General features: G+C 46.7%; 1 pseudogene; it reads left to right on the top strand.

The window, feature by feature from the left end:
- The first annotated feature begins 18907 nt into the window (after positions 1-18907).
- On the top strand, positions 18908-46114 carry LOC123120266 (probable beta-1,3-galactosyltransferase 14; annotated as a pseudogene).
- The last annotated feature ends 25975 nt before the right edge of the window (positions 46115-72089 follow it).

The raw sequence follows: 72089 nt of genomic DNA, 5'->3' as shown, positions 1-72089 counted from the left end.
CCGGACACTATCCTTGTGTTCAAAATCTTCTATGGAGTATTCGGAGGACGAACCCGCTTTGCAATGCCGAAGACAATCTGCGCGCCGGACTCATCATCATTGAAGCCTGGTTCAGGGGCTACTGAGGGAGTCCTGGATTAGGGGGTCCTCGGACAGCCGGACTATTGGACTATGAAGATACAAGATTGAAGACTTCGTCCCGTGTCTGGATGGGACTCTCCTTGGCGTGGAAGGTAAGCTTGGCAATACGGATATGTAGATCTCCTCCCTTATAACTGACTCTGTGTAACCCTAGCCCCCTCCGGTGTCTATATAAACCGGAGGGTTTAGTCCGTAGTACAACAACAATCACACCATAGGCTAGCTTCTAGGGTTTACCCTCTACGATCTCGTGGTAGATCAACTCTTGTAATACTCATATCATCAAGATCAATCAAGCAGGAAGTAGGGTATTACCTCCATCGTGAGGGCCTGAACCTAGGTAAACATCGTGTCCCCCGCCTCCTGTTACCATCCGCCTTAGACGCACAGTTCGGGACCCCCTACCCGATATCCACCGGTTTTGACACCGATAGCCTCTACTACCACGGGGTCCTATTCATCCAACCCCCCACCGGGAATTGTTCATCCAAACCCCCCCAACAATGCTCACTGTTCATCCAGAGGCAACATCGATCGGCTTCAGTTAGCAGCAGTTGCGAAGGAATCACCCGGGTTCAGTTAACAGCAAGGGATCGATCGATCGCTCGGGTTCAGTAACGCGTAGCCTGCAGTGCAATCGCTCGGGTTCAGTTAGAGCCCAACGTCTCGCTTGGGTTCAGTTAGAGCCCAACGCCTCGCACACATGCGCGTACGTACGAGAGAAATGCGCATCGCTCGGCCCCCGACCACCCACCGTAACCAGGAACTCCCCAATATTTTCCGCGCCCTCGCTTCTACCATGGTTTTTTCTGTCATGGACGGCCCAAAGAATGTCATGCATCTGCGTCTCTGGCCTGCCCAGGATGAAAAACCCATTTTTGTCATGATTTTTTGTTATAGAAGTAGGACCCCACCACATCTATGATGATACTTGGTTTTGTCACAATTATCATCACAGAAGTGTCATAACTATTGGATGTGTCTTTTTTTGCACTGTCTTCATCATCTTTCTTTTTAGTTTACTTAGGTGGAAAGGGCATAGGTTTTTGAACCCATGGTTCTCTTTCTTTACCGTGTTTTTAGCAATAAAGGCTCTTTTATCATATCTTGTATTCTTAGGTTGTGGGTTATCAAGATCAACTGGTGGTTCTATCTCACCATCATTATCTGGTTCTTTACTATTTGTTTGAGTATTTTGATGAACCTCATCATTATCAGAAGGTGAATGTTCATTACCAGACTGATTTCAGCATCAGAGATAGAAATTTCATTATCATTATCAGGAGGTTTTTCTACTTCAGGTTCATTAGAGGCATGCAAAGTCCTATCATTTTTCTTCTTCTTTTTCTTTTTCTTTTTAGAAGGACTAGGTGCAGTGGAGTTGTTCCTTTGTGAATCTTGTTCAATTCTTTTTGGGTGTCCCTCTGGATAAAGTGGTTCCTGAGTCATTTTACCTCCTCTAGTTGCTACTCTAACAACAAAGTCATGTATGTTATTGTTCATTTCATCAAGCAATTCTCTTTGTGATTTAGCAACTTGTTCTAATTGAGTTTGAAACATATAAGAATGCTTTCCCACACCTCTAATATCATAACATCTGCCTTGAAGTGATCTTGCTTTCTAATGTACTTCTCAAACTCATAAAGGCATTGGCTAGGGTGCATATTGTGAGGATTGTCATTAGCATTGAACTTCATTAGAGAATTTACCTCTACCAGCTTAGGCAGTGGTGGTGTATCAAGCCCATGTATTTCTTCAATAGGAGGTAAAATTTTAACATCCTCAGCTTTAACACCTTTTTCCTTCATAGATTTCTTTGCCTCTTTCATATCTTCAGGACTGAGATATAAGATACCCCTCTTCTTCGGAGTGGGTTTAGCCGGTGGTTCAGGAAGAGTCCAATCATCATAATTTTTCAATATATTATTCAATAATTCTTTAGATTTTCCAACAGATCATTCACTGAAAACACAACCATCACAACTATCTAGGAAATCCCTAGAAGCATCGGTTAGTCCATTATAGAAGATATCAAGTATTTCGTTTTTCTTAAGAGGGTGATCAGGCAAAGCATTAAGTAATTGGCAAAGCCTCCCCCAAGCTTGTGGGAGACTCTCTTCTTTAATTTTCACAAAGTTAAATATTTCCTGTAAGGCATCTTGTTTCTTATGAGCAGGGAAATATTTTTCAGGGAAGTAATAAATCATATCCTGGGGACTATGCACACAACCAGGAGCAAAAATATTGTACCAAGCTTTAGCATCACCCTTTAATGATAACGGAAATACTTTGAGAATATAATAATAGCAAGTCTTCTCATCATGAGTAAAAATGGTGGCTATGTCATTCAACTTAGTAATATGTGCCACAACAGTTTCAGTTTCATAACCATGGAAAGGATCAGATTCAACCAAAGTAATCAACTCTGGGTCGATAGAGAATTGATAATCCTTATCATCAATAAAGATAGGTGAAGTAGCAAACTTAGGATCATATTTCATTCTAGGATTCAGAGATTTTTCTTTATACTTGCATAATAATTTATCTAGATCATCTCTATCCTTAAAAGCAAGAATATCTCTAGTGGTCTCCTCATTCATAACATAACCTTCCGGTACCTTAGGCAATTCATATTAGGAAGGCTAGTTCTAGCAGGTGTTTCAGTTTCAAGGTCATCATCAGATTCAACAACATCATGTTGTATTACTCTAGCAATTTGTTCATCAAGAAAGTCACCAAGTGGCACATCATTATCATCAAGCAAGGTACTAGCATCATCATAAGTATCATTCATAGTAGAAGTAGCATCATCAATAACTTGCGACATATCAGGATTAATAGCATGTGGTGGTGTTGCAAGTTTACTTATAACAGAAGGTGAATCTAAAGCAGAACTGGATGGCAGTTCTTTACCTCCCCTCGTCTTAGAGGGATAAATCTTAGTCTTAGCATCCTTCAGATTCTTCATAATGATAAATTGATAATAATCCCAAGTGAATCAAAAAATATAGCTATGCTCCCCGGCAACGGCGCCAGAAAAGGTGTTGATAACCCACAAGTATAGGTGATTGCAACAGTTTTCGAGGGTAGAGTATTCAACCCAAATTTATAGATTCGAAACAAGGGGAACCAAAGAATATTTGTAAGTATTAGCAGCTGAGTTGTCAATTCAACCACACCTGGAGATTAATTATCTGTAGCAAAGTGATCAGTAGCATAGTAATATGATAGTTTTGATAATAGTAACGGCAGCAATAGTAACGGTAACAGTGATAGCAGTAGTTTTGTACCAAGTGCAACAGTAACGATAGCAGTATTAACTTAGCAAGAACAATATAAGATAAATTCGTAGGCATTGGATCAGTTATTTGTTGGATGATATTCATCATGTGACAGTAATAACCTAGGGCGATACGGCACTAGCTCCAGTTCATAAATATAATGTAGGCATGTATTCCGTAAATAGTCATATGTGCTAATGGAAAGAACTTGCATGACATCTTCTGTCCTACCCTACCATCGTAGCGGGGTCCAATTGGAAACTAAGGGATATTAAGGCCTCCTTTTAATAGAGTAACGGAACAAAGCATTGACACACGGTGAATACATGAACTTCTCAAATTACGGTAATCACCGGGAGTGGTCCCGACTATTGTCACTCCGGGGTTGCCGGATCATAACACGTAGTAGGTGACTATAACTTGCAAGATCAGATCTAGAACATGGATATAATGGTGATAACATAAACGGTTCAGATCTAAAATCATGGCACCCGGGCCCAAAGTGACAAGCATTAAGCATGGCAAAGTCATAGCAACATCAATCTCAGAACATAGTGGATACTAGGGATCAAGCCCTAACAAAACTAACTAGATTACATGCTGAATCTCATCCAACTCCTCACCGACCAGCGAGCCTATGAAGGAATTACTCACTCCCGGTGGGGAGCATCATGTAATTGGCGATGGAGAAGGGTTGGTGAGACGAAGAACGAAGATCCCCCTCTCCGGAGCCCCAAACGGACTCCAGATCTGGCCTCTCTATGAAGAACAGGGGTGATGGCGGCTCTGTCTCGTGGATCGTGATAATTCTTCCTCCTGGTTTTTTTGTGGAAAAATAGGATTTTATAGCATCGGTTTTAGGGTCTGCGGGGCCACCAGGTGGGGACAACCCACCTTGGCGCGCCTTGGGGGGGGGGGGGCAGACACGCCCTGGTGGGTTGTGCACACCAGGTGCCCCCCTGAGGTGACTCTTGGCTCCAGAAATTCTCTTTATTGATATAAAAAATTGTCGGTGTACAAAAGTAGGGGCTTTCTGTACCCCTTTACTTGTGCGCGGGCTGCTATAGCCAAACCTGCGGCCACGCTTGGCGGGGCAGAGGAAGCAAGATACAAGACTACCAGAGTCGCGCTGAAACCAGAGGCGTGAAGTGTGAAGAGGCAAGGTGGGTTTCCCCCGGCAAGAGCCTTGCCGGGGATGACCTACGCCGCCCTGGCAAGAGCCTTGCCGGGGCAACTTACCCAACACCAGCAAGGCCGCCACCCTTGAGCCTGAGAGTTCCGACACCATCGACAACATTGGAACCAAGTCTCGGGAGGCGCCTGCATGGTGGTATGCAGATCTTTGTGAAGATTGAAGGCCTGCAGGATTGGATGAAGAACCAGAAGACGAAGGCCCCCGGCAAGACCCTTGTCGGGGACGCCCACACGACCTCGGAAAGACCCTTGTCGGGGCCCCGATAAGACCCTTGCCGGGGGCATCTACGGGGCCACAGCCAGGCCCGCACTTACCAAAGCTTCGCTGCCCCGTGGCCGTCCTGACGCAGCAGCCAACCTGCCAACTAGGCACGCACCTACATGGCAGCATGCAGCTTCTAGGCCAACCAAGCAAGCATCTGCGTGGTGGCATGCAGATCTTTGTGAAGACCCTGCCACCGCGCCAGCTCAGCAGCCAACCAGCTAGCGTGGCGCTGCATGCCTTGTCAGCCAGGACGCGCGTCGGAGCAAGGCGAAGCGGCGATAGACAGGACGGGCTTCCTTGCCATCCCCGATTATGCAAGGGGACACGTCGGTAGCGCATTAAATGCATTTTCTCCCACGATGTCAGAGATAGACTTGTACACTGTACATACTTTCCACCTCCTGTGTGCCACTGTGGCGACCCCTTTGACTATAAAAGGAGGCCCGAGGCGTACTGAGAAAGGATTCGGACTTTTTTGGCTAGGCATGCACCGCAGCTAGTTCAACATGTCAAGAACACCAAATATACACCAAAGCAGGACTAGGGTATTATCCATCGCTTGCGGCCGAAACCTGGATAAAATTCCCTTGCGTTGATCTTCTAAACCCGCTCTTTTTACAGCCCCGCGACCCGGCAACCATAGTAGGGATTCACTGTGATTCCAGAGGTGTCGTTATTGAACCTCGACATCTTTGGCGCGCCAGGTAGGCGGCGCAAGCTCTGAAATATCCGGTTTTGGAGTCTGCTCATGAACTCCTTCGTCGCGATGGCTCAAGAGAAGAGGGCGACGTTGATCAGCCACGCTTTGGTGCCATCAGCTAGGCGAAGCAGTGCTGTCTGCAGCCGCACCAACCATCCACGTAGCAGAGAAAAAGCTAAGTCGCGCAGATCCTTGAGCAAATTCCTTTTTAATATAAGGTTATTCTCCTCAAAAAATCTTGCTCCTTGTATGGAAAACCTGTACGCGATGGAGCCCTCCCGCTATCGGCAATTCCCTTGTTCTGTTTCGAGTCCGCTCAACAGTTTAGGCGACTGCGCTGAGAATGGCAGGGTGGCTTGCCTGGCAGCAAGCACCCTCGGCTGGCTGCTAAGGATTCGTCCTTCAAAGCACCCTAGCATTGGTTTACGCGCCGGCAAACCTATCCAACTAGGCGTAGGGCGAGTACATACAAGGAAAGATCAAATAGGAAGATATCATGCTTCATTTTAAAGTACTGCAGATAAAATTGCTGTGGTTCTAACTTAAGATAAAATTGTCTTGGTCATGAACTTGCAGCGGCGATGAGAAATGGGATGCCTAGTCCCAGCACTGGCCCTCCACCCTCTTGACTCCGTCGACGCAGCTGATGATGGGCTTCATACACTCCTCGAGCGCCGTGAGGTCCGTGCCCTCCGGCAAACTCTCCAGCACATCGGCGAAGTCGATGCTGGGATTCCAGAACTCCACCTCAGTGAGCACCTTGGTCAGGGCGCCCCGAAAGAGCCTCCGGGACTCATTCGCCAGATAGACTGCTTGAGTGGAGCGGAGCTACTCCAGGGCGTGGAGGACACCCTCGAAGAACAGGTTCAGCCTAGCATTCGGGCTCATGTTCGGCTCCTGGGAGTACCTGACGTCTGGCATGCCCATGGCGGCCAGCTTCGCGGTGATCCTCCTGGCGACGTCGATGAGGCGGCTGATCCAGAGGTTTACGCTCTTTGCGTAATCCTCATGCTCGGCGGCGACATTGCTCCGCAGCTGCTTCTCGTGCTCCAAGGCCTTGTTCAGGGTCTCCTCACGAGCCCCGGCCTCCGAAAGCTTCCACTCCAAGCTGTCCAGTTTCAGCTTCAGGTCATTGATGGAGTCGTTGGCTTCGGAGAGCAGCTTGGCCTTGTCGGAGATGGCGACCTGTGAATCCGTGAGAGCGCGGTTAGCTGTGTCCCTCTCCTCCGCCAACTCCAGGGCCTACTTCCTCAGCTCCTCCCGCTCTAGCTCCAGCTCCTTCACCTTGCCGACATGGTCTAGGGCCTGAGCATCGAGTGCCTCCTTGTGCCTCTGCTCCAGCTCCTGGGTCCGCTGTGCGGCGATGTTCCCGATTTCTTCATCCTTGCCGCGGAGCGTGGCGGCAAGCGCCTGCTAACGGGCGACAAGGTCTTCCTCTTGGGAGTCTAGCAGAGCCTTCTACTGTTGCCGGGCAGCGTCGTCCTAGGCAACTTGCGCCTTCACCGCCTCCTGGGCCTTCTCAATATCGGCCTGCTTCAGGATGAGCTCTCGCTTGCGCTCATCCAGCTCACCCTGGGCAGCCCTCAGCTCATCCCGGGCCTCGCCAAACCAAACTTGCATCTGAGCGACGCGCTCCTCAAGGTCTCCCTCTGCCTTGTCCACCGCCGCCATCCTGGATTTCACCTTTTCTTGGTGGGCACGATGAATTGCTTGGAGCTTTTGGAAGTTGGCACCCATGGCTCGGAGGAGCTGCTCCTCCTGGGAACCATCGCTGCCGGCGCTCGGTTCGTCGATAACCTGGAGCCCGGCGGTGGCGAGCACCTCGTCATCGAAGAACTCCCCCTCGGCAGGCGCTCTGGTGTCTGCTGACCCTGGGAGGAGGACGAACAAGTCGTCGCCCACCTTCAGGTACTTGCCCGGCGCGGTGGCTGCAGAGGAGGAGGGTTGGTCGTTGGCCACCTCCTCCCCGACAGGCTTCTTGGCGGCCTCCTCGGCGGTAGCCTTGCCGGCCTCCTCGGCAGTGGCCTTGCCGGCCTCCCCGGCAAGACCCTCGCCGGTCTCCCTTGTGGCGCACTTGGCGGCCTCCTCAGCTACGATCCTGACAGCCTCGACTTTGGTGTCCTTGGCGACCTCCCTGATGACGATGTCGATATCCTCCTGGTCCATCGAGGGAGGGTCTGGAAAGCAGAAACGAAGAACGAAAAGAGGCCAAGATCAAGGTTCAGGACAAAAAAAGAAGGAGAAAGGAAGACAGGGACGAGAGGAAGGCCGCTTACCCATGCCAGGCGAAGAATTGGTTCCCTCCCTGCCAACATTCGTTGCCAGGACGGAGCCACCAGCCCCCAAGTCCGCCTCCTCCTCCTCCATGAGCGTGGGCTCGCCGGTGGTTGTCCTTGCCGGGGACGCCGCTTTGGGCGGCGTGGTCAATGGGGGCAGCATGTTGGGAGTGGCCCTCATGGGCTCCTCGTCCTGCTGCTCTCCTCCTGCAAACCCGGCAAGACCAGCACCAAGGATTCGTCCCCCCAACGCCCGTCGATGCAGAGCGAGTAATGAACTTACGCTGGGGGCTGAAGCGGGGGCTGTGTCGAGGGCTGGCATCTAGGCTGATCTCCACCACCACCGGCATGCACGAAGTGCTCGCCGGGGGCTTGACGCCCGCCGAGGCTTTGGCCCTCTTCGCCGCCCTCTGGGCCAGCATCTCCGTCTCCCTGCAAAGGCAAGATCAAGTCAGGAGAAACAGCACGGGCCGGGAGTCAGCAAAGATAAAGGGTGAGATGCTTACTCTTCCTCCTCCGCCGGCCTCCTCTTCCTCTTCGGGCTGAAGGACCCGAGGTCGAAATCGGCCTCGGGTTCGCTGTCCGAAGGGGGAGGAGAAGGGGATGGGGTCCTGCGCCACTTGGACGAGGAAGAAGCGGCGGCCGCTGCCTTCTCCTTCGCTACCGCGGCCCTCGTCTGGCGCACGGGCTGCGCCTGGGCCTGTTGCCGTTGCGCGGTCCTACAGGGTCGGACCGGCTCGCCAGAGGTAGCCCGCCGTAGGATACGCCTCCTTGCCGGGGGCGAGGAGTCATCCACCTCGGTCTCCTCCCCAGTCGACTCCTCGGTCGTGTCTTCGACAAGAGGGGCCCCGGCGCCGGCGCCACTGGGTCCTCCGGCAGGCACCGCCCACTCAGCGAACTACCTCTCCGCCGCGATGGCGTTAGCCTCATCCTCCATGGTGCTGCTGCTGCCGGCCTCCTGGGCAAGTGCCGTCTCCTCTGTCGTGGCAGCGATGTATGCCAGCTCCGCCTTGGTGGTGTCGCGGATGAGCAACGGCTCATCACGGACGTACCTCTCCAACAGGTTGTCGAAGAACACCTGCCCCTGCTCCGCTTCTGGTTCGGCCCAGCTTGGATCGAGGCCGTGCGTGTTGAAGTCCGGCATCATGGCAATGATGTTGGTCTGGCGAGAATTGTTGCTCAGCGGGACCACTCCCGCTGGCAACCCAAACAGAGACCCGCCGGCCCTGACGGCCTTTGAGGGAGTCCTGGATTAGGGGGTTCTCGGACAGCCGGACTATATACTTTGGCTGGACTATTGGACTATGAAGATACAAGATTGAAGACTTCGTCCCGTGTCCGGATGGGACTCTCCTTTGCGTGGAGGGCAAGCTTGGCAATTCAGATATGTAGATCTCCTCCCTTGTAACCGACTCTGTGTAACCCTAGCCCCCTCCGGTGTCTATATAAACCGGAGGGTTTAGTCAGTAGGACAAGAACAATCATAATCATAGGCTAGCTTCTAGGGTTTAGCCTCTACGATCTCGTGGTAGATCAACTCTTGTAATACTCATATCGTCAAGATCAATCAAGCAGGAAGTAGGTTATTACCTCCATCGAGAGGGCCCGAACCTAGGTAAACATTGTGTTCCCCGCCTCCTGTTACCATCCGCCTTAGACGCACAGTTCGGGACCCCCTACCCGAGATCCGCCGGTTTTGACACCGACATTGGTGCTTTCATTGAGAGTTCCACTGTGCCGTCACGATAAAGGTTTGATGGCTCCTTCGATCATCGGCAATGATGCGATCCAGGGTGAGGTTTTTCTCCCCGGACAGATCTTTGTATTCGGTGGCTTCATACTGCGGGCCAACTCGCTTGGCCATCTAGAGCAGATCGAGAGCTACGCCCCTGGCCGTCAGGTCAGGTTTGGAAACATAAACTATACCGCCGACATCCGCGGAGACTTGATCTTCGACGGATTCGAGCCCATGTCAGGTGCGCCGCACAGTCACGACGAGCATGACTTAGCTCTGCCGTCGGACGCTGTTCGGGAGATCACACCTGTGGCTACTCTAGCCCTCAATCTAGAGCAGATTGCACCGTCCGAGGACGGGTGGATGGACCCCGCCACGGAGGCCGCACACTCAGCGGTGATAGAGCCGAATACTGACTTCACCTATTACAAGACCTGTGTTGCCGGACCCTTGGATTCGTCCCCGGCCACGGGCTCCGAACCGCCTGCGTCCGTGCCTATCGAATCTGATTGGGCGCCGATCATGGAGTTTTCCTCCGCGGATATCTTTCAGCACTCGCCCCTGCGCGACGTGCTGAATTCATTAAGGTCTCTCTCCCTGTCAGGAGGCCCTTGGCCGAACTATGTCCGGCTCGAGTGGGAAGCGGACGACGAAGAAATTCGTTCCCCACCCACCACCCACTTAATAGCCACTGTCGACGACTTAACCGACATGCTCGATTTCGGCTCCGAAGACATCGACGGTATGGATGACGATGCAGGAGAAGAACAGGAACCACCGCCCACAGGGCGCTGGACTCCCACCTCATCATATGATATATACATGATGGACACCCCCAAAGAAAGCGTTGGCAATAAGGCAACGGAGGATAATCCCCTTGAGAAGCAATCTAAGCACCGGCGTCAACGGCACCGCTCTAAGCCCCGCCATAGCAAAAGCGGTGATACCGGCACAAGAGACAATAACGCTGCGGATAGTGCCGAAGACGAAGACAATCCCCTCCAGCCAGGCTTCGAGCGGGAGGATGGGCAAGCTAGCCCTAAGGAACAGGCAGCAGACGGAGAATCAGAGGATGACAATTATATGCCTCTCTCCGAAGACGAGGTGAGCCTCGGCGACGAAGAATTTATCGTGCCTGAGGATCCCGTCAAATAGGAGCGCTTCAAGCATCGGCTTATAGCCACAGCAAAACGCATGAAGAAAAAGCAACAACAGCTTCAAGCTGATCAAGATCTGCTAGCAGATAGATGGACCGAGCTCCTGGCGGCCGAGGAATACGAACTCGAGCGCCCAACCAAAAGTTACCCAAAGCGCAGGTTGCTACCCCAACTCGAGGAGGAAGCATTAAAACCTACGCTTCCAGCGTATGATGCGGCTGACCGGCCACCCCGTGGCCGAGACAAAACGACATATCAAGCCGAATTCCAGCCCGCACCCCGTCGCCAGTTAAACAAAAATACCAAGGCCCGGGGTAACACGCAGGACCTACGAGACGTATTGGAAAACAAAGCAGGACATACAAGATCGATCTACGGATCACGGGGGGGCGCCCCAACGCGTGACGACGACCGTCACGCCGGATATACTAAAAGCAAATCCTGCAGGGCCGAATATAGCACACAAGACTCGTATGAACTGCATCGCGACATAGCCCGGCACAGAGGCGCCGCACACCCCCTATGCTTCACTGACGAAGTAATGGATCACGAATTCCCAGAAGGTTTTAAACCCGTGAACATTGAATCATATGATGGTACAACAGACCCCGCGGTATGGATTGATGATTTCCTCCTCCACATCCACATGGCCCGCGGTGACGATCTACATGCCATCAAGTACCTCCCACTAAAACTCAAAGGGCCGGCTCCGCATTGGCTGAATAGCCTGCCGGCAAACTCCATTGGCAGTTGGGAGAATTTGGAAGACGCATTCCTTGACAACTTCCAGGGCACTGATGTGCGACCACCGGATGCCAATGACTTTAGTCACATAACCCAACAGCCGGGGGAATCAGCCAGGAAATTCTGGACTCGGTTCCTAACTAAAAAGAACCAAATTGTCGACTGTCCGGATGCCGAGGCCTTAGCGGCATTTAAGCATAACATCCGCGACGAGTGGCTCGCCCGACACCTCGGCCAAGAGAAGCCGAAGTCCATGGCAGCCCTCACGACACTCATGACCCGCTTTTGTGCGCGCTAGGACAACTGGCTGGCTCGCAGCAATAACACATCAAGAAACCCTGGCAATTCAGATGCCAAAGATAGCTACGGCAGGCCACGTTGCAACAGACACAAGCGCCGCAACAACGGTGACAACGCCGAAGACACGGCAGTTAATGCCGGATTCAGTGGCTCTAAATCCAGTCAGCGGAAAAAGCCGTTCAAAAGAAGCAATCCGGGCCCGTCCAGTTTGGACCGCATACTCGATCGCTCGTGTCAAATTCACGACACCCCCGATAAACCAGCCAACCACACCAACAGAGAATGCTGGGTGTTCAAACTGGCCGGAAAGTTGAATGCCAAAAATAAGGAAAAGGGGCTGCATAGTGACGACGAGGAGGAGCCCCGGCCGCCGAACACAAGAGGACAAAAGAAATTTCCTCCCCAAGTGAAAATGGTGAACATGATATACGCAACCCATATTCCCAAGCAGGAACGGAAGCGTGCACTAAGGGACACCTATGCGATGGAGCCAGTCGCCCCAAAGTTCAACCCATTGTCTTCTTGTCCGATCACGTTCGATCAAAGGGACCACCCCACCAGTATCCGTCATGGCAGTTCTGCCGCATTGGTCCTTGACCCCATCATTGACGGCTTTCACCTCACTCAAGTCCTTATGGATGGTGGCAGCAGCCTGAACCTGCTCTATCAGGATACAGTGCGCAAAATGTGTATAGACCCCTCGAGGATCAAACCCACCAAAACCACCTTTAAAGGTGTCATACCAGGTGTAGAGGCATGTTGCACGGGCTCAATCACACTGGAAGTGGTCTTGGATCTCCGGACAACTTCCGAAGTGAGGAGTTAATCTTCGATATCGTCCCCTTCCGCAGTGGCTATCATGCACTGCTCGGACGAACCGCATTCGCCAGATTCAACGCGGTACCGCATTATGCATACCTCAAGCTCAAAATGCCAGGACCTCACGGGGTTATAACAGTTAATGGAAACAGAGAACGCTCGCTCCGTACGGAGCAGCACACCGCTGCCCTTGCAGCAGAAGTGCAAAGCAGACTTCTGAAGCAAACCGCCAATTCGGTAAAAAAGCCCCAGACACCTTCAAGAGAGTCCGGAGTAACCTGCAACAGGATCTCCAGGTACGTTCAGAGCTCGCCTAGCAATTCGACCTCCGTCCTAGTCCCAGTAAGCTGCGAAATTTGCGCCGCGCGTACATAATTACGCACTCAAGATACCATGGGCATAGGCGGACGCACGGCTACGGCACGGCCCACAATGCGGCTCGACCGCTTCAAGACCCGTATACCTTTAACATTTTCTTCCTTTCAGGCCCCTATTCTCTGAAGGCCCTCTCCGATCGTCTGATTATCGGACCCGTCCTGGGAAGGAAACACCAAGGTAGCAAGAAGCTTTGACGTACAAGGGAATCCCGAGGTGGTATCTGAGAACGATCGCTATTCCTGTTTTGCATACCCACACGCAACTTGCCCTTGGAAAGGACATGTCAAATAGTCCTATTTTTTGCTTATTGCACTACTTGTACACATACGCTTTGACGTATCATTTAAATAATAATATACAGCGTTAGCTTATTATTACATTTCTTCATCTTTTTTCCTTGTCTGTTTATTTACGACAAATTGCACCCGTACATTCTGATACGTCCAGTGCGCCAGGGGCTACAGTGTACCCCATAACACGACATGAAAAGTCCGAACACTTTCGACAGTGCGACACCCCAAACTTATAGCACTATATGCATCAGTTCCGAATCATGTCTTGGGTCAATAGTTGGGATTGCCCGGCTCCCATGTTTTGGTACCTTACGTTCTGCTATATCGGCTAAGGTAGCGCTGGGAGAACTACTGCGATTGTGTCCCTGTTCTTCCGGATGAGCACCTCAGTAGAGAAAGCCAAAGACTGACTGTCGATGCGGCGAGAGCTCGTCGCTGTTCGAGAGGTCTCAAATCCTTAAAGATTTTTTTTGCTTCGGGCGAGGAATCAGCCTTGTCTGATTTAGGCGTACATAGCGCCCCAAGTTCGGCCTTTCGAATACTAGGGGCTTCGCCAAAATTTAAAATTGTAGACTTCTATGGCCAAGTGAGAGTGATAAAGCTTTCTAGTCCGATTGCCTGGTTCGTTGTGCTGATCACCTCCTTCGAAGGACCCAAAACTGGGATAAAGAGTGATCAGGTTTATCCCGAACACCTCAGTACTAGATACATGGGGGCAGAATCCGACGACTGGCCAACTCTCAGATTTTATAAACGGCCGCACAGAAGGTAATATTTTAAATTAACAAGCGTTATATAGCGCTCATGAACTCATTTCATATTACAGGATCACATGAGTGCATTCATTCAAATATTACATCCTTAGCACATTCCTCCGCCACAAGGCGGGCACCCTTCAGGACATTGTCATAATACTTTTCGGGGTGGCGATGCTCCTGCCCTCCGGTGGCCCCTCCTTCACCAGCTTTTGGGCATGCATCTTTGCCCAGTGCACTTTCGCACGGGCAAAGGCCCTGCGTGCACCTTCAATGCAGACGGACCGCTTTATGACTTCGAGCCGTGGGCAGGCATTCACAAGCCGCTTTACCAGGCCGAAGTAGCTGCTGGCCAGGGGCTCGCCAGGCCACATCCCGACTATGAGACCCTTCATGGCCAGTTCGGCCGCCTTGTGAAGCTCGACTAGTTGCTTCAGCTGGTCGCTCAAGGGCATCGGATGTTCGCTCCTAGTATACTGATACCAGAACAACTTCTCCGTCGAGCTCCCTTCCTCGGCCCGGTAGAACTCTGCGGCATCCGATACGCTACGGGGCAGATCTCCGAACGCTCCTGGAGAGCTCCGAATTCGGGTAAGTAAAAGGAAAGTTTCCTTCACATGCTTGCTTTGCATAATGAATGCCTTACCCACCGCTATCTTCTTGACCGACTGAATCTCCTGGAGGGCCTTTTGGGCTTCGGCCTTGGCATTTTGTGCGTTCTCGAGGGCCTTCGCAAGCTCGGACCCCTGCGTCTTAGAGTCGCGCTCCAAGGTGTCGTATTTCTTGACGAAATCCTGGAGCTCTTGCTGGACCTCGCTGACTCGGGCCTCTTGCTTTTCGCGATCGATGCGCTCCTTGTCGCTCTGCCTTCAGCCTCGGACAGCGCCTTCTTCAGGGCCGCCACTTCGGTCGTGGCCCCTATCAAAATTCATGATGATACTATGATCTACAAACCACTTTCTCGTTATCAATATAAAAACGGGGTATCACTTACCTTTGTTCTCTTCGAGATGCCTCTTGGTAAGGCCGAGCTCTTCCTCAGACCGCTCAAGGTCCCGCTTCAGTCCGGCGACCTCCGCAATACGAGCGGCAGCGGCCAGCAGTGAAGCCTGCTTATTCACATAGACATATTCTGATTAGACTCCTGCGATTGTTATTTGATCCTCTGTCCGGCCGTTCTTTCCGAACACCAAACAGAGCATCAGGGGCTACTGTCTATGTTGTGATATTTTCTCATAATTTGATTACTTACCTCAAAGCCTATTAGGAGGCTGGCACAGGCTTTGGTCAATCCTCTTTTGGCGGACCAAACTTTCTCGACCACCGCACTCATGATGGCGCGGTGCTCTTCGTCAATGCAAGCGCCGCGAAGCGCTTCCAGCAAGTTGTCCGATGCCTCTGGTTGGACAGAGGCCATTGGCACAGATGGCTCGCCACCCTTAGCGAGGGGTCGCCTGTCAGAATCCGGAACCACTGGAGGTTCCGGCGCAGTATCCGGCTGAGGGCCAAACCTGCTGCGGCCCCGTCATCAGAACCCGTGGGAGTCTTACCCCCCACGCGCCCGGCGCCTGGAATGTCGCCTTGGGTCGCCTCCAGAACTATCTCCCCTTGGTCCGGTATCATCTGAGACAGCACCTCGGTGTCGTCCATGGGCCGGGGGGAGGTGGCTGTCGGGAGCGAATCGCTGTTCATCGCTGACGGGTCCAAAGATCCATCCGAAGAGGATACGTCGATATGGGCTTTGGATGGACTGCATGATCATGTTTGGCATGATAAGAAGCAATAAAACGAAATATACCAGAACTATTATGGTATCCGGATACTTACGACTTCGCCAGGGGCTTGTCCCTGGGTAACCACTCCTCGTCGCTGAAAGCGGCCGTTGTGGAGCAGTCCGGAAGGAGGGTCCTTCCCTTCTTGGACCCTTCGGCCTCCCCAGATAGGGCGGCCTTCCTTTTCTTGTCTCCCCCGACTGGGGGGAGAACTTTCCTCTTCCTCCTCCTCGTTTTCGTGGTAGGAGGGCGCCTCGGTGTTATCGGACGATGAGTCTGATACAACCTTGCGCCGGAGACCTTTCCTGGTCCCCGCAGCCTTCTTCTTGGCCTTCTTCTCCAGCGCCTCATAGGGCGCCGGAACTAGCATCTCCATCAGGAGAGCCCTTGCTGGATCTTCGGGCAGTGGGGCCGGACAATCAATCCGCTCCGCTGTCGCGACCCAGTCCTGTTAAATGGCATGGAGGCTCAGATCCCTCACATGATTATGCTGGGGAAAGGAACATCTAAGGGGAGGAGGTACCTCAGCGGACTTGAACATCACCTTCCAGATGTCTTGGTGCATCGTGTCGAAAATCTCTCGCATCGTCTGGTGCTTAGCCGGGTCGAACTCCCACATATTGAATTCCCATCTTTGACACGGGAGGATCCGGCGGAAGAGCATGACCTAGACCACGTTGACAAGCTCGATTTTCTTGCTTATCATGTTTTTAACACAGTTCTGGAGTCCGGTCAGCTCCACCGATGAGCCCCAGGATAGGCCCTTCTCTTTCTAGGAGGTGAGCCGCATGGGGATGCCGGATCGAAATTCGGGGCCCGCCACCCAGGTGGTGTCGCGTGGCTCGGTGATGTAGAACCACCCCGATTGCCACCCCTTCACGGTCTCCACATAGGAGCCTTTGAGCCAGGTGACATTGGGCATTTTGCCCACCATAGCACCTCCGCACTCCGCTTGCTGGCCGACCACCACCTTCGGTTTCACGTTGAAGGTCTTCAGCCACAGGCCGAAGTGGGGCTTGATGCAGAGGAAGGCCTCGCACACGACGATAAACGCCGAGATGTTGAGGATGAAATTGGGGGCCAGATCATGAAAGTCCAGCCCGTAGTAGAACATGAGCCCGCGAACAAATGGGTGGAGGGGAAATACCAGCCCGCGGATGAAGTGGGTAAGGAATACAAACCTCTCGTGGGGTTCTGGAGTAGGGACGATCTGCCCCGCCTCTGAGAGCCGGTGCGCGATGTCTGCGGCTAGGTATCCAGCTTCCCAGAGCTTCGTAATGTTCTCCTCCATCACGGAGGAGACATCCACTTGCCTCCCGCTCCGGACATGTTTGGAGTGGTTTTGCGGAGAAAATGCGAACTTGGGCGCTGGAGCTCGAGTGCGCGAGAATAGATGGGCAGGGAAGAAGAAGGCATCGGTGAAAAGGAGGAGTCCTCGTCCCTTTATAAGGGCGGTAGAAACTGTGCGCCTCCCCACTTGCCTGGTAAACTCGCTTATTCCCCAAGCGTCGTGATTGATGGCGCGGTTGGGTTACCCACACCCGTATTGATGAGAATCCCGTGATAAGGGGACACGATCTCTGCTTTGACAAGACGTGCCAGGAAAACCGCCTCGCAATATGTGCAGTAGCTGGTTGAGAAAAATGGATCGAATAATGACCGGGCCATAGCGTGATGTCACGCTATGAAAATTGTCAGCAGATTAGATTTGTGGAATATTATACTCTCTACGGTGGTATGTGGAATTTGTTTTGCAGAGTCGGACACGATCCTTGTGTTCAAAACCTTCTATGGAGTATTCGGAGGAGGAACCCGCCTTGCAATGCCGAAGACAATCTTCGCGCCGGACTTATCGTCATTGAAGCCTGGTTCAGGGGCTACTGAGGGAGTCCTGGATTAGGGGGTCCTCGGACAGCCAGAATATACTTTGGCTAGACTGTTGGACTATGAAGATACAAGATTGAAGACTTCTGCCCGTGTCCGGATGGGACTCTCCTTTGCGTGGAGGGCAAGCTTGGCAATTTGGATATGTAGATTTCCTCCCTTGTAACCGACTCTGTGTAACCCTAGCCCCCTCCGGTGTCTATATAAATCGGAGGGTTTAGTCCGTAGGACAAGAATAATCATAATCATAGGCTAGCTTCTAGGGTTTAGCCTCTACGATCTCGTGGTAGATCAACTCTTGTAATACTCATATCATCAAGATCAATCAAGCAGGAAGTAGGGTATTACCTCCATCGAGAGGGCCCGAACCTGGGTAAACATTGTCTTCCCCGCCTCATGTTACCATCCGCCTTAGACGCATAGTTCGGGACCCCCTACCCGAGATCCGCCGGTTTTGACACCGACAGCCTTGCCAGCCTTCTCGGCCTCGCCGGTCCTCTCGACCGCACCGTCCTCATTCACCTTGAGCTAAAAGAGCCTCTGGCAGAAATGGGCATGCCCTAGCACCGTGAAATTGTGCTTCAGGATAGGGCGGAGCCTCATGATATCGGCGGCGTTCCTGAAATCCCAGGCCAGCCTCCCCTTGTTATGCAGCGGGGCGAACCGGCGACGGAGGAAGTCGGCCCTGATCATCTCGAGGGTGAGCCTAGCTGAGGTAAGGAGGTGAATCCTGGTGGTGGCGACCATGAGCTTCTCGTCGTCGGCATCGAGGTCACTCCAGTCCTTGCCGTGGACCGGCGGCCTCTGACGGACCCGGCAGAACTCCGGCGGGTCTTCCCCTTCGATCCAGCACCACCGGCCCCGCCACTTGTCCCACCTCTCCTTCTGGGCACCCTCCGGGTACGTGCCCCTGCTCTGGGTCCCTGGGATCCAGGTGATCCAGCCAGAGATGGCACCCCCTGGCTGGATGCGAGGGGAAAAGTAGTGGCGGAAGAGCGCCGTACTGGGGAGCACTCCAGCAAAGCCCTCGCAGAGGTGGGAAAAGAAGGCCATGCACGCCACAGCGTTCGGCGTGAAGTCCAGAAGATGGAAGCCGTAGGTGTGCATGATGTCGTTGAAGAAATCAGAGAAAGGGGGACAAAGCCCACAGGAGAAGTAATCGACGAAGAAGGGATACTGATTCGGACCAGCCTTAGCGAAGTCGGATGGGACAATGTGCGTGGCGGGGTGCCCCGTCGTCTCCCTCCCCCATAGAGGCCTGAACTCCTCCCTGAGGACAAGCACGTTGACCGACGAGTTGAAGAGGGTGAACTGCATCCACAACTCCGCCAGGTCGACTCCCGGCGCCTCCTTCCCCCCATCGTCCTTGACCACTCCATTGCCCTTGCTCGTCTTGGGCGCCATGGCGGTTGAGAAGGGATGAGGGATTGAAGGCAATGGGTGCGCGGCGGTGGCGAGCGGAGGCGAAAGCATTGGTGCATGCTTGAGGAAGAAGAAGGGGGGACGGCAGTTCCGAGATTGGAAAAGGCACAGGGGGTAAATGAGCAGCGCGCCTGCGGTTTTTTCCTTTTTATGGGGAAGGCACGGGCCTCCCTTTACCATTTTACCACGATGTGACGCAGATGTACAGCAACCGCCCCACGCACGACCCCCATGTCACGCATTCAACGCGGGTCGTGGGGAAGCACCACTGGCGAAGGGATTACCATAGTCAAGACTCTGCCACGCGTGCCCGCGCACCGTTCTGGGCCTGGCCCAACAACGCTCCGCGCTTATGTGTGGCCCAGGCCCGAGGGCCCCTGTTGGTGTACAAAAGTAGGGGCCTTCTGTACCCCTTTGCTTGTGCGCGGGCAGTTGTAGCCACACCTGCATCCACGCTTGGCGGGGCAGAGGAAGCAAATACAAGACTACCAGAGCCGCGCTGAAACTAGAGGCGCGAAGAGTGAAGAGGCAATGTGGGTTTACCTTGGCAAGAGCCTTGCCGGGGACGACCTACGCCGCCCAGGCAAGAGCCTTGTCGGGGCAACTTACCCAACACCAGCAAGGCCGCCACCCTTGAGCCTGAGAGTTCTGACACCATCGACAACATTGGAACCAAGGCTCGGGAGGCGCCTGCATGGTGGTATGCAGAACTTTGTGAAGACGGAGGGCCTACAGGACTGGATGAAGAACCAGAAGACGAAGGCCCCCGGCAAGACCCTTGCCGGGGGCATTTGCGGGGCCACAGCCAGGCCCGCACTTACCAAAGCTTCGCTGCCCCGTGGCCGTCCCGACGCAGCAGCTAGCCTGCCAACTAGGCACGCACCTACGTGGCAGCATGTAGCTTCTAGGCCAACCAAGCAAGCACCTGCATGGTGGCATGCAGAACTTCGTGAAGACTCTACCACCGCACAAGCTCAGCAGCCAACCAGCTAGCGTGGCGCTGCACGCCTCGTCAGCCTGGACGTGCGTCGGAGCGAGGCGAAGTGGCGACAGACGGGACGGGCTTCCTTGTCGTCCCCGATAAAGCAATGGGACACGTCGATAGCGCATTAAATGCATTTTGTCCCATGATGTCAGAGATAGACTTGTACACTGTACATACTTTCCACCTCCTGTGTGCCACTGTGGCGACCCTTTTGACTATAAAAGGAGGCCCGAGGCATACTGAGAAAGTATTCAGGCTTTTTGGGCTAGACATGCACCACAGCTAGTTCAAGATCTCAAGAACACCAAATATACACCAAAGCAGGACTAGGGTATTACGCATCGCTTGCGGCCCGAACCTGGATAAAATCCCCCCGCGTTGATCTTCTAAACCTGCTCTTTTTACAGCCCCGCGCCCTCGCAGCCGTAGTAGGGATTCTTTGTGATCCCATAGGTGTCGTTCTTGAACCCCCAACAAAAATCCTAGGTAGTTCTGCTGAAAACAACGTCAGTCCGGGGTTAGTTTCATTCAAATCATGCAAATTAGAGTCTAAAACAAGAGGAAAAGTGTTAGGAAAAGTAGATACGTTGGAGTGCATCAGGGGGCGCCCTGAGGTCTTGTGGGCCCCTCGGAGCTCCTCCAACCCTAATTTTTGGCATATAAATTCACAAATATTCCCAAAATACCAGAAGTGTCCACCAAAAATATTTTTTCGCCGCCGCAACCTTCTGTTCCCATGAGATCCCATCCTGGGGCCTTTTCCGGCATCCTGCTAGAGGGGGATTCGATCACGGAGGGCATCTACATCAACTCTATTGCCCTTCTGATGAAGCGTGAGTAGTTTACCAAAGACCTACAGGTCCATAGCTAGTAGCTACATGGATTTGATACGTCTCCATCGTATCTATATATTTTTATTGTTCCATGCAAATATTCTACAACTTTTACATACTTTTGGCAACTTTTTATACTATTTTTGGGACTAACATATTGATCCAGTGCCCAGTGCCAGTTCCTGTTTGTTGCATGTTTTTTGTTTCACAGAAAATCCATATCAAACGGAGTCCAAACGGGATAAAAACTGACGGAGATTTTTTTTGGAATATATGTGAATTTTGGGAAGTGGAATCAACACGAGACGATGCCCGAGGGGCCCATGAGGGTGAGGGGAGCGCCCTAGGGGGTAAGGCTCGCCCTGGGCCCTCGTGGCCACTCCGTAAGGTGGTTGGTGCCCTTCTTTCGTTGCTAGAAATCCAATATCCGGATAAAAATCGTGTTCAAATTTCAGCCCAATCAGAGTTACGTATCTCCGGGAATATAAGAAATGGTGAAAGGGTAGAATCAGGAGCGCAGAAACAAAGAGAGACAGAGAGACATATCCAATCTCGGAGGGGCTCACACCCCTCCCATGCCATGGAAGCCAAGGACCATAGGGGAAACCCTTCTCCCATCTAGGGAGAAGGTCAAGGAAGAAGAAGAAGGGGGGCTCTCTCCCCCGCTCTTTCGGTGGCGCCGGAACGCCGCCGGGGCCATCATCTTCATCGCAATCTACACCAACACCTCCGTCATCTTCACCAACATCTTCATCACCTTCCCCCATCTATCTACAGCGGTCCACTCCCCGCAACCCGCTGTAACCTCTACTTGAACATGGTGCTTTATGCTTCATATTATTATCCAATGATGTGTTGCCATCCTATGATGTCTGAGTAGATTTTCGTTGTCCTATCGCTAATTGGTAAATTGATATGATTGGTTTAATTTGCTTGTGGTTATGTTGCTGTCCTTTGGTGCCCATCATATGAGCGCGCGCGTGGATCACACCATAGGGTTAGTTGTATGTTGATAGGACTATGTATTGGAGGGCAAGAGTGACAGAAGCTTCAACCTAGCATAAAAATTGATGCATACGGGATTGAAGGGGGACCAATATATCTTAATGCTATGGTTGGGTTTTACCTTAATGAACGTTAGTAGTTGCGGATGCTTGCTAGTAGTTCCAATCATAAGTGCATAGAATTCCAAGTCAGGGATGACATGCTAGCAGTGCCCTCTCCCACATAAAACTTGCTATCGGTCTAGTACAGTAGTCAATTGCTTAGGGACAATTTCGCAACTCCTACCACCAGTTTTCCACACTTGCTATACTAACTTTATTGCTTCTTTACCTAAAACAGCCCCTAGTTTTTATTTACGTGCTCTTTATATTCTTGCAAACCTATCCCACAACACCTACAAAGTACTTCTAGTTTCATACTTGTTCTAGGTAAAGCGAACATCAAGCGTGCATAGAGTTGTATCGGTGGTCGATAGAACTTGAGCGAATATTTGTTCTACCTTTAGCTCCTCGTTGGGTTCGACACTCAATCGAGAGAGGCTACAATTGATCTCCTATACTTGTGGGTTATCAAGATCTTTTTCTGGCGCCGTTGCCGGGGAGTTATAGTGTGGGGTCAATATTCTTGTGTGTGCTTGTTTGCTTTATCACTAAGTAGTTTTTATTTTGCGCTCTTGTTTTCTATCTTTAGTTATGGGTAGGAAACGTAAAATACCAAAAAATAGTTGTACATACTACACCAATGGTTGAAGAACCCCTCAAAATCTTTCACACTCCTGAAGCTTTTTACTTGGATCATCTTCGATCCCTATGTGCTCGTGCTGAAACCCCAACTAGCTTAGTTGAGGGCAAATCTTTAGATGAGCATGCTTGTTATGTGCGACACCGCATATCTGAAAAAGGGAAACTTTTACTGGATCAAATTCATCGTTTGCAATGCTATGCTTGGAATTTATGTGAAATATATGATTTTACTTGTTGTTCTGAAGACCCTAAGAAACAACTTCCCTACCAATGTGAGTTTAGTGATAATGGAATCGTATCTTCGTATGCTAAGGGTGTTTATAATTACTATGATGTTCAACAAATTAAAGAATTTGTTGCTTTTAAGGGTGCTTATGAAATTGCTTCTTTGATTGAAACGTATGATGCTACTCTTTACAAATCTGAAAATTTTGCCATACTTAAATATTGTTATGATAATTATGCTTCTAATGCCTATGTTAAACCATATATCGAGGACTCCTCCGCTGTCCAAGAAGAGACTAATATTTTGCAGGAGTCTATGGAAGAAGGAATTGATGAAACTGTGGGCTCATTGGATGAAAAAGATGATGAGGAGAGCGAAGAACAAAAGGTGGAAGAGCGGATTAGCTACACGTGCCCACCTTCTAATGAGAGTAACTCTCCAACTCATATATTATTTAATTTCCATTCATGCTTACCGAATGATGAATGCCATGATAATTGCTATGATCCAGTTGATTCTTTTGAGATATCCCTTTTTGATGATGCTGGCTATGCTTGTGGCCAAGATGCCAATATGAATTATGCTTATGGAGATGAACTTGCTATAGTTCCTTATGTTAAACATGAAATTTTTGCTATTGCACCCATGCATGATAGTCCTATATCTTTTTGAATTCTCCCGACTACACTATATCAGAGAAGTTTGCCCTTATTAAGGATTATAGTGATGGGTTGCCTCTTACCGTTGCACATGATGATTTTGATGAATATAATATGCATGTGCTTACTACTCCTACTTGCAATTATTATGAGAGAGGAACTATATCTCCACCTCTCTATGTTTCCCACACGATAAAATTGCAAGAAACTGCTTATGCTATGTATTGGCCTTTACTTTGTGTGCATGAATTGTTCTTTTATGACTTGTCGATGCATAGGAAGAGAGTTAGACTTCGTCATTACATGATATATGTTACTTTGTGCTCACTGCTAAATCACAAATCATTGTTAATTAAAATTGGCTTTGATATACCTTGGGATCCGGGTGGATCCATTACTTGAGCACTATATGCCTAGCTTAATTGCTTTAAAGAAAGCGCTGCCAGGGAGACAACCCGGAAGTTTTAGAGAGTCATTTATTTCTGTTGTGTGATTTTATGAAGTTTAAAAATAAAAATAATGTGCCAAGATTTGCCTTTAGGATGTTTACATTGCTTGTTGGTTTGTGCGGTGCAAAGCAGAAACTTAGGCTGTAGTGCGCGATTTTATGTTTTTTACTAGAACGTCAAACCGTTCTGAAACATTTTGCACTGTCTTGCTATAAAAATTGTTTATTTTTCCTAAATTTTTCAGAATTTTTGGAGTACCAGAGGTATGGTGAATGTTCAGATTACTACACACTGTCCTGTTTAAGACAAATTCTGTTTTTGATTGCATAGTTTGCTTGTTTTGATGAAACTATTGATTTCTATCAGTGGATTAAGCCATGGAAAAGTTATATTACAGTAGCTACAATGCAAAAACAAAATATGAATTTATTTGCAACAGTACTTAGAGTAGTGATTTGCTTTATTATACTAACGGATCATACCGAACTTTCTGTTGAGTTTTGTGTGGATGAAGTGTTCGAGGATCGAGGAGGTCTCGATATGAGGAAAAGGAGGAGAGGCAAGAGCTCAAGCTTGGGGATGCCCAAGTCACCCCAAGTAAATATTCAAGGAGACTCAAGCGTCTAAGCTTGGGGATGCCCCGGAAGGCATCCCATCTTTCTTCAACAAGTATCGGTATGTTTTCGGATTCATTTCGTTCATGCGATATGTGCAAATCTTGGAGCGTCTTTTGCATTTAGTTTTCACTTTTCTTTTATGCACCATTCTGGTATGAGATAGTCCTTGGTTGATTTGTAGAATGCTCTTTTGCTTCACTTATATTTGTTACAGCGTGGGCATATCTTTTGTAGAAAGAATTAAACTCTCTTGCTTCACTTATATCTACTTAGAGAGATGACAGGAATTGGTCATTCACATGGTTAGTCATAAAATCCTACATAAGGTTCCTTGCAATAGTTTTGCGATATAGAGATGATAATATGTGGGAGGTACTAGTAAATGGTTGTGTTTAGTAAGAATATTGGTGTTAAGGTTTGTGATTCCCGAAGCATGCACGTATAGTCTCTCGTTATGCTATGAAGTTGGAGCATGATTTATTATTGATTGTCCTCCTTATGAGTGGCGGTCGGGGACGAGCGATGGTCTTTTCCTACCAATCTATCCCCTAGGGGCATGCGTAGTAGTACTTTTCTTCGAGGGCTAATAAACTTTTGCAATAAGTATATGAGTTCTTTATGACTAATGTGAGTCCATGGATTATACGCACTCTTACCTTTTCGCAATTTTCTAGGCTCTACGGTACCGTGCATTGCCCTTTCTCACCTCGAGAGGTTGTGCAAACTTCGCCGGTGCATCCAAACCCCGTGATACGATATGCTCTATCACACATAAGCCTCCTTATATCTTCCTCAAAACAGCCACCATATCTACCTATTATGGCATTTCTATAGCCATTCCGAGATATATTGCCATGCAACTTCCATCATCATCATATACATGACTTGAGAATTCATTGTCATATTTCTTTGCATGATCGTAAGATAGCTAGCATGATGTTTTCATGGCTTGTCCGTTTTTTGATTTCATTGCTACGCTAGATCATTGCACATCCCGGTACACTGCCGGAGGCATTCATATAGTCATATCTTTGTTCTAGTATCGAGTTGTAATATTGAGTTGTAAGTAAATAAAAGTGTGATGATCATCATTATTAGAGCATTGCCTCAGTGAGGAAAGGATGATGGAGACTATGATTCCCCCATAAGTTGGGATGAGACTCGGACTTTAAAAATAAAAATAAAAGAGGCCAAAGAAGCCCAAATAAAAAAAACAGGCCAAAGAAGCCCACCAAAAAAACAAAAAAAACAAAAAAAATGAGAGAAAAAGAGAGAAGGGGCAATGCTACTATCCTTTTACCTCACTTGTGCTTCGAAGTAGCACCATGTTCATCAGATAGAGAGTCTCTTGAGTTATCACTTTCATATACTAGTGGGAATTTTCATTATAGAACTTGGCTTGTATGTTCCGATGATGGGATTCCTCAAATGCCCGAGGTCTTCATGAGCAAGCAAGTTGGATGCACACCCACTTAGTTTCCAGTTTGAGCTTTCATAGACTTATAGCTCTCAGTGCATTCGTTGCATGGCAATCCCTATTCCTCACATCTATATCGATTGATGGGCATCTCCATAGCTCGTTGGTTAGCCGCATCAGTGTGAGACTTTCTTACTTTTTGTCTTCTTTATATTTACCCCTATCATCATACTCTATTCCACCTGTAGTGCTATATCCATGGCTTGCGCTCATGTATTGCGTGAGGGTTGAAAAAGCTGAAGCGCGTTAAAAAGTATGAACTAATTTCTCGGCTTGTCATCGGGGTTGTGCATGATAAATACTTTGTGTTAAGAAGACAGAGCATGACAAGATTATATGATTTTGTAGGGATAGCTTTCTTTACCGTTGAAATTTTGAAAGACATGATTGTTTGTTGGGAAGCCTGAGTATTGATGTATTTATGTCAAATTATGGACTATTGCTTTGAATCACTTATGTCTTAATATTCGTGCCATGATTAGATATATGATCAAGTTTATGCTAGGTAGCATTCCACATCAAAAATTATCTTTTTTATCATTTACCTACTCAAGGAAGAGCAGGAATTAAGCTTGGGGATGCTGATACGTCTCCGTCGTATCTATAATTTTTTATTGTTCCATGCCAATATTCTACAACTTTTACATACTTTTGGCAACTTTTTATACTATTTTTGGGACTAACATATTGATCCAGCTCCCAGTGCCAGTTCCTCACTACTAGGGAAAACTTTATGCACAGAAATCTTAGTAGCAGCGTGGTTTAAAAACAAACGCTACTGCTAATTAGCAGTAGCGAGCTTCAGGAAACCGCGCTACTAATAGCCCTGTAGCAGTAGCGCTCTAGGTGAAACAAGCGCTACTACTATAATTGCCACGGCATTGCCTCCAGGCTAGATATAGTAGTAGCGCCCTTCTCCTGGACGCGCTACTGCTAAAGTACTTAGTAGCAGCGTTTTTCTTCAAAACTCGCTGCTGCTAAGTATCACCCCCTTGCAACTAATTAAGTTTAGTCCCATACTGCTAAGCGAACAAGGTGTTTACCACCTTAAATATGTTACTTCTCAAACTATCTCGAGCACTTGGTCTTCATTGAACTATATGTGTAGGATTTGTGGCTGCAATATGAATCTTCACCTGTGCCTATACAGGTACGGTGAGGATTCATGTTGACTATTTAGATTCTACACAAAAAGATCAATGATGACCAATGTATATTTTTTATTTTTTTACATGCTTAGACTTAGTAGTAGCTTTTTTTAGGACAAAGCACTACTGATATTGGGCTTAGCAGTAGCGCGCTCCCTGTACCCGCGCTACTGCTAAAGCAAAACAACACACGCGGTCCGGCCACCCGCACGCTCATCTCTCAATCATCGCCCTCCGCCCGACGCCGACAGCTGCGGTTAGGGTTTCTCCTCCGCCACCGCCGCAGCAGCTAATGCTCCTCTCCCCTCTCGCTGCCCCTTCGCTGCTCCTCCACCCTCTCGCCGCCCACTCTGTCACTGCCCGTGAGCTCTGGTCGGGCGCCTTTGGCCGAGCGCCCTCGATCCCCTCGCCAGCCGCTGTCGTCGCGCCCTCTCGTACGAAAGTCACCGGCTTTCCCCTCGTCAGCACCCCCGACCGAGGTCACCATGCCATCCCCCTTCCTCAACAGCACCCCCCGAGGGCTGCCCTACCTAGATGCAGCGAGGGCTTACAAATTTCATATGGATAACTAGATGCTTTTGTTTTTTTGTAGTAAGTTATTTTTTGCAAAATGTAGGTGCCAATTTAGTTGAAATGCTTTGGTAGGTGGTATCGTGATCTGCTAGATATTGGTTTTGATACAAGAATTTAGTTTGCAAGTGCTAAGTTAATCCCAATTAAATTTGCCACTTGTTTTTTAATCAGTTATCTTAGGCAATAGGGGCCAAATTAGATGAAATGTGTCTTGGTAGGTGGTACCTTGATTTGGTAGATAACTTATTATAGATCTTAGGATTATACCTTTGGTAGGGGCCAAATAGTTTTTTTGGCAATAGGTGCCACTGAAATGCTTTCATAGGTGATACCTTGTCATCTTGTATGTTACTAGATCTTTGGGTTATAATTGTCCATCAAATTGCTTCTCGCGGAAGAATCACTTCATCTAGAGAACTTGTTGGCTGTGAGTCTTGTTGGCTGATTTGGCATTTGCCTGCTAGCTGTTGGTTCTATTATATAAGGTGTTAGTAAGTTAATTGAGAGCTTGTTGTTTACTTTTTGGGATCGGGTTCCACTATGAAAATATAACTGAAGAAGAACCAAAAATATCACATGCTACTATTTTTCTTTCCTGTGAAATGGATCGTTAATCCTTTATGCCCATATTGCTTTAGGAAAATGGCGCCGCCACCACCACCACCATGACGACTGTGCAAGTCAAGGTGCGCCAGCAGCCTTGCAACTAGCAAGCTGTTCGCCATCTACTTCCAGCCGAGTTTTCGTCATGCGGCGGTAAGAAATTAGATGAAATGTAACAACTATTTTATTTTTAGTGTTGGCATTGCTGCATTGTGTCATTTTGCTTTTTTTACACAGATCCTCCCATGCAATGTGAGGCTGACTGGAGACACTGTGACATTTGAGGCTCCTGGGGGGCCGTACACTATGGAGGTCGAGAAAGGACGCAATATGTCGCAGATTGGAGGAGATGGATGGGCTTGTTTCCTCGCCCGCATGCGTCTTACTGGTGGTGAGTTGATCAGCTTCTCCTTCAGAGCAGAAAGACCCAAGATGGTTGTCATTTATATCAACCTGGTGGAAGATGATGAAGATGACGAAGATGATGGAGATAATGAGGAACCACTCGATGAAGATGATGAGAACCCACTTCATGAAGCCATCGTAGCTCAAAGAATGACGCTGAGCGAGGAGGAAGTGTGCAACCTATGGGACATAATTCCGCCACATGATGACTTTGTCGGGGTGCCATTCGTGACCCGCCTGACAAGTACCATGGTCGATCGGCATGAAATGGTATGTTATACTGACTGTAGTAATTTGATGATATATATATATGCTTTATTGTTATACTTACAAATGCAAATTATCCGATGATATGCTTAATGAATCAAATGATATGCTTAGTGTAGAGTGCAATGATATGCTGTGTGGAATCCAGTCGATGATATGCTTTAGTGTTGAGTCTGATCACATGCTTATTAGTGTAGAATCCAAGGAACTATTAATAGTGTAGATAATCCATATATACTTATTAGTAGAATCAATGCTTAATTAGTACAAATGTGTAGTACTGTGTCTTTTGATAGTGTAGAAATCTATACTTCGTAGAAATATATTTGCAAGAGTATGTGCAAGGCTATTTATTAATTGATACATTTTTCTTATTCAGAAATTGCCAAAGAACCTATCTGTGAGTTGTGGTATCGAGCCTGATGAAGAAGGCTCAGCTGGACTACGCCTTACCGCAAGGGTCTCCGTCACCACCTGTACTTACTGCATGGACATAGACGGTCGCACACACTTAAACTCGGTTGGGTGGAAGAGACTCCTCGTTGGCAAGAATCTTCGTGTTGGATAGGTCATCCGAATTACTATCTGGAACACCCACCGCCCAGGCTTGAGGATGATGATCGTCGTCGATATCACCTAGAACTACATATGTGTGTGTGGCTATATCATCTAGAACTACATATGATGATCGTCGTCGATATCATGTACAACTACATATAATGATCGTCGTCGATATCATCTAGAACTACATATGATGATCGTCGTCGATATCACCTAGTACTGCTTGAGGATGCATGTTGAGTATGTATGAAATTGTTATCTAGTACTCCCTCCGTTCCAAATTACTCATCGTAGTTTTAGTTCAAATTTGAACTAAAACCACGATGAGTAATTTGGAACCGAGGGAGTACTACCTAGTACCTATAATGCTTTAAGAAATTGATATCTAGTAGTACCTAGTATCTGGAAATTGCAATTTATTGAAGCTGAAACGGGGTAGGAAGCCGGGGGAAATGATGAAAGATATAACAGTAGCGCGGGGCTAGGAAATTGCTACAGCTAATTAATAGTAGCCCGTTCTGTAAAAGCGGTGCTGATATAGTCAATAGTAGTAGCGTGAGTACAGACCGCACTACTAATAACAGTTAGCTGCAGCGCCGTAGTAGTAGCGCGGCTGCCCGCGCTGCTGATAGCCTCAAAATCCGCGCTACTACTAGGGTTTTCCCTCCTAGTGCCTGTTTGTTGCATGTTTTTTGTTCCGTAGAAAATCCATATCAAACGGAGTCCAAACGGGATAAAAATTGACGAAGATTTTTTTGGAATATATGTGAATTTTGGGAAGTGGAATCAACGCGAGACGATGCCCGAGGGGCCCACGAGGGTGAGGGGCGCGCCCCAGGGGGTCAGGCGCGCCCTAGGCCCTCGTGGCCCCTCCGTAAGGTGGTTGGTGCCCTTCTTTCGCCGCAAGAAAGCCAATATCCGGATAAAAATCGTGTCCAAATTTCAGCCTAATCGGAGTGACGGATCTGCGGGACTATAAGAAACGGTGAAAGGGTAGAATCAGGAGCGCAGAAACAGAGAGAGACAGAGAGACATATCCAATCTCGGAAGGGCTCTCGCCCCACCCATGCCATGGAATATAAGGACCAGAGGGGAAACCCTTCTCCCATCTAGGGAGAAGGTCAAGGAAGAAGAACAAGAAGGGGGGCTCTCTACCCCTCACTTCCGGTGGCGTCGGAACGCCGCCGGGGCCATCATCGTCATCACAATCTACACCAACACCTCCGTCATCTTCACCAACATCTTCACCTTCCCCCATCTATCTACAGCGGTCCACTCTCCCGAACCCGCTGTACCCTCTACTTGACCATGGTGCTTTATGCTTCATATTATTATCCAATGATGTGTTGCCATCCTATGATGTCTGAGTAGATTTTTGTTGTCCTATTGGTAATTGGTGAATTGCTATGATTGGTTTAATTTGCTTATGGTTATGTTGCTGTCCTTTGTGCCCATCATATGAGCGCGCGTGTGGATCACACCATAGGGTTAGCTGTATGTTGATAGGACTATGTATTGGAGGGCAAGAGTGACAGAAGCTTCAACCTAGCATAGAAATTGATGCATACGGGATTGAAGGGGGACCAATATATCTTAATGCTATGGTTGGGTTTTACCTTAATGAACGTTAGTAGTTGCGGATGCTTGCTAGTAGTTCCAATCATAAGTGCATATAATTCCAAGTCAGGGATGACATGCTAGCAGTGGCCTCTCCCACATAAAACATGCTATCGGTCTAGTAAAGTAGTCAATTGCTTAGGGACAATTTCGCAACTCCTATACCACCACTTTTCCACACTCGCTATACTAACTTTATTGCTTCTTTACCTAAAACAGCCCCTAGTTTTTATTTACGTGCTCTTTATATTCTTGCAAACCTATCCCACAACACCTACAAAGTACTTCTAGTTTCATACGTGTTCTAGGTAAAGCGAACGTCAAGCGTGCATAGAGTTGTATCGGTGGTCGATAGAGCTTGAGGGAATATTTGTTCTACCTTTAGCTCCTCGTTGGGTTCGAGACTCTTACTTATCGAAAGAGGCTACAATTGATCCCCTATACTTGTGGGTTATCAGGCTTCTTCTCTCTCTTTGATCCTCAATACCATGTTCTCCTCGATGTTCTTGGAGATCTATCCAATGTAATATTCTTCTGCAGTGTGTTTGCTAAGATCCCTTGAATTGTGGATTTATGATCAGTTTATCTATGAATATTATTTGAATCTTCTCTTAATTCTTATATGTGTGATTCGATATCTTTGTATTTCTCCTCGAATTATCGGTTTGGTTGAACAACTAGATTGGTTCTTCTTGCAATGAGAGAGGTGCGTTGTTTTGGGTTCAATCTTCCGGTGATCTCACCCACTGACAAAGTAGAGGTAGCGAGACACGTATTGTATTGTTGCCATCAATGGTAAAAATGTGGGGTTTTCATCATATTTCTTGAGTTTATCCCACTAGATCATGTCCTCTTACTTAAGGCCTTACTCCGTTCTTAGGAACTTAATACTCTAGATGCATACTGGATAGCAGTCGATGTGTGGAGTAATAGTAGTAGATGCAGGCAGGAGTCGGTCTACTTGACATGGACGTGATGCCTGTATTCATAATCATTGCCTTGGATATCAGCATAACTTTGCGCTTTTCTATTAGTTGCTCGACAGTAATTTGTTCACCCACCCTATTATTTTCCTTTAAGAGAGAAGCCCCTAGTGAAACCTATGGCCCCGGGTCTATTTTCCATCATATATATCCATAAACCAAAAAACCCAAAAATACCTCACTTCAATGCTTTTACTTTGTTTTACGTTTTACTACTCTTTTATATCTATCTCTACCGGATCTCATCCTTGCAAGTGACCGTGAAGGGATTGACAAACCCTTTATCGTGTTGGGTGCAAGTGTTTGATTGTTTGTGCAGGTGCATAGATTGGAGACTTGCATGTATCTCCTACTGGATTGATACCTTGGTTCTTGACTGAGGGAAATACTTATCTCTACTTTGCTGCATCACCCTTTCCTCTTCAAGGGAAAAACCAACGCAAGCTCAAGAAGTAGCAGGAAGAATTTCTGGCGCCATTGCCGGGGAGATCTACATCAAGCCTACCAAGTACCCATCATAAACTATCATCTCTTGCATTATATTATTTGTCATTTGCCTCTTGTTTTCCTCTCCCCAACTTCTAAAACAATTGCATAAAAACACAAAAAGATTTCCCCTTTTATTCGCCCTTCTTCCGTTACTAATAATAATGATTTTATTAGTACTCCGATTTCTCGTGTGCTAGATTGCTTTCTTTGTCACGATGTCTCAAGAAAATACCAAGTTGTGTGATTTTTCCAATACTAATAATAATGATTTTATTAGTACTCCGATTTCCCCCGCCACTAGTGCGGAATCTTATAAAATTAATGCTGCTTTGTTGAATCTTGTTATGAAAGAATAATTTTCTGGCCTTCCTAGTGAAGATGCACATCCCATCTAAATACTTCCGTTGAGTTGTCTGATATGCAAAAGAAGAAAGACGATGTGGATAATGATATTGTTAAACTAAAGCTATTTCCGTTCTCACTACGAGATCGTGATAAAACTTGGTTTTCATCTTTGCCTAAAGATAGTATTGATTCATGGAATAAGTGTAAAGATGCTTTTATTTCCAAGTATTTTCCTCCCGCTAAGATCATCTCCCTTAGGAATTATATAATGAATTTAAGCAACTTGATCATGAACATGTTGCACAATCTTGGGAGAGGATGAAATTGATGATAAGAAATTACCCTACTCATGGTTTATGTTTGTGGATGATCATACAAAAAATTTATGCCGGATTGAATTCTGCATCTAGAAATCTTTTAGATTCGGCCGCAGGAGGTACATTTATGGAAATCACATTAGGAGAAGCTACTAAACTCCTAGATAATATTATGGCTAATTACTCTCAGTGGCATACCCAAAGATTTTCCACTAGTAAAAAAGTGCATGTGATTGAAGAAATTATTACTTTGAGTAGAAAGATGGATGAACTTATGAAATTGTTTGCTAGAAAGAGTGCTCCTATTGATCCTAATGATATGCATTTGTCTACTTTGATTGAGAAAAATAATGAATCTATGGATGTGAATTTTGTTGGTAGGAACAATTTTGGTAATAACGCGTATAGAAGTAATTTCAACCCTAGGCCGTTTCCTAGTAATTACTCTAATAATAATGGTAATTCCTACAAAAATTATGATGGAAATTATAATAAGATGCCCTCTGATCTTGATAAAAATATTAAATAATTTACTAATTCCCAAAAAGTTTCAATGCTCTAGTTGAAGAAAAATTGTTCAAGATTGATGACTTGGCTAGGAACGTTGATAGAATTTCTCTTGACATTGATTCTTTGAAAACTAGATCTATGCCACCCAAGCATGATATTAATGAATCTTTGAAAGCTAATAAAATTCCTATTGATGAGTGCAAAGAAAGAACCGCTAGGATGCGCGCTAAGCGAGATTGGTTTGTAAAAGCGCATTCTTCTAGTTTATGCGAGAATAATGATGAAGATCTTAAAGTGATTGGTGTGACTCCTATTGAATCTTTGTTTTCTAATATAAATCTTGATAAATATGGGACTAGAGATGAGTCAACTTTTGCTAAAAGGTGTCCCAATGATTCGGAGTTTATAGATCTTAATGTGAAAATTGATAAAAGTGGGATTGGAGAGGTCAAAACTTTAAGTAGCGATGAATCCACTCTCTTGGATTTGAAGGATTTTAATTATGATAATTGTTCTTTGATAGATTGTATTTCCTTGGTGCAATCCATGTTGAATTCTCCTCATGCTTATAATCAAAATAAAGTTTTTACTAAACATATCGTTGATGCTATGATGAATTTTTTTGAAGAAATACTTGAGTTGGAAGTTTCTATCCCTAGAAATATTTATGATGAGTGGGAACCTACAATTAAGATTAAAATTAGGGATTATGAGTGCCATGCTTTGTGTGATTTGGGTGCTAGCGTTTCTGCGATTCCAAAAACTTTATGTGATGTGTTAGGTTTCCATGAATTTGATGATTGTTCTTTAAATTTGCATCTTGCGGATTCCACTATTAAAAAAACCTATGGGAAGGATTAATGATGTTCTTATTGCTGCAAATAGGAATTATGTGTCTGTAGATTTTATTGTGCTTGATATAGATTGCAATCCTACGTGTCCTATTATTCTTGGTAGACCTTTCCTTAGAACAATTGGTGCGATTATTGATATGAAAGAAGGAAACATTAGATTTCAATTTCCTTTGAGGAAGGGCATGGAACACTTTCCGAGAAAGGAAATTAAGTTCCCATATGAATCTATTATGAGAGATACTTATGGATTGCATACCAAATATGACAATATTTAGATCAATGTTTTATGCCTAGCTAGGGGCGTTAAACAATAGCGCTTGTTGGGAGGCAACCCAATTTTATTTTTATGTTTTTGGTTTTTGGTTCTGTTTTTCAATAATTGTATTTTGGTGTTTCAATTAGTGTTTGAGCCAAGTAAGACCTTTGGGATGGCTACGGTGATAGTTGATTTGATCTTGCTAAGGGGAAGCGTTTATCAACGTGGTTGATGTAGTCGTACACCTTCACGATCCGTCCCGATCAAGTACCAAACGTACGGCACCTCTGCGTTCAGCACACATTCAGCTCGATGACGTCCTCGCCTTTTAGATCCAGCAAGAGAGGTGAAGTGGTAGATGAGTTCCAGCAGCACGACGGCGTGGTGAAACTATCCGCAGGGCTTTGCCAAGCACAATGGACATGGACGGAGGAGGAACTAGAATTAGAGGAAAGGGGGCACCGCACACAGCTTGGGGATCATGGTGTGTGTTGCCCCCTCCTCTCCTCACATATATATAGGTGGGGGGAGGGAAGCAACCCTAGGGCGCCCCCTTGGTGGCCGGCGGCCAGCCCTAGGCACCTGCCCTAGGCGTCCCCCCTTTCCTTATTTAGGGGTGGAGGAGATGGCAGGGGAGGGCCCGGCGGCTGTCCTGCCTTGGCGCCCCCTTTCCCTCCTAGCACGTGGGCAGAGGAGGTGGAGCTTGCTCAGCCCCTTAGTGGACTGTTGCGCCTCCCTCCTTTGGCCCATGAGCCCCACCAAGTACCGATGGCCTCCCGGAACCCCTTTTGGCACTCCGATAAAACTTCGGTGCATTCCGAAACCTTTCCGGAGACCAAATAGTATTGTCCTATATATCGATCTTTTCCTTCGGACCATTCCGGAGCTCCTCGTCATGTTCATGATCTCATCCAGGACTGCGAACAACATTCAGTCACCAACTCACAGAACTCACATAATAGTATATCATCAACGAATGTTAAGCGTGCGGATCCTACGGGTTCGAGAATGATGTAGACATGACCAAGACGCTTCTCTGGTCAAATAACCAATAGCGGGACCTGGATGCCCATATTGGTTCCTACATATTCTGTGAAGATCTTTATCGCTTGAACCTTTATGACAACATACGTATTTCCCTTTGTCTGTCGGTATGTTACTTGCCTGAGATTCGATCGTCGGTATCTCCATACCTAGTTCAATCTCGTTACCGGCAAGTCTCTTTACTCATTCCGTAATACATCATCTTGTAACTAACTCCTTAGTCACTTTGGTTGCAAGCCTCTTGTGATGCTATATTACCGAGAGGGTCCAGAGACACCTCTCCGTCATACGGAGTGACAAATCCCAATCTGGGTTTACACCAACTCAACAGACACCTTCGGAGATACCTGTAGAGCACCTGCATGATCAGCCAGTTACATTGTGATGTTTGATAGCACACAAGGTATTCCTCCGGTATCCGGGAGTTTCATGATCTCATGGTCGAAGGAATATGTATTTGAGATTAAGAAATCAGTAGCAATAAACTGGACGATCATATGCTAAGCTAACCACTACTAGGAAAAGGGCTATAGATGGAATGGCCACTAATGGCGCACCAGACATGTGGTGCGCCATTGCTATATAGCAATGGCGCACCATGTGCTGGTGCGCCATTAGTGTGAAAGACACTAATGGCACACCAGACAAATGGTGCGCCATTAGTAACAATTTTTTTTATTTTGCCAGACATACTAATGGCGCACCAGGACATAGTGCGCCATTACTAGTTGTAACTAGTAATGGCGCACCAGCAGCATAGTGCGCCACTAATTTTTTTTTACTTTTTTGCAAAACTACTAATGGCGCACCTGGTGCAGTGCGCCATTACTAGTTTAAGCTAGTAATGGCGCACCTGGTGCAGTGCGCCATTACTAGTTTAAGCTAGTAATGGCGCACTGCTCCCCGTGCGCCATTACTAGTTTAAGCTAGTAATGGCGCACTGCTCCCCGTGCGCCATTAGTGTATATTTCATGGACACTTGATCTCGATCCCCCTCCATCTCGCGATCGCTATCCCACCTCGCCAGATCCGGTCACCCTCGCCGCCGAGCACCCCCTGCACCCTCTACCCCGCTCCACCGGGCGCCGCCGCCGACCCCCCGCACCCTCCCCCGCTCCACCGCCGCCGACGACCCACCGCACCCTAGCTCCCCTGCTCCACCGTCGCCGACGACCCCCCGCACCCTCCCCCACTCCACCGCCGCCGACGACCCACCGCACCCTAGCTCCCCTGCTCCACAGCCACCGACGACCCAGCGCACCCTCCCCGGCCCGCTCCACTGCCGCCGCCGACACCCCGCACCCTCCCCGGCCCGCTCCACCGCCGCCGCCGACCCCCAGCACCCTAGCTCCCCTGCTCCACCGCCGCCGACGACCCACCGCACCCTCCCCGGCCCGCTCCACCGCCGCCGACGCCCCCCCGCACCCTCCCCGGCCCGCTCCACCGCCGCCGACGACCCCCCGGCCCGCACCCTCCCCGGCCCGCTCCACCGCCGCCGACGACCACCCGCACCCTAGCTCCCCTGCTCCACCGCCGCCGACGACCCACCGCACCCTCCCCGACCCACTCCACCGCCGCCGACGCCCCCCCGCACCCTCCCCCGCTCCACCGCCGCCGACGACCCACCGCACCCTCCCCGGCCCGCTCCACCGCCGCCGACGACCCCCCGCACCCTCCCCGGCCCGCTCCACCGCCGCCGACGACCCCCCGCACCCTCCCCGGCCCGCTCCACCGTCACAAATTATTACTGTTTTTGTAAAAATTGTTACTGTTTCATATTCATATTCATTTTCAAAAAAAATTATTAGATGCAACAAAAAATAATAATAAAAAATTACTTATGGCGCACCTATGGCTGGTGCGCCATTGCTACATAAAAAAAATTTACTAATGGCGCACCCGTCGTGGGTGCGCCATTGCTATGTAAAAAAAACATTCTAATGGCGCACCGTAGTTTCCCCCCTTAGCTAATTCCTCCCCTCTCCCTCGCCAGTCCACCCGCGCGCTCACCTGACCCACGACGCCGCCGCCCCGACCCCCGCCGGACTCCACCCCCGTCGCCCCCGCGCCCCCGTGCCCCCACCACTGCAGCTCCCCCGCGCCGCCGCCCCCGTCCCCGCGCCGCCGCCCCCGCGCCCTCCCCCGCGCAGCCATCCCTTCGACGCCGCCGCCGACCCCGACCACAACCCCGACCCCGACCCCGACCCCTCCGGCGACCGGCTGCGCCCGCCCAGGTATCTCTCCTCCTTCCTCCTTCCTCCTTGTCCAGCGGCCCGCCGCCCCGATAGCATCTCCAGCAGCACCTCTGAGCAATTTGCTCCACTTGTTCATGCAAGCTAGTAAAACTGTTCTTCTTCTTCTTGCTCCTGTGATGGATTTTCTGGACCTTACATTCGTTCCTGCACTAGTACTTCTTCTGCTCTGTTTAAAACTGCTCTTCTCTTTTTGTATTAGTCTCAGATAAGCAAGCATGATGCAATTATGATCTGGGCAACCGCAGATAAGTAGTACGAGTAACTATGTTTGTAAATCAAAATTGTTTCACTCCTCGTGATAATCTGCAGATTCAAGTATTGGAAAAAAATGTTCTGTCTATTTACAGTGTGGAGTATACAGTTATTACAGTGTCAATGTTGATGATTTACAGTGTGGAGTAGTCATATTTTTCTTTGAAATATAAGTGCAATTTCTTTGTCTTGTTGCTAACTGAATTTACAGTACTAAGTGGTCTCTAAATTCTGCAGTATTTCTGTTCATGACTTTACTGAACTATGTTGTCTTTTCTAACAATGCCTTCATTTAAATAGTTATATTTTAGCTTCATGGTTCTGTGTAATTTGTGCCTTGATTTTCTGTCATCTCTGAATTTTGTTGTTCCTGTGCTTGCTACTCCTTAATTCACACATGTACAGGAGGTACAAGAGGTTAAATTGAATCTAACCCTCCAATGTTATATGTTTTGAACTCCTTCCTGAAATCCCTTCTATTATTTTTATCCCAAACAAGTACCCAGGTTTATAAAGATCTAGTGAGCATTGCCAGTGTTGGGGAGGGAGTGATCTGAATTGGTTTATGTGACTCATCCTCATTAACTTTTCTCTCTAACCTTTTTTACAGTACAAATAAATTGTTCCTTCTTCTGTATTTGACCACTGTTTATTGTGGTTTTGATTTTGTTATAGTGTTCTCAAGTATAACAACATAGTGGGATCATTTGTCAACATAGTGGGATCATTTTGCAGATTCCAGCAAACAACATAGTGGGATCATTTGTCAAGGCCAGCATCGGAGTGCTAATTTGTGCTCCCTGCATCCTTTTTCTGAGCTGTTTGTGCTCCCTGCATCTTTCAGCTCTCATTTTCAGTGGAGTTGTTGAATTATATGCTCTTATTGGACATGTTTTACGTGTTGATCCATCAATTGCTAGTTTGCTGGGTTTTGTCTGCGACCATCGTGTCGTGATGATTTTGCAGGTACCCCGAGAGACCCTTGAGTTTGCCGGAATGTCGATTAACTTCCGTTCCGGCAAATTCGGGTACTCCATATGTCCTATTTTCAGCAAAGGTCATGCTGAAATTTTCCGTGAATTTTAGCATGACTTTGCTAAAAATAGGACATATGGGGCACTTCTGACTAATGCATGGGCCGGGGTATCTTAGTACTTAATTAAGTAGGATCAACTGCCTCTTGTGTTATTCATATAGAAGTGTGATATCTACTCATAGTTATGACTAATGTCAGTTGCTCGTCATCGATAAACCCTAATCTGGTAGGATGACCTACTAAAAAAGCCCATACCACATATTCTATTTGGATGGGCGTGTTTTCACCACACTGTGGATTATCTTATTGGACCCAACAGAGATGATGTAGTTTTGAATTATGAACATAGGAAATGTCGTCATCGGACGACGAAAGTCTCTCGAGGGAGTGCGACTGGTGCCACGACGGTCGAGGTCTGTGCGACAGGCCTCACCTGGACGATGATCGGCGCTTCAGCATTAAGCTCGAGGAGACCTTCGAAGTTGAAATGGTACGCAACGACGACAAGTGTTTTTTCGTAATTAAGCATGACTTCAACTATTCCAACGTGTAATTTCATCTTTTACAATTCGAGTATAGTTCATCCCATGCCATGCAAGACGCTATGTCTTGGAGAGGATGGATTTTGAAGATCATGAAAATTTTGAAACAAAGAAAATTCACCTAAGGACACATCATGATGTGGATTTTGAAGTAAATCTGTATAATGCTGAGAGCGTAACCCATTTTGGTTGCAAAAATTGGGAAGCATTTTGCAAGATGTATGGTTTTGATGAGGGTATGCTTGTCACCATGGATCTTGGTGATCCTGGCATCGACCAAGACAATATGGACATTTGGGTCCTTGTTGATACGCCTCCAGTTCTACCGCTATGTGAGTTTCTCAAACATAGTTAATTATTAACTAATCTATATTGTTTATTTCAAAATAGTTGACAACTTATTTCCATTGACAGCTTATTTTGATTGTTCAAAAAATGTGCGGAAAATGGTAGACAAAACCCACTACACCGATGGCTCCGAGTTAACTTATCAGGAGAAAAATCATCTGGTCGGATTTTGTACTAATCTTGAGAATTACAATATCTACAATCAAACTCCTCAACTTTATGGTCAATACGTGCCACTAGTGCACGTGTTGAACTACAGTAACTACCATGGAGATACCCTGGTAAGATTTTGTACTATTACGACATCCGTGCATCTTTTGCATACTTCTAAAACTAGTACATCATTGCTAACTATGAAGTTATTACTATGTTTTTCAACAGAGAATCCCAGAGGATTGTGTGCCTCATTTGATGTATCAGAATGGCAGCCTTCAAGTTTTCAACTTATATCCAGGTCATCCTACAAATCTCAACTGTCCATATCGGATTTCTAGAAGAAGTGGAGACATGCTAATCAGAGAATGGAAAAAATGTATGGACAGTCGTAAGGAGGTTCTTGGAAGCGAAAGGAAGCGCCGCGCAAGAATTGGAGACAGGATGATCTCCATTCTCCATAATGGAGAGTCAGGGTCTATATTGTTTTATGCTATTTTACCTTAAATAGGGTATTTTAGGTCCTGCCTAATACTGATGATCATGTGCTAAGAACAATTAAGTAGGGTTGGTTCGATGACTATCAGGATGATGATCGTATGACTTGTTATTAATAACGAGTAGAAGTTGTATGATGATGATTAGTAGGACTTGTTAGGATTAGTATTAATTTCGACAAACTCGCTACTCGCGGTCTCGAGACTTGTAATGTTCTATCTTTGTTCGGTCTTTTGATTTCGGAGACTAATATGATGAATTGTATTCGGAGACTAATCTTCTATTGTATTCGATGAATCTGCTGTTGCTGTGTGGTGCTGTTTATATTCTGTCCAATAATATATTTTGTAATCTATGCAAATATCAGAAAAGAAAAAAATCCCTAATATACGTACTAATGGCGCATCACCCAGACGTGCGCCATTAGTATGCCAAAGGATACTAATGGCGCATCACCCACCAGTGCGCCATTAGTATGGCAAAGCACATGCCCCCTGGGAGGCATACTAATGGCGCACCGTGGCCTATACTAAGGGCACACTGCCTGGTGCGCCATTAGAGTACCAGATACTAATGGCGCACCAGCGGTGCGCCATTAGTAAAAATTACTAGTGGAGTGATGCTAGTGGCGCACCAGTAGTGCGCCATTAGTAGGCAAAACTGGTGCGATCATGTTTTTCACATTGCCATGTGATTAACACCCAATAATTTCTAAGGTGTGATCATGTTTTTCTTGTGAGAGAGGTTTTAGTCAATGGGTCTGCAATATTCAGATCCGTGCGTACCTTGCAAATTTCTATGTCTACAATGCTCTGCATGGAGCTAGTCTAGCTAGTTGCTCCCACGTTCAATACGTATCCAGATTGAGATTCAGAGTCGTTCGGATTGGTGTCAGCATCGACGTAACCCTTTACGACGATCTCTTCATCACCTCCATTACCGAGAAACATTTCCTTAGTCCTCTTTAGGTAACTAAGGATAATTTTGATCGATGTCTACTGATCCACTCCTGGATCACTATTGTACCCCCTTGCCAGACTCATGACAAGGCACACAACAGGTCTGGTACACAGCATGGCCTACTTTATAGAGCCTATGGCTGAGGCATAGGAAATGACTTTCATCCTTTCTCTTTCTTCTGCTATGGTCGAGCTTTGAGTCTTTACTCAACTTCACACCTTGCAATATAGGCAAGAACGCTTTCTTTGACTGATCCATTTTTGAACTTCTTCAAAACTTTGTCAAGGTATGTGCTTTGTGAAAGTCCTATTAAGTGTCTTGATCTATCTCTATAGATCTTGATGCCCAATATACAAGCAGCTTCACCGAGGTCTTTCATTAAAAAATTCTTATTTAAGTATCCTTTTATGCTATCCAGAAATTCTATATCATTTCCAATCAATAATATGTCATCCACATATAAAACCAGAAATGCTACAGAGCTCTGCTACTTCTTGAGCTTGCGTTGGTTTTTCCCTTGAAGAGGAAAGGGTGATGCAGCAAAGTAGAGATAAGTATTTCCCTCAGTTTGCGAACCAAGGTATCAATCCAGTAGGAGACAACGTACAAGTCACCGAATACCTGCATAAACAATCAAACAACTTGCACCCAAAGCGATAAAGGGGTTGTCAATCCCTTCACGGTTACTTGCAAAAGTGAGATCTGATATAGATAGATAAACGATAAAGTAAATATTTTTGGTATTTTTGGTTTATAGATCGGAAAGTAAAAGATTGCAAAATACTAAATCGGAAACTTATATGATGGAAAATAGACCCAGGGGCCATAGGTTTCGCTAGAGGCTTCTCTCAAGATAGAAAATATTACGGTGGGTGAACAAATTACTGCCGAGCAATTGATAGAAAAGCGCAAAGTTATTACGATATCTAAGGCAATGATCATGAATATAGGCATCACGTCCTTGTCAAGTAGACCGAAGATTCTACATCTACTACTATTACTCCACACATCGACCGCTATCCAACATGCATCTAGAGTATTAAGTTCATAAAGAATGGAGTAACGCATTAAGAAAGATGACATTATGTAGAGGAATTAACTCAAGCAATATGATGTAAACCCCATCTTTTTATCCTCGATGGCAATAAAACAATATGTGCCTTGCTGCCACTACTGTCACTGGGAAAGGTCACCGCAGGATTGAACCCAAAGCTAAGCACTTCCCCCATTGCAAGAAAAACCAATCTAGTTGGCCAAACCAACACTACTGGAATCAGCTAATTTGCCATCTGCCAGCTCTTTGCCGTCTGCTAGCGGATGGCAAAGAAGGTCTTTGCCATCAGCTACCCAAAAGCAGACGGCAAAGAAAATGGCAAACAGCAAAACAAGCCTTTGCCATCAGTCACTTCTTTGCCGTCAGCTGGCGGACGGCAAAGAATCATTGCCGTCAGCTGGCGGACGGCAAAGAGAGAGGTGGCCCCCCACTAACGAGCCGTTTACGAAAAAAACGCCACCTCTTTGTCGTCTGCTAGCAGACGGCTTGCCCTCTGCTAGCAGACGGCAAAGAGACAAAACAGAGGACGGCAAACCAGATCCACACCCACCGTGCGTTATCTCTTCTCTCCCTCTCTCCCCCCCGCCGTTATCTCTTCTCTCCCTCTCTCCCCTCCCCGACGCCCACCAGATCTGCACCCGCCGCCGCCCCCGCCGCTCCTCGCTCCGCCGCCTCCTCTCCTCGCCGGCCGTCTCCGCGGCCTGCCTCCTCTTCGGCCTCGCCGGGTTCCTCGCCGCCGCGGTCTCCCTCTCCTGGGCGCCCGCCGAGGCCCCGCGGGGCCGCTGCCCGGACTCCTCGCACCCGCTCTCCGTCTCCGTCGCCTGGGACCGGCGCCCCGGGGATGCCGCGGGCGGCGCCACCGACCTCCCGGCGGGCCTCGCCACCGAATCGCGCGGCAGGCACCAGGTCATGGCCTTCGTCGGGATCTTCACCGGGTTCGGCTCCGTCGGCCGCCGCCGCGCGCTCAGGCGGACGTGGCTCCCCTCCGATCGGCAGGGTCTCCTTTTGAATTGCTGCACTCTTCTCACTACTACTGATAAATAGTGATTAATTAGTTTCTTTCCTGAGATCGAAGAATGATGCATGAAATTGGACAATCTATTGTTCTGTACAGGGAATTTGTACATTTGCTTCTAGAGTTCTAGTGGTAAACGTGCCCAAGTTCTGTTGCTTGATGATTGTCACAACTATTTTTTATTTTGGTTTCTATCCAGTGATGATGTCGCTTAAGTGCTCTTGCAATTCTCATCATGTTCACTTTAGTGCAGGTTGGAGGAAGCTACTGGTCTGGCATTCAGATTTGTGATCGGTAAAAGCAATGACAAGTCTAAGATGGCAGCTCTTGAAAGAGAGGTTGAAGAATATGATGATTTTGTGCTTTTAGATCTTGAGGAGGAGTATAGCAGGCTTCCATACAAAACGTAAACAGTATAGCTAGTATCATATCATTATGTTATCTCTTCATATGGGAACTGATTTGATCTTATGTTTTAGGTTAGCATTCTTTAAGGCTGCCTATGCGTTGTTCGATTCTGATTTCTATGTTAAAGCTGATGATGACACTTACTTGAGACCAGGTGAGCAAGAAACTGACAACATCCAAGATATATGCTCTCGGTGGCTTTGACCAACATACACAAATTTTATTTTTGTAAGGTACACATACACAAACATACATTGGATGCCTGAAGAAGGGGCCTGTTTTTACTGATCCCAAATTGAAATGGTTAGTTTCTTCTTTTCATTTTTTACCTAACACTTTTCCTTGTGAAGGATGTCTAACTCTAAGAAGCAATACATGTTGTTACATGCTAAATATATGGAAAGTACTCCCTCCGTTCGGAAATACTTGTTGGAGGAATGGATGTCTCTAGATGTATTTTAATATTGCAAAACCTGAACCAAAAGTGATTTTTTTCTACGACATAACAGTAGTGCATCAAAACTGTAGTCTTCTGGTCTCACAAGTATTTGTGTTAAGATTCGTAATAGTTATCTGAAACCAAAATGGTTGGCATTGTCTGGTGGGCAAGGAGTGATGCCGTCAGTGATCCTTGTTTCACCTATCATAGGAGATATGGAAGCAGTGGAGCTCACATGGATTGGTCTAGTGGGCAACATTTGCCATAAGGGCCTATTTTTTTCCCATGTTCAGCGCTGATAACTGTTTTGGACTGGATCTAGTACTTTCATATCATAGGATATAAAGAAGTAGTGGGGCTCACTTGGATTGGTCTAGTAGGCAATATTTGCTGTAAGGGCCTAAATTTGTTTTTATATGTTTAGCGCTGACTGTTTTGGATTGGGTATAGTACTTTCATATCTGCATTTTTTCATAGTTTCTGAGCTTCCTGAGATATGTTTCTTTTAGAGCCAACAATTGTGCTCGAGTATTGGAAGGGAATGCAATGGTTAGCATGGAATGAGGTACTGGACTGTTTAGAATAGGTTAAGCAGCTTGTTGTTCTCAGTGAATAGGGTATGTACTACTAGTATGGACATGTATGTAATGGCCGGGAGAAAGTTGGTTATAGTGTTTCCATTTAATAACTGGATCCGGTGGGGGTGGGGGGGCTGTCTAAGAAAAACAGTGCGAACTTAGAGAAAAATTGTGTGGTTAACTGGTTAAGAACCTGAGAAATGCAACTGCAAGTTTAGGGGTACATAAAACATACGGTGTACAAGTTGAGGGAACAAGAGCGCAATTCATACCATATGTTTTTTTGTATTTGCGAACGCTCACCTGGGCAATTATACTGTGTAGCACTCGTCGCTACCTGCTTATTGTTTTGATTGTTCTCTTTTGATGAACACAGGTATGAGCCACAGTCCTTCCTACTTGGATCAGAATACTTCCTTCATGCATATGGGCCTATTTATGCTTTATCAGCTGATGTGGTGGCAAGCTTAGTTGCTCTGAGAAACAACAGGTAAATATTCTAAAACTCACCAAACTGTACCAGTAAATATTATTTTTTGGGTCTTAGCATGCCAACTAGTACCAAGATTTTTTTTAACTTGGTACCACAGAAAGATGTATACCTAAAAAGTGCCCTGGGGCCACATGTTAGTGACACATGAATGGCACTTCACAACTTGAATGTGCCGTGGTTGTGGTTGTGGGATGTGTCGTGGTGCGGTGGTGCTGGATGTGCCCACGTCGCCGGCGGTGCTGGATGTGCCGTGGCGCGGTGGTGCTGGATGTGCCCACGTCGCCGGCGGTGCTGGATGTGCCGTGGCGCGGTGGTGCTGGATGTGCCCACGTCGCCGGCGGTGCTGGATGTGCCGTGGCGCGGTGGTGCCCCTGGGTGGCGCCTCCGTGCTGCGGTGCCCCTTCGTGCCCGTGCTCTCACTGGTGCCGCCGTTGTGGTGCTCTCTGGCAAGCTCCGGCTTGTTGTGGTGGTGTTGGTTGTGATGCTGGTCACACCATAGTGATGGTGTGGCTGCATCCTACTTCGGCTACAACTCCTTTTGGTGAGCTTCTCCTTGCTCCCCTCCTGATCTCTCTAATGCATAGCTCTAGATCTTGATCTTGTGGGATGTGAGGCTCTATTAGCTGTGGTTAGCTGCTGTAGATGAGCATCAACTTGTATTGGAGCTCTCTGTGATGGATTCTTGCTGTGTCAGGGTTTTGGTCAGTGACCATCTATGTGTATTTGTGAAGTATATATACTCCTGTACTGCTCTGTTCTGTTTAGTTGATCCTGGAGTTGTTACTTTGGTCAGTTACTTTACTCATGAACGGATACTCACTTGTTCTTAGTTATTTTACTTCTAATACTGATATGAACAGATACCACTTGGTTTGGCTATTCCTATTTGTCTCTTTCTAATAGCCTATGAACAGATGCTATACTTGGTTTTGGCTGTTACTTTCCTAGTTTTCTACTGATAAGACAGATACTACATCTGATTTGGGCAGTGATGCTGGTCTGAGCCCCCCTCTCTTAGGCTTAATTTACATGTGACTATCCCTGTGCTGTGATGAACTAGCCCTGGCACTTCCAGGCTGTCTGAGCACATAATCCCTCAAGTATACCTTGAGGTCTTCTGTAGCTCTCCTTAATAGTTATCTCTTCTAAGCTGCTGGTGGTTGGATGTGTTGGGACTTGGTCTGGTTGGCTGATTATCTTGATCTCAAGTACTGGCTCCTAGGGCATTGCATTTCACCAAGTGAAATGCTACATTTCTACTCCTAACCCATTCTCTCTTTCTTAGTGTTTTTGTTATGCAGGTTGGAAGAAAAGAAGAAGATCCGGAGAAGATCTTAGTAATAAGATAGTCTTTTAGGAAAATAGATATTTAGTTTTAGATCATTCCTTGTAATATTTGTTGGATATGTGTTCATGGATATGTGTTGGATATATATGTGTTCATGACTATATATTGGTAACATGTGTTGGATATATATGTGTTCATGAGTATTGGTAATATGTGTTGGATATGCTATATTGGTCATATATATATATGTGTGTTTGATTTTCTGTGAAAATGAATTGATATAAGAAGAAACAGAATTAATGCCTATTTGGTCTCTTTGCCATCTGCCAACAGATGGCAAAGAGCCTGCAGCCTTTGCCGTCAGCTGGCGGACGGCAAAGGCTGCCGTTAGCCACCTAACGGACACTAACACTACTCATTTTGCCGTCCGCTTCTTTGCCGTCCGCGGCAGACGGCAAAGGCGCCTTTGCCGTCAGCCGCCGAAAGCAGACGGCAAAGTAGGTCTTTTCCGTAGCCTACTTTGCCGGAGCCTTTTGCCGTTCGCGGCTGACGGCAAAGGCCTTTGCCGTCCACCGTTCATGCCTTTGCCGTCCGCCGTGGCAGACGGCAAAGTAGCTGATTCCTGTAGTGCAAACCGATAGTTCGAAGAGAGTTACAAAGATATCAAATAATTAATGCATAAAAGAATTCAAAGAAGACTCAAATAATATTCATAGATAAGCTGATCATAAATCCACAATTCATCGGATCTCGGCAAACACACCGCAAAAAAGTATTGCATCGAATAGATCTCCAAGAACATCGAGGAGAACATGGTATTGAGAATCAAAGAGAGAGAAGAAGCCATCTAGCTACTAGCTATGGACCCGTAGGTCTGTGGTAAACTACTCACGCTTCATCAGAAGGGCAATAGAGTTGATGTAGAGGCCCTCCGTGATCGAATCCCCCTCCAGCAGAGTGCCAGAAAAGGTCCCTAGATGGGATCTCACGGGTACAGAAGGTTGTGATGGTGGAATAGTGTTTTCTTGTATGCCTCTATTAGTTTGGGGATATATGGGAATATATAGGCGCAGAATTAGGTCAGGAGGTGCACGAGGGGCCCACAAGGATGGGGGAGCGCCCTACTCCCTGGGCACGCCCTCCGTCCTTGTGGCCGCCTCGTGGCTCTTCTAACTTCATCTCCAAGTCTCCTAGTTGTCTTCTGGTCCAAGAAAAATCACCGCGAAGGTTTTATTCCGTTTGACTCCGTTTGGTATTCCTTTTCTGCGAAACTCAAAAACAGGAAAAAAATAGGAACATGCACTAGGCTCTAGGTTAATATGTTAGTCCCAAAAATAATGTAAAACAGCATATTAATGCATATAAAACATCCAAAACAGATAATATAATAGCATGGAACAATAAAAAATTATAGATACGTTTGAGACGTATCAAGCATCCCCAAGCTTAATTCCTACTCGTCCTCGAGTAGGTAAATGATAAAAACAGAATTTTTGATGTGGAATGCTACCTAACATATTTATCCATGTAATTTCTTTATTGTGGCACGAATGTTCAGATCCAAAAGATTCAAAATAAAAGTTTAATATTGACATAAAAACAATAATACTTCAAGCATACTAACAAGGAAATTATGTCTTCTCAAAATAACATGGCAAAGAAAGCTTATCCCTACAAAAATCATATAGTCTGGCTATGCTCCTTCTTCATCACATAAAATATTCAAATCATGCACAACCCCAATAACAAGCCAAGCAATTTTTTCATACTTTTGATGCTCTCAAACTTTTTCAACTTTCACGCAATACATGAGCGTGAGCCATGGACATAGCACTATAGGTGGAATAGAAGGTGGTTGTGGAGAAGACAAAAAGAAGGATATAGTCTCACATCAACTAGGCGTATCAACGGGCTATGGAGATGCCCATCAATACATATCAATGTGAGTGAGCAGGGATTGCCATGCAATGGATGCACTAGAGCTATAAGTTTATGAAAGCTCAAAAAGAAACTAAGTGGGTGTGCATCCAACTCGCTTGCTCACGAAGACCTAGGGCAATTTGAGGACGCCCATCATTGGAATATACAAGCCAAGTTCTATGAAAAATCCCCACTAGTATATGAAAGTGACAATATAGGAGACTCTCTATCATGAAGATCATGGTGCTACTTTGAAGCACAAGTGTGGTAAAAGGATAGTAACATTGCCCCTTCTCTATTTTCTCTTTTTTTTGGGCCTTCTCTCATTTTTTTGGCCGCTTTTTTCGTCTGGAGTCTCATCCTGACTTGTGGGGGAATCATAGTCTCCATCATCCTTTCCTCACATGGGACAATGCTCTAATAATGAAGATCATCACACTTTTACTTACTTACAACTCAACAATTACAACTCGATACTTAGAACAAAATATGACTCTATGTGAATGCCTCCGGCGGTGTACCGGGATATGCAATGAATCAAGAGTGACATGTATGAAAGAATTATGAATGGTGTCTTTGCCACAAATACGATGTCAACTACATGATCATGCAAAGCAATATGACAATGATGGCGAGTGTCATAATAAACGGAACGGTGGAAAGTTGCATGGCAATATATCTCGGAATGGCCATGGAAATGCCATAATAGGTAGGTATGGTGGCTGTTTTGAGGAAGGTATGTGGTGGGTGTATGATACCGGCGAAAGGTGCGCGGCACAAGAGAGGCTAGCAATGGTGGAAGGCTGAGAGTGCGTATAATCCATGGAGTCAACATTAGTTAAAAAAATCACATACTTATCAAAACGAAGTACTACGCGCATGCTCCTAGGGGGATAGATTGGTAGGAAAAGACCATCGCTCGTCCCCGACCGCCACTCATAAGGAAGACAATCAATAAATAAATCATGCTCCAACTTCATCACATAATGGTTCACCATACGTGCATGCTACGGGGAGCACAAACTTTAACACAAGTATTTCTCAAATTCACAATTAATCACTAGCATGACTCTAATATCACCATCTTCGTATCTCAAAACAATCATAATGAATCAAACTTCTCATAGTATATCCCTCTTGGATGCCTATCATATTAGAACTAAATTTATAACCAAAGCAAATTACCATGCTGTTTAAAGACTCTCAAAATATTATAAGTGAAGCATGAGAGTTCATCAATTTCTATAAAATAAAACCACCACTGTGCTCTAAAAAGATAGAAGTGAAGCACTAGAGCAAAATTTTCTAGTTCAAAAGATATAAGTGAAGCACATAGAGTATTCTAATAAATTATGATTCATGTGTGTCTCTCTCAAAAGGTGTGTACAACAAGGATGATTGTGGAAAAAACTAAAAATCAAAGACTCAAATCATACAAGACGCTCCAAGCAAAACACATATCATGTGGTGAATAAAAATATAGCCTCAAGTAAAGTTACCGATAGACGAAGACGAAAGAGGGGATGCCTTACGGGGCATCCCGAACCTTAGGCTCTTGGTTGTCCTTGAATATTACCTTGGGGTGCCTTGGGCATCCCCAAGCTTAGGCTCATGCCACTCCTTATTCCATAGTCCATCAAATCCTTACCCAAAACTTGAAAACTTCACAACACAAAACTCAACAGAAAATCTCATAAGCTCCGTTAGTATAAGAAAATAAATCACCACTTTTGGTACTGTTGTGAACTCATTCTTTATTTATATTGGTGTAATAACTGTATTCCAACTTTTCCATGGTTCATATCCCTAGATACTACCCATAGATTCATCAAAATAAGCAAACAACACATAGAAAATAGAATCTGTCAAAAACAGAACAATCTGTAGTAATCTGGATAGTTCAAATACTTCTGTAACTCCAAAACATCTGATAGCTTATGGTGATAGTTGATTTGATCTTGCTGCAAAACAGAAACTTTTATTGCAAAATAGAACCTAAAAAGACACAAACACTAATTAAAACACAAGACTACATCTAACCAGAGGCTAGATGAATTATTTATTGCAAAGTAGAACCTAAAAAGAAAAAATAAAAATAAAAATTGGGTTGCCTCCTGATGCGGCTTGAAGCTACGTCGGTATTTCCCCAAAGAGGAAGGGATGATGTAGCACAGTGGTGGTAGGTATTTCCCTCGGTGATGAAACCAAGGTTATCGAACCAGTAGGAGAACCAAGCAACACTAGGTAAATATCACCTGCACACAAATAACAAATACTCGCAACCCGACGTGTCAAAGGGGTTGTCAATCCCATTCGGGTAGCGGTGCCGGAAATTGGCAAATGGACGTGAGTCATAAATATGGATAGATCGAATGCCAAATAAAATGAAGTGCAACAAGGTATTTTTGTATTTTTGTTTCAATAGATCTGAAAATAAAAGCAAAGGCAAATAGATCGCAAAGGCAAATAATATGACAAAGAGACCCGGGGGTCGTAGGTTTCACTAGTGGCTTCTATGAGATAAAATAGCAAATGGTGGGTATACAAATTACTGTTGGACAATTGATAGAATTTCAAATAATCATGATGATATCCAGGCAATGATCATTATATAGGCATCACGTCCAAGATTAGTAGACCGACTCCTGCCTGCATCTACTACTATTACTCCACACATCAACTGCTATCCAGCATGCATCTAGTGTATTAAGTTCATGGAGAAACGGAGTAATGCAATAAGAACGATGACATGATGTAGACAAGATCTATTTATGTAGAAATATACCCCATCGTTTTATCCTTAGTAGCAATGATACATACGTGTCGGTTCCCCTTCTGTCACTGGGATCAAGCACCGTAAGATCGAACCCACTACAAAGCACCTCTTCCCATTGCAAGATAAATAGATGAAGTTGTCCAAACAAAACCCAAATATTGGAGAAGAAATACGAGGCAATATGCAATCATGCATATAAGAGATCAAAGAAACTAAAATAACTTTCATGGATAAAAAGATAGATCTGATCATAAACTCAAAGTTCATCCGATCCCAACAAACACACTACAAAAAGAGTTACATCATATGGATCTCCAAGAGACCATTGTATTGATAATCAAAAGAAAGAGAGGAAGCCATCTAGCTACTAACTACGGACCCGTAGGTCTAGAAAGAACTACTCACGCATCATTGGTGAGGCACCAATGGAAGTGGTGAACCCCTCCGTGATTGTATCCAGATTGGATCTGGTGGTTCTGGACTCTACGGCGACTGGAATTGATTTTCGTCAACTCCCCTAGTGTTTCTGGAATATTGGGGTATTTATAGAGCAAAGAGTCGGTTCAGGGGGCACCCGAGGTGGGCACAACCCACCTGGGCGCGCCTGGGCCCCAGGCGCGCCCTGGTGGGTTGTGCTCCCCTTGGAGCACCCCTCATGTGCTTCTCCGGCCCACTGGATGTCTTTTGGTCCAACAAAATCCACAAAAAGTTTTGCTGCGTTTGGACTCCGTTTGGTATTGATTTCCTGCAATGTAAAAAACATGCAAAAAACAGCAACAGGCACTTGGCACTATGTCAATAGGTTAGTACCAAAAAATGATATAAATTACTATGAAATGATTATAAAACATCCAATAATGATAATATAACAACATGGAACAATAAAAAATTATAGATACTTTGGAGACGTATCAGCATCCCCAAGCTTAATTCCTGCTCGTCCTCGAGTAGGTAAATGATAAAAACAGAATTTTTGATGTGGAATGCTGCCTAACATGTCATCTCATATTGTTTTCTTTATAGCATGGACATTTGGACTCTTATGTTGTTCAAAGCAATAGTCCGGTATTAACATGATAACTTAAATACTCAAGCATACCAACAAGCAACCATGTCTTTCAAAATATCAACGCTGAAATAAGTTATCCCTAGCCCATCATGCTCAATCATTGATCCATTCATGAAACACACTCGCATATTAACTACACCCAATGCTCAAGTACGATCATAGTGCCCCCTAGTTGGTGCTTTATAAGAGAAGATGGAGACTCAAATTTAAAATAAAAATTGCATAAAGTAAACGAAAGGCCCATCACAGAGGGAAGTAGGGATTTGTAGAGGTGCCAGAGCTCAAAGAAAAAATTGAGAGATAAAAACATTTTGAGAGGCATACTTTTTCCACCAACGTAAACGACTTAGAGTTCCCAACACTTTCCATGCTAGATATATCATAGGCGGTTCCCAAACAGAAATTAAAGCTTAATCCTTTTTCCACCATACTTTCACTTTCCATGGCTAACCGTATCCACGGGTGCCTTCCATACCAACACTTTCCAAGGAATTTATTATTTGACAACATAAAGTAAATTCATTTTTCATTTCGGGACTGGGCATCCTAATATCTTTGCCTTACTCTCGTGAAATGACAAGTGAATAAACACTCATCATGAGAATAACACATCTAGCATGGAAAATATTAGCCACCCCTCACCGCCTCGCGAGCGGTACGAGCACACAAAAGAGAAATTTATTTTGAATAGTAGAGATGGCACATACAAATTTGCTTAGAGCGGCAAAAGAATACCACATATAGGTAGGCATAGTGGAGTCATGTGGCAAAACTGGTTTAAAGGATTTTGGATGCACAAGTAGTGATCATACTTAGTGCAAAATGAAGGCTAGCAAAAGATTGAGAAGCGACCAAAGAAGAAACGAATAATCTCATAAGCGAGCATTAAGCATAATTAACACCGAATAATAACCACAAGTAGGATATAATTTCATTGCTCAACTATTGACTTTCGTTCTTGCATAGGGAATCACAAACCTTAACACCAATATTCTTACTAAAGCATAATTACTCATCAACTTGACTCACATATCACATCATCATATCTCAAAACTATTACTAAGAATCAAGTTTATTTTGTCCAGTGATCTTCATGAAAGTTTTTATTATATGCTTCTTTGATATCTATCACTTTGGAACTAATTTTCATGTGTCTCTTTTGATAAGCTCAAACAAATATAAGTGAAGATCATGAGCATAATATTTCTTTCTCTCAAATTAATTTTAGTGAAGCAAGAGAGAATTTCATGAAAATTTTACTAACTCTCAAATAAATCTAAGTGAAGCAAGAGAGCATTTCTTCAAAAATACTAAAGCACACCATGCTCAAAAAGATATAAGTGAAGCACTAGAGCAAGTCCATAGCTCATAAAAATTTAAGTGAAGCATAGAGAGCAATTCTAACAAGTCATGGCATAATTTTGGCTCTCTCAAATAGGTCTGTCCATCAAGGAATCAAGACTAAAAACACAAAGCAAAACAAGCAAAGACTCATATCATACAAGACACTCCAAGCAAAACACATAGTATGTGACGAAAAAATATAGCTTCGAGTAAAATACCGATGGTTGTCAGAAGAAAGAGGGGATGCCACTCGGGGCATCCCCAAGCTTGGTTGCTTGCTTCTCTTTGGATAATACCTTGGAATGCTAGGGCATCCCCAAGCTTAGGGTCTTCTTACTCCTTATTCCTTCATCCATCGTAAGATAACCCAAAACTTGAAAACTTCAATCACACAAAACTCGACAAAACCTTCATGAGATCCGTTAGTATAAGAAAGCAAATCACTACTATAAGTACTGTAGAAAACCAATTCATATTTTATTCTTGCATTATATCTACTGTATTCCAACTTTTCTATGGCAAAAACTCATCAAAGAAAACCATAGAATCATCAAAACAAGCACATAACACAACGAAAGTAGAATCTGTCAAAAATAGAATAGTCCGTAGTAATCTAGATATTTCGAATATTTTGAAACTCCAAAAAATCTGAAAAAATTAGGACCATGTGAGCAATTTGTATATTAATCTTCTACAAAACATTTATCAATTTTCTCAACAAGGTTTTCACCCTCTGAATTATCGGGACGCCTTCTAGCTAAAGTTGACTCTTCTCCAGTCCCTTTTTCATCAATCTTAACTTTACTAAACAAGGAATCTATCAGATTTTGGGTGCACGTGAAGATCTCCCCCTCAGCGATCACGCCCTCACACACTTCACGAATTCACGGACTAGCTCGCTGAACCCAAAGAACACAAAGACACAAGATTTATACTGGTTCGGGCCACCATCATGGTGTAATACCCTACTCCATTGTGGTGGTGGTGGATTGCCTCTTGGGCTGAGGATGAACAGTACAAGGGGAAGAACAGCCTCCTGAGGAGAGGCGTTCTTGTGCTTGGTGAACTTGCGCGTGGATGAGGATGATCTGAATGATCCCCCCTACTATGGTGGTGGCTAGTCCTATTTATAGAGGGCCTGGTCCTCTTCCCAAATATTGAGACGGAAGGCAGCCAACAACGGCCAATTTGAAAGAGGACAGCTAGTACAGCTTATCCTAACAAAAGTAGTATTCGCCTGCCAAAGGCTCTGGTGGTGACGCCGTCTTGGGCTCCATGATGACCTCCGTCCGGCCGTCCTGCTGGTCTTGGTCTCGTTGCACCGATATGGAAACCTTTGCTTGACGCCTCGGTACTCCTCGCCTGCGGTTGCCCCCTTAGCACCAAAGAGGAAGCAAGGACACTGTGCGCGCTGGCGCCGGCCTGGCGCCGGCCTAGCCTTGGTCGTCATGGCTCACGTCATTGGAACCTCGCGAGATTTGCCTTGCCTTGATCTCTCCGCCCCTCGCGAGCCAGCCTGATGAGGCCGCTCCCGAGGAGGTCTTGTGTCATCCGCCTCGCGAGGCTTGGCCCCTCGCGAGGGTCTTGAAAGTTTGTTGGTGAAGATGGGCCATACGGGCCCGCTCGTAGAGCCACGCCGTAGGCCGCAGGCAGGCAAGTCTGGGGACCCCCGTTCCCAGAACGCCGACAGTAGCCCCGGGGCCCAAGTCGCGCTCGGACTTGGCTTCGAGGCGAAGCCAAAGGGCAAGTGCGGAGCGCCGCGGGCCCCAATAGCCTGCGGCCCCGGTCGACGCGTGGCGGTTGATTGGACGTGTGGGGTCTCCGCTTCCCCACGCTGCCTTGATACCCGCCTGGCTTGGCGGCCACCGTGGTTTACACGGTTTCCTACCCATCGCTGTGGCGCACTTCTCCAATTCTTCCGCTTCTACAAAACTTTGCCCCTTCTCTCAATCCGATCTGAGCTCAGTCCTCCCATCACCATGGCGCCGGATCAAACGGAGAAAGGGAAGGAGCCCTTGTCCTCCGCCGAACTGCGTCCAGCCATCGAGCCCGCCGTTGGCTGGTCGCTGGTGCTCAACCAAGAAGCCATGGACAACGTGCGCCCCATGCTCGCCTCCAGCTTCAATGAGTGGGGAAGAACGGTGGCCAGGCCTGCGTCTCGAGCTCGTGTTGACAGGACGGCCACCGAGGTCCCATTCTTCATCGACACCCTTTGGGCTGGATTGGTTCCTCCTTTTTCCGCCTTCTTCAACACAGTGCTTGCCCATTATCAGATCCACATGCTGCACCTTGACCCTCAATCCATGACCCTTCTTGCCGTCTTTGCCTTTGTTTGCAAGGCCACGGTGGGCATTGCTCCTTCCGTGGCTCTTCTCCGCCACTTCTTTTCGTTGCACCTGATTGATCCCCGGTAGAGCTCAGGGTGTTTGAGCTTCCAGGCCGTGGCGGCGACGGCCGACGCGGGGATTGACTTTGAGCTTCCGCCATCCATGAGCGAGTTTCGGACACGGTGGGTATTTGTTGACGTCGGAGTGCCCAGCCCCCTGCTCTCTTCTCCATCGGCGCCCGCCATTTCCAACTCCGGTTGGTGCCACCAAAGGCTGGCCGATCCGCGCCTTGTCCCCGTCTGGCTCAGGCTGAGAGGCTGAAAGACCGTCGCGTGACTGCGCCTATGGTGGTGAAGGAGTTCGTCCGGCACCGGGTTGCTCCGCTTCAGCGACACTGTCGACCGATGTGGGCCTTGCTCAGCAGCAACGACCACATCAGACTTCAGGAGTCCGGGCTCCCCCTAGAGGCGCGACGAATGGTGCTCGAGGTCCTGACGGGTGTCCTATTGCCAGATGACATGTCGGGGAAGAGATGCTTGTTGTACCGCTGCTCGAACAAGGTGGTATTTTTGGAGCGCATGCCCTCCTTCAATGAGTGGGGGCTGCGTCTAGTTGGTCTGGTGGGGCTCGTGAGAACCCCATCGTCGTGGTTCCTCTCCTTGCCACCAGCCCCGATGTTGCCCCAAGAGTGGACGCTCGAGGGCAAGCACCACCGGAGGCCGGGGCGGCGGCTGAAGGGGCGACGCAGCCAGCTGCGCCTGAGGTCGAAGCTCCAGAGGCGTCGGCAGGTCGTCGCGAGGCGGAGCCCGACAGCTTCCCCCAGCTTGGCGCTCCTGAGGCCTCCTGGGGCGCTTCCCCAGTTGCACCTTGTGATGGTTGCCACGTCCAACGCTTCGGCCATCTCTGTGTGGACTTTGAGGAGCTCCGCAAGAGGAAGGGATCCCCAAGCTGTAGCAGCTGCGTCTTCGGGCCGTTCAAGCGGAGGAAGTATATCGCCATCGATGAGTAAGTACCTTATCTCTGTCATTCCCCAACTCTTTCGGTATGCCATTGTGAATAATTTTCCATAATATTATCAAGCAATTTGGTGGCTTCACCCAAAGTAATTTCCATAAAAGTACCACCCGCGGCGGAATCTAAAAGATTACAAGAAACAAAATTCAACCCCGCATAAATTTTTTGTATGATCATCCAAAGATTTAACCCATGAGTTGGGGAATTCCTTAGCATCATTTTCATCCTTTCCCAAGATTGTGCAATATGCTCATGTTCAAGTTGCTTGAAATTCATCATCAGGGTTCTAAGGGAAATAATTTTTGCGGGTGGAAAATACTTAGTGATAAAAGTATCTTTGCACTTATTCCAAGAATCGATACTATTGCGAGGCAAAGAAGAAAACCAAATTTTTGCAGAATCACGCAAAGAAAACGGAAATAATTTCATCTTCACAACATCATTCTCCACATCTTTTTTCTTTTGCATATCGCATAATTCCACGAAGGTATTAAGATGGGGCGCGGTATCCTCATTAGGAGTACCGGAAAATTGATCTTTCATGACAAGATTCAGCAAAGCAGTATTAATATCTCAAGATTCCGCACTAGTGGCGGGAAGAGTAGTAGGAGTGCCAATAAAATCATTTTTGTTGGTATTTGAGAAAGCACACAATTTGGTGTTCTCTTGAGTCATGGTGAGTACACAACAAGATTGCACTTAAAAACAGATCCGGCAAGAAAACGATGAATGACAAAGAGGGCGAATAAAACGACAATTTTTTGTGAAATGGGGGAGAGGAAAACGAGAGGCAAATGGCAAATAAAGTAAATTTCAACGAGATGAGATTTGTGATTAGGAACCTGCTAGATGTTGATGATGTCTCCCCGGCAACGGCGCAAGAAATTCCTTTTAATGCAGCTTGAATCTACGTCGGTGTTTCCCCAAAGAGGAAGGGATGATGCAGCATAGCGACAGTAGGTATTTCCCTCAGTGATGAAATCAAGGTTATCGAACCAGTAGGAGAACCAAGCAACACTACGTAAACAACACCTACACACAAATAACAAATACTCGCAACCCGACATCTAAAACGGGTTGTCAATCCCTTTCGGGTATTGGTGCCGGAAATTGGCAAACATACGTGGGAGAGTAGTAAATATTGATAGATCGAACGCCAAATAAAATAAAGTGCAGCAAGGTATTTTGTATTTTTTGTTTAATAGATCTGAAAATAAAAGCAAAGGAAAAGAGATCGCAAAGGCAAATAATATGAGAAAGAGACCCAGCGGCCGTAGGTTTCACTAGTGCCTTCTCTCGAGAAAAATAGCAAATGGTGGGTGGGCAAATTACTGTTGGGCAATTGATAGAACTTCAAATAATCATACCGATATCTAGGCAATGATCATTATATATGCATCACGTCCAAGATTAGTAGACCGACTCCTGCCTGCATCTACTACTATTACTCCACACATCGATCGCTATCCAGCATGCATCTAGTGTATTAAGTTCATGGAGAAATGGAGTAATGCAATAAGAACGGTGACATGATGTAGACAAGATCTATTGATGTAGAAATAGACCCCATCGTTTTATCCTTTGTAGCAATTATACATACGTGTCGGTTCCCCTTCTGTCACTGGGATCAAGCACCATAAGATCGAACCCACTACAAAGCACCTCTTCCCATTTCAAGATAAATAGATCAAGTTGGCCAAACAAAACCCAAATATCGGAGAAGAAATACAAGGCTATAAGCAATCATGCATATGAGAGATCAAAGAAACTCAAATAACTTTCATGGATAAACATATAGATCTGATCATGAACTCAAAGTTCATCGATCCCAACAAACACACCGCAAAAAGAGTTACATCATATGGATCTCCAAGAGACCATTGTATTGATAATCAAAAGAGAGAGAGAGAGGAAGCCATCTAGCTACTAACTACGGACTCGTAGGTCTACAAAGAACTACTCACGCATCATAGGAGAGGCACCAATGGAAGTGGTGAACCCCTCCGTGATGGTGTCTAGATTGGATCTGGTGGTTCTGGACTCTGCGGCGGTTGGAATTGATTTTCGTCGACTGCCCTAGGGTTTCTGGAATATTGGGGTATTTATAGAGCAAAGAGTCGGTTCGGGGTGCAGCCGAGGTGGGCACAACCCACCTGGGCACGCCTGGGCCCCCAGGCATGCCCTGGTGGGTTGTGCTCCCCTGGGAGCACCCCCAGGTGCTTCTTCGGCTCACTGGATGTCTTCTGGTCCAAGAAAAATCCACAAAAAGTTTCGCTGCGTTTGGACTCCGTTTGGTATTGATTTCCTACGATGTACAAAACATGCAGAAAATAACAACCGGCACTTGGCACTATGTCAATAGGTTAGTACCAAAAAATATTATAAAATTACTATAAAATGATTAGGAAACATCCAAGAATGATAATATAACAGCATGGAATAAAAAAAAGTTATAGATACGTTGGAGACGTATCACCTCCCAACAAGCGCTATTGTTTAACTCCCTTAGCTAGGCATAAAAACAAGAATAGATCTAGGTATTATCATGTTTGGCATGGAATCCATAAGTGGATCTCATAATAGATTCATAAGGCAATTTAATTTTGTTTCTTGGAAAGTGTTCCATGCCCTTCCTTAACGGAAACTGAAATCTAATGTTTCCTTCTTTCATATCAATAATTGCACCAATCGTTCTAAGGAAAGGTCTACCAAGAATAATAGGACATGTAGGATTGCAATCTATATCAAGAACAAATAAATCTACAGGCACATAATTCCTATTTGCAACAATAAGAACATCATTAATCCTTCCCATAGGTTTCTTAATAGTGGAATCCTTAAGATGCAAATTTAAAGAAGAATCATCAAATTCACGGAAACCTAGCACATCACATAAAGTTTTTGGAATCGTGGAAACACTATAACCCAAATCACACAAAGCATGGAACTCATAATCTTTAATCTTAATCTTAATAGTAGGTTCCCACTCATCATAAAGTTTTCTAGGGATGGAAACTTCCAATTCAAGCTTTTCTTAAAAAGATTGCATCACAGCATCAACGATATGTTTAGTAAAAGCTTTGTTTTGATTATAAGCATGAGGAGAATTCAACATGGATTGCAACAAGGAAATAAAATATATTAAAGAACATTTATCATAATTAAATTCCTTGAAATCCAAAAGAGTGGGTTCACTGCTACTTAAAGTTTTGACCTCTCCAATCCCACTTTTATCAATTTTTGCATCAAGATCTAAAAACTCCGAACCATTGGGACGCCTTTTAAATGAAGTTGACTCATCTCCAGTCCCATCTTTATCAAGATTTATATTGGAAAACAAATATTAAATAGGAGTCACATCAATCACTTTAAGATCTTCATCATTATTTTCACGGAAACTAGAAGAACACGCTTTTATAAACCAATCTTTTTTAGCATGCATCTTAGCAGTTCTTTATTTGCACTAATCAATGGAAATTCTCATAGATTTGAGAGACTCATTAATATCATGCTTAGGTGGAATAGATCTAAGTTTCAAAGAATCAACATCAAGAGAAATTATATCCACGTTCCTAGCCAAATCATCAATCTTAAGCAAATTTTTCTTCAATCAAAGCATTGAAATTCTTTTGCGAACTCATAAATTCTTTAACACTATTCTCAAAATCAGAGGGCATATTATTATAATTTCCACAAGAATTGTTCTAGGAATTACCATAATTATTAGAGGAATTACTAGGAAATGGACTAGGATTAAAATTACCTCTATATGCGTTATTACCAAAATTGTTCCTACCAACAAAATTCACATCCATAGATTCATTATTATTCTCAATAAAAGTAGACAAAGGCATATCATTAGGATCAACAGGATCACTCTTTCTAGCAAATAATTTTATAAGCTCATCCATCTTTCCACTCAAAACATTAATCTCTTCAATCGCATGCACTTTTTTACTAGTGCAAGATCTTTCGGCATGCCATTGAGAATAATTAACCATAATATTATCTAGGAGTTTAGTAGCTTCTCCTAAAGTAATTTCCATAAAAGTACCCCCCGCGGACGAATCTAAAAGATTTCTAGAAGAAGATTTCAATCCGGCATAGTTTTTTGTATAATCATCCACAAATTCAAACCATGAGTAGGGCAATTTCGTATCATCAATTTCATCCTCTCGCAAGATTGTGTAACATGTTCATGATCAAGTTGCTTAAAATTCATAATATTGTTTCTAAGGGAGATGATCTTAGTGGGAGGAAAATACTTGGAAATAAAAGCATCTTTACACTTGTTCCATGAATCGATACTATTTTTAGGCAAAGATGAAAACCAAGTTTTAGCATGATCTCGAAGCGAGAACTGAAATAGCTTCAATTTAGCAAGATCATTATCCACATATTTTTTTCTTTTGCATATCACACAAATCAACGAAACTTTTTAGATGGGAAGCGGCATCTTCATTAGGAAGGCCAGAAAATTGATCTTTCATAACAAGATTCAGCAAAGCGACATTAATTTCACACGATTCCGCATTAGTAGCGGTAGCAATCGGAGTACTAATAAAATAATTATTACTGGTGTTGGAAAAGTCACACAATTTATTATTCTCTTAAGTCATCGTGACAAAGCAAACAATCGAACACACGAGCACACAAAAAGCAAACGAAGAAGACGAACGGAAGAGGGGCGAAGAAAAGGAAAATCTTTTCGAAAATCGTTTTAGAAGTGGGGGAGAGGAAAATGAGAGGGGAATGGCGAATAATGTAATGCAAGAGATGATAGTTTATGATGGGTACTTGCTATGGCTTGACTTGGCGTAGATCTCCCGGGCAACGGTGCCAGAAATTCTTCCTACTACTTCTCGAGCTTGCGTTGGTTTTTTCCTTGAAGAGGAAAGGGTGTGCAGCAAAGTAGAGATAAGTATTTTCCTCAGTTTGAGAACCAAGGTATCAATCCAGTAGGAGACAACGCACAAGTCACCGAATACCTGCACAAACAATCAAACAACTTGCACCCAACGTCATAAAGGGGTTGTCAATCCCTTCACAGTTACTTGCAAAAGTGAGATCTGATAGAGATAGATAAATGATAAAGTAAATATTTTTGGTATTTTTGGTTTATAGATCGGAAACTTATATGATGGAAAATAGACCCGGGGGATATAGGTTTCACTAGAGGCTTCTCTCAAGATAGAAAATATTACAATGGGTGAACAGATTACTGCCGAGCAATTGATAGAAAAGCGCAAAGTTATGACGATATCTAAGGCAATGATCATGAATATAGGCATCACGTCCGTGTCAAGTAGACCAAAACAATTCTGCATCTACTACTATTACTCCACACATCGACCGCTATCTGGCATGCATCTAGACTATTAAGTTCATAAAGAAAGGAGTAACGCATTAAGCAATATGACATGATGTACAGGAATCAACTCAAGCAATATGATGAAAACCCCATCTTTTTATCCTCGATGGCTACAATACAATACGTGCTTTGCTGCCCCTACTATCACTGGGAAAGGTCACCGCAAGATTGAACCCAAAGCTAAGCATTTCTCCCATTGCAAGAAAAACCAATCTAGTTGGCCAAACCAAACCGATAGTTCGAAGAGAATTATAAAGATATCAAATCATGCATAAAAGAATTCAGAGAAGATTCAAATAATATTCATAGATAAGCTAATCATAAATCCACAATTCATCGGATCTCCGCAAACACACCGCAAAAAAGTATTACATCGAATAGATCTCCAAGAACATCGAGGAGAACATGATATTGAGAATCAAACAGAGAGAAGAAGCCATCTAGCTACTATCTATGGACCCGTAGGTCTGTGGTAAACTACTCACGCTTCATCGGAAGGGCAATAGAGATTGATGTAGAAGCCCTCCGTGATCGAATCCCCCTCCGGCAGGGTGCCGGAAAAGGTCTCTAGATGGGATCTCACAGGTACCGAAGGTTGCGGCAGTGGAAAAGAGTTTTCGTGGATGCCGCTGTTGGTTTGGGGATATATGGGAATATATAGGTGCAGAAATTAGGTCAGGAGGTGCATGAGGGGCCCACAAGGGTGGGGGCGCACCCTACCCCCTGGGCGCCCCCTCCGTCCTTGTGGCCGCCTCGTGACTCTTCTGACTTCATCTCCAAGTCTCATGGTTGTCTTCTGGTCCAAGAAAAATCATCGTAAAGGTTTTATTCCGTCTGGACTCCGTTTGGTATTCCTGTTTTGCGGAACTCAAAAACAGTGAAAAAACAGGTACTGGCAACGGGCTCTAGGTTAATAGGTTAGTCCCAAAAATATATAAAATGGCATATTAATGCATATAAAACATCCAAAATAGATAATATAATAGCCTGGAACAATAAAAAATTATAGATACGTTGGAGACGTATCAAGCTCCCACACTCACTTTCTTGTAAATACATGCTTCTCTGTAAGTCTCTACAAACCATATGATTTGATCACATCATCAAAGCATATATTCCAACTTTGAGATGCTTGCACCAGTCCATAGATGGATCGCTGGAGCTTGCACACTTTGTTAGCACCTTTAGGATCGACAAAACCTTCTGGTTGCATCATATACAACTCTTCTTTAAGAAACCCGTTAAGGAATGTAGTTTTGACGTCCATTTGCCAGATTTCATAATCATAAAATGCGGCGATTGCTAAATGATTCGGACAGACTTAAGCATCACTATGGGTGAGAAAGTCTCATCGTAGTCAACCCCTTGAACTTGTCGAAAACCTTTCGCAACAAGTCGAGCTTTGTAGACAGTGATATTACCATCAGCGTTCGTCTTCTTCTTGAAGATCCATTTATTCGTGATCGCTTGCGGATCATCGAGCAAGTCCACCAAAGTCCACACTTTGTTCTCATAGATGGATCCTATCTCAGATTTCATGGCCTCAAGCCATTTGCTAGAATCTAGGCTCATCATAGCTTCTTCATAGTTTGAAGGTTCGTCGTTGTCTAACAACATGACTTCCAGGAAAGGATTATCGTACCACTCTGGTCCGGTACGTGTTCTACTCGACCTACGAGGTTCAGTAGTAACTTGATCCAAAGTTTCATGATCATCATCATTAGCTTCTTCCCAAGTTGGTGTAGGCATCACGGGAACAGTTTTCTCTGATGTGCTACTTTCCAATTCGAGAGAAGGTACAACTACCTCATCAAGTTCTACTTTCCTCCCACTCACTTCTTTCGAGAGAAACTCCTTCTCTAGAAATAATGCTTATTGATACGTCCATTTGTGGTAGAAGGTATACCCAATAGTTTCTTTAGGGTATCCTATGAAGACGCACTTTCACCACTTTGGGTTCGATCTTATTGATACGTCCATTTTGCATCATGTTTACCTACTGTTATTTATGATGTTTTTATGCATAATAATGCTTTTTGGAGTAATTCTAATGCCTTTTCTCTTATAATATGCAAGGTACACACAAAGAGGGAGAATTCCGGCAGCTGGAAATCTGGACCTGGAAAAGCTACGTCAGGCCACCTATTCTGCACAACTCCAAACAAGCTGAAACTTTACGAGGAATTTTTATGGAATATACACTGGTGCATGTCGGTCCTAAACAAACGGTTTTTTACCCCTTTCCGCGACGGCATTTGAAACCGTCGCCAAGTGAGTGTGTGTGATAGGGTGTCCTTCCCACATGACCCAGAAATCATCGGGGATAGGCCATCCTGGGACCCAGGCTGGAGCCGTGTGCGATCGGGCGAGGCATTGAAACCCAATCATTTCGGTAGGTATGTACATCCCACACGGTAATCCGAGAAATTCATTTCCGTAGGTATGTACATCCCACACGGTTATCCGAGAAAATCATTTCCATAGGTATGTACATCCCACACAGTAATCCAAGAAAATCATTTCCGTAGGTATGTACATCCCACACGGTAATCCGAGAAAATCATTTCCGTAGGTATGTACATCCCACACGGTGAATCCCAGAAAAACATTTCCGTTCGTATGTATATCACACACAGTCAATCCAAGGAATATGTTTCCGTTCTTATGTACATCCCACGCAGTCAATCCAGGAAAACGTTTCCGTTCGGACGTAAATCCCACAAAGTTTTATGTGTAGGCTCGTGTGTGAAAGGTGTAACTATCACACACGGTCTTCCTTGGTTAACTGTTTACTTTTATCAACTATATCACACACGATTTGATGAAGAAAACTGTGTGGCATTGGGCTATCCATCGCAAGCGCTTTTACTGCTAGAACCGTTTGCAAAGGTCCATGACACATTTAGCAGGTTTATTAGTTTACATTTAATAATTCCAGTATTACGCAAATTCACATTTCATATCGAACACCTGTTTGCCAATTTCATATCAGGCACATAAATATATTATAACATCACAGTGCGGTAGCTACATGAAAAAAGCACAGTACAACATATAGCTAGTTCAACTTCATAAGAACAATATATTCATTTCCCTAATCGAGATCATTCGGTGTCGGTGTACAAAAGTAGGGGCTCTCCTTTTTACCCATTTACCTATGCACGGGCAGTCGGAGCCGCGCCCACGGCCACACTAAGCAGGGTAGAGGAGGGAAGACGAAGGCACAAGACAAACAGAGCAACGCCAAGACCAGACACACAAAGAGCAGAAGGGCGAGGTGGGCTCCCCCGTCAAGACCCTTGCCGGAGCGGCCTCCGCGGCCCCGGCAAGAGCCTTGCCGGGGCAACTTGCCCGATGCCAGCGGAGCGTGCCACCCTTGCGCCGAGGGCTCCAACGCCATTAACCACATTGGGACCAAGGCTCGGGAGGCACCTCTGTGGTGGCATGCAGATCTTTGTGAAGATCAGAAGCATACAAGATCAGATGAGGACCAGAAGACGACGATCCTCGGCGGGATCCTAGCCGAGGAAACCCACGAGACCCCCGACAAGATCCTTGCCGGGGACGACCGCGATACCACGGAAAGGCCCTTGCCGGAGACACCTGCGAGGCCACAACTAGGCCCGCGTCTTCTTCTTCTTCTTCTTCTTCTTCTTCTTGTTCTTCTTCTTCTTTCTCCTCCTCCTCCTCCTCCTCTTCTTCTTCTTCTTCTTCTTCTTCTTCTTCTTCTTCTTCTTCTTCTTCTTCTTCTTCTTCTTCTTCTTCTTCTTCTTCTTCTTCTTCTTCTTCTTCTTCTTCTTCTTCTTTCTCCTCCTCCTCCTCCTCCTCCTCCTCTTCTTCTTCTTCTTCTTCTTCTTCTTCTTCTTCTTCTTCTTCTTCTTCTTCTTCTTCTTCTTCTTCTTCTTCTTCTCCTTCTTCTTCTTCTTCTTCTTCTTCTTCTTCTTCTTCTTCTTCTCCTCCTCCTCCTCCTCCTCCTCCTCTTCTTCTTCTTCTTCTTCTTCTTCTTCTTCTTCTTCTTCTTCCCCCTTCTACTTAACCTAAACCTAAACTAACCTAAACTAAAAACCTAAACTAATTAAAACTAAACTATTTAAACTAATTAAACCTAAACTTAAACAGAAAAAAAACAAAAAAACAGAAAAAAAAAACAAAAAAACAGAAAAAAAAGGGAGGAGGGGCTCACTGTGGGGGAGGGCCGGGGCGGGGCCGGCGACGGAGGGCCGGGCTGGGGCCGGCGACGGAGGGCCGGGGCGGGGCGGCGGGGGCCCGGCCGGCGGGGGGGCGGGGCGGGGCGGTGGAGGAGGCGGGGCGGCGGGGGCCGGGACGGCGGGGGGCCGTGGCGGCGGTGGGGCGCGGGGCGGCGGGGGGCCGGGGCGGGGGGGGCGACGGGGCGGTGGGGCGGCGGGGAGCCGGGGCGGCGGGGCGACGGGGCGGCGGGGGCGACGGGGAGGCGGCGCGCGGCGGGCGGCGGCGGCGGCGGCGGGGTGGGAGGAGAAGGGCGACGCGAGGACGAAGTGAGTAACGGGCGGGGGGTACCTGCCGTTAGGCAAGTGCCCTCTTTGCCGTCCACCAGCCTTTGCCGTCCGCCTTTCTGCCTCTTTGCCGTCCGCTAGCGGACGGCAAAGAGGTGGGCCGTTAGGATTTTTTCAAACGAGCGGGGGGTGGGGGCCACCACACTCTTTGCCGTCCGCCAGCGGACGGCAAAGATTCTTTACCGTCCGCTGGCAGACGGCAAAGACCTGGCAGATGGCAAAGAGCTTCTTTGCCGTCAGCCTTTTCTTTGCCGTCTGTTTATGTGTAGCTGATGGCAAAGAGCTTCTTTGCCGTCAGCTAGCAGACGGCAAAGATCTGGCAGATGGCAAATTAGCTGATTCCAGTAGTGCAAGGATAACCAGCAACAGAGGCCCGCTCGGGGCCGCGACAAGAAGCAGGAAGACGATGATCATGACGAGGACAACAAGTCCGACGAGCATGAGTTCCAGAAAGTTACGGAGGCCATGTGCGTCGATGGTGGCCCCTCGCTGCATACTTCTCACCGCCAGCTCAAGTAGTGGGCGCGTGAGATCGCAGCGGCGGAGCCGTCACTCGACGCTCAGAAGCCGTTGAAGTGGTCTAGCACGCCTATGATCTTTGACACCGAGGACCACCCCGATCGCACAACTATGGTCGGGTGTCTGCCGTTGTTGGTTTCACCAACGATACGCAACCTCAAGGTGACAAAGATGCTAGTTGATGGTGGGGCCGGTCTAAACTCGATCTCGCCTGTTGTGATCAAAAGGCTGCAGATTCCTGATGGAGACCTCGAGGAGACAAGCACGTTTCAAGGGGTCAACCCGGGAAGGAGTCAGCCGAAGGGTAAGGTCACGCTGCCTGTACGTTTGGAGGCGAGTTGAACTACACGACGGAGAGGATTGTCTTCGATGTAGCCGAGATCCCCTTGCCCTACAGCGGGATCCTCGGCCGCCCGGCACTAGCCAACTTCATGGCGATGTCGCATTACGCCTACAACACACTAAAGATGCCTGGGCCGATGACCATCATCACCGTCCCCTCCGACAAGAAGGACGCGCTGATCCACGCCAAGCAAATCTACCGGGAAGTAGTTGCGGCGACTGCCGCCAAAGCACTTGCTCCTGCCACTGAAGCTCCGGGAGGGAAGAAGACCGGCAAAACCTCTCGCACCCACTCCGGCAAGCGCACCTCTTCGGAGTGTTGTGCTCCTGTCGAGGACGTGTCAGAGAGCTCCACCGGCAAGAGCAAGAAATCCAGAGCTGCACCACCAGAGACCAAGAAGTTGTCCGTCAAGGAGGACGGCACAGGAGGGGCTTTCACCATAAGCTCCTCCCTTGCAGCAAATAGGAAAGCACGCTCGTCACCTTCCTGCGGGCGAATGTTGATGTGTTTGCATGGAAAGCATCCGACATGCCCGGCGTTCCCAGGGAGGTGATTAAGCACCATCTTGCTGTCTGTCCTCATGCGCGACCCATCAAGCAAAAGGTCAGGAAGCAAGCTTTGGAAAGATAGGAATTCATCACAGATGAGATCAGGAAGTTGGAAGCGGCAGGCTTGGTGAGAGGAGTACTCCATCCGACGTGGTTGGCCAATCCGGTGGTGGTGCGGAAGGCAAATGGGAAGTGGAGGCTGTGAATTGATTACACAGATATCAATAAGGCCTGTCCAAAGGACCCTTTCCCGTTGCCGCGCATTGACCAGATTGTTGACTCCACGGCCGGGTGCGACTTGTTATCGTTCCTTGACGCCTACTCAGGATACCACCAGATCTTCATGACGAGAGAAGATGAAGAGAAGATAGCATTCATCACCCCATGTGGTATATATTGCTTTTTGTGAATGCCTTTCGGGTTGAAGAGTGCTGGCTCGACGTTTGCAAGAGCGGCCCAAATTGGTTTTGAGCCCCAGCTTCATAGAAATATGGAAGCTTATCTGGATGACATAGTGGTCAAAACCAAGGACAGGGCAACACTTGTACAAGATTTAGAAGAGATGTTTGCAAATCTGCGCAAGATCAACCTGAAGTTGAACCCTGAGAAGTGTGTCTTCGGCGTTTCGTCCGGCAAACTTCTCGGGTTCTTTGTGTCACAGCGCGGGATCGAGGCGAACCCAGACAAGATCAAGGCCATTGAACAAATTGAGGCTATCGTTGTGGAACGACACCTATGGGATCACGAGAATCCCTACTACGGTTGCCGGGGCGCAGGGTTGCAAGAAGAGAAGGATCACTAGTCAGCAGAAGGATCGTTTACCCAGGTTCGGGCCGCGAGGATGCGTAAAACCCTAGTCCTGCTATGGTGGCTGTATTTTAGAGAGTTCTTGAGATCTCGAACTAGTTATGGTGAGTGTGTGGTCCCAAAAAGCCGAATCCTCCTCCAGTATGCCATGGGCCTCCTTTTATAGGAGAAAGGGGCTGCCACAGTGGCATATAGGAGGTGGAAAGGCATATAGTATCACGAGCTTATCGCTCGTGTTACAGGGCAAGTCGCATTTAATGCGCCGCTGAGGTGTCCTCTAGCTTTATCGGCGACGGGGGCGAGGCCCGTCCCGTCCGCCACCGCTTCTCCTTGCTTCGACACACGCCCTGGCCAGCGATGCGTGCGGTGCCATGTAGGTAGGCAGGCAGCTGAAGTGGCGCGGTGGTAGGGTCTTCACGAAGATCTGCATGCCGCCACGCAGGCGCCCGCTGAGTTGGCCTGGAAGCTGCATGTTGCCTCGCAGGTGCCTGCCCAGCTGGTTTGGGCTGGGAGCTGCATGCGAACGGTGGTGGAGACTTGGCTGGTGCGGGCCTGGCAGCGGCCCCGCTGGCGTCTTCGGCGAGAGCCTTGCCGGGGGGGCAAGGGTCTCGCCGTGGCACGCTGTCGTCCCCGGCAAGAATCTTGCCGGGGGTCTCGTGGCTCTCCTCGGCAAGGATCTTGCCAAGGATCGGTGTCTTCTAAACTCCATCTGGTCTTGAATATGTCTTCACAAAGATCTGCATGCCACCACAGAGGCGGCTCCCGAGCCCTGGCCCCACGTGGCTGATGGTGCTGGGGACGTGGGCTCAAGGGTGGCTCGCCCTGTTGGCGTTTGGGCGCGCTGCCCCGGCAAGGGTCTTGCCGGGGCTGCTGAGGCAGTCCCCGGCAAGGGTCTTGCCGGGGAAACTGCTCTGCCCCTCTGCTTCTTTGCATTCTTGGTCTTGGCGTTGCTCTGGCTGTCTTGGACTTCGGTTTTGCCTTGGTTCACCTCCCCTGCTCTGCTTGGTGTGGCCGTGGGCATGGCTCCGACTGCCCGTGCACAGGTAAAGGGGTACAAAGGTGCGCCCCTTCTTTTGTACACCGACAGAGGCACCTAAGCGGATCAAGGATGTGCGCTGGATCACTGGTTGCATTGCCGCCATGAGCAGGTTCATTTCCAAGTCTGCCGAGCGTGCCCTCCCCTTTTTCAAAATCTTGAAGAAGGTCGGCCCAATGGAGTGGACCCCAGAGGCTGAAGCAGCACTGCAGGATTTGAAGAAATACATCTCCTCTACACCAATACTGGTTGCACCTAAACCACAAGAGCCGTTGCTGTTGTATCTTGCGGCAACGAATCAAGTGGTCAGCGCCGCGCTACTGGCACAGAGGGAGGTTGATGAAGAGGCAGTGGCAACGGCAGGACCAGCGTATGGCGAGCGAGACCTCCCCCCGGCAGGGCTTGGTGCCGGCAAGGCAAGGCCCCCGGCAGGGTCTGATACCATCGGGATGGGGCCCGTGCAACCAAATGAAGTGGTGTAGAAGAAGAAAATGATGCAACACCCGGTTTACTTTGTCGGCTCCCTTTTGCAGGGGGCTAGGTCAAGGTACTCCGGTGTGCAGAAATTGCTCTTCGGCCTCCTTATGGCCTCGAGGAAGCTGCGTCATTACTCACCCGCCTCCCGTTGCAACGGATACTGCATAACCCAGACGTGACCGAGAGGATCGTCGAGTGGGCCTTGGAACTGTCGAGCTTTGGCCTAAAGTTTGAAAGTACTTCGACAATCCAGAGCAGAGTCTTGGCAGAGTTCATTGCGGAATGGACCTCAACGCCCGACGAAGAGATCCAGGAGACCACTCTCCCCCGCAAGGAAGCAAGTCGCAACTGGATTATGTACTTTGACGGGGCTTTCTCGTTGGAAGGCGCCGGTGCTGGTGTGCTACTCGTTGCGCCCACCGGAGAGCACCTCAAGTATGTAGTCCAGATGCACTTTCCCAGGGACATGTCAACAAACAACACTGCTGAGTACGAGGGGTTGCTTGCCGGTCTCAGGACCGCGGCAGACCTTGGGATCAAGAAGCTTATCGTGACGGGTGATTCACAGCTCGTCGTCAAGCAAGTTAACAAAGATTATCAAAGCC

This window comes from Triticum aestivum, chromosome 5D (genome assembly GCF_018294505.1).
Source record: "Triticum aestivum cultivar Chinese Spring chromosome 5D, IWGSC CS RefSeq v2.1, whole genome shotgun sequence".
Taxonomy (NCBI): domain Eukaryota; kingdom Viridiplantae; phylum Streptophyta; class Magnoliopsida; order Poales; family Poaceae; genus Triticum; species Triticum aestivum.
This window is presented reverse-complemented; position numbering and strand designations above follow the sequence as displayed.